This window comes from Onychomys torridus, chromosome 4, assembly GCF_903995425.1.
Source record: "Onychomys torridus chromosome 4, mOncTor1.1, whole genome shotgun sequence".
Classification (NCBI taxonomy): Eukaryota; Metazoa; Chordata; class Mammalia; order Rodentia; family Cricetidae; genus Onychomys; species Onychomys torridus.
This window is the reverse complement of record NC_050446.1, coordinates 86,010,200-86,082,288: the sequence shown is the minus strand read 5'-3', so window position 1 is coordinate 86,082,288 and position 72,089 is coordinate 86,010,200. Positions and strand designations below refer to the sequence as shown.

The following is a 72,089-nucleotide window of genomic DNA, read 5'->3' as shown; positions in this document are numbered from 1 at the left end:
ATCATCTGGATTTCAGTGGTTGTGTTGGAATGTTACCTTTATTTTTCTAATTTTATTAATTTAGCCCTTATATCCTTTTTTGTGCTTTTTCCTACTGTGATTTTACTAAAATTTTTCATCCTTTGATTAAGCTATCTTCATTTTATTGTATCTTTATATTGTTCTTTTCATTAATTTCAGCTCCTTATTCCTTTCATTTTATGAATTTGGTGTTTATCTTGTTATTTTTTTTTCTACCAACTTGACACATGCCATTAGGTTATCACAGGATTCATAAGCATATCATTCTTTCATAGAACCACTGCTGTCACTGTATTTCATGTTAAGTGTGGCATTCTATTAGGCAATTGAAAGTTTACAAATGTCTAGGGTGAGAGCCTTTGAAAACCTAGTAGCTTTTCTTTGTTTCTACATGATCATTCTGATAGGAGAAAGTGTGGTTTTGCTCTCTTTTCAAAACACTCTTCCTATCTCATAGTAAAGCATATGATAGGAAGTTTTGGGGACAATCTATTTGAGCCATGAGAATAACAAATATTGTAGCTTCAACTTTCCATCACTGAACTCTCTCTTTGGTTGTTCCTCTAGGAAAAGCAACCATTTACTATCTCCTCTAGTTCTCCAGAGAGTGGATTCCCTTTGTATCTATTCAAAATTACAGTTACAAGGTTAACAAATATAGTTTTTTTTTCTCTTTTTATTTTCTTGCTTTCAGGATAGTTTGTTCTTCTCTAATACAATGTACTCAGACCACAGCCTCCTCTCCCTCCACTCCTCCTGTTCCATACATTTCCCCTTACCCCAGATCCACTGATCCTCTTTTAAGAAAAGAGCAGTCCTTGCAGGGATATCAACTGGACACAGAATAACACGATGCGGTAAGACTAGACACAAAGCCTTATTTCAAGGCTGAATGAGGTAGCCTAGTAGGAGGAAAAGCATCCCAAGAACAGGTGAAAGAGTCAGAGATACTCTCACTTCCAGTGTTAAGGAGTTTCACTAAAACCCCAAACTAAACACCCCAGCATCTATGCTGAGGATCTGGCAAAGACCCACGCAGATATATTCCATAACAAAAATAAGATGATGCTTCCATTTTGGTTTTTTAAATGTTGCTATCATGAATAGGAGTGAAGTTCATGAAGCATTTTTCCTGTATGTATTGAATTTATCATAAACATTCCTTTTTTACATTTAAAAAAGATAGTTTGATTTCTAGGTTCATTGGAAACTTTTTCCATGCAGGCTAGCTTTCATAGTGCAGGAAGTTATTTATTCAGACTACCAGGATAGAAAGGGCATTATGGGTTTGACACAACATTGGACTTTACCTAATATAGTATTTACTTGCCATGCAGGATGTACCCACTGGTACAAGAGTGGCTTGGCTATTATGGGCTAGACAACTCTTTTCTGATTGGATTTAAGGCCTGTTCTTCTATCTGTAGGGAATGCATGCCTGGTTTTGAAAACCTAGCCAAAAGTCAGTATCTAAAAGGTCATAGGAACTAGGGAGGAACCTAAAATTATTTCTAAATTTTTAGGCATAGATTGGTGTGTGTGCTACTTGCAAACTTTGTCAGAGATGTTTAGATTTTTTCAGTGTTCAGTGTCAGTAGAAACATAAATAATTGGTCATGGTGCTGAGAATGTAAATTCTCACCCTTAAATGGAACATCTTTAGTCAAGAATAAGGGAACATTTTGGAAGAGGTTGGAAAGAGTATAAGAGCTGGAGGATTCTGTCTTCTGCACATCGTCATTGTATTCATTAATTCACAGAATCTGTGGTTACCTGCATAAGACCTGCACAAGATCAAGCCAGATCCAAGTTTTGCATGGATGGGGAAGGAGTTCTTGGGGTCCCAACTTCAACCAAGGAGCTATTATTGATTGTCAGCTGTCTTCTTTGGAGGTTTTCCTAAGGGAGGGTTGCTAATGCTGTACTGGATGACTGCACACTTCTCCACTTAATGGGACCACTAATTACATTTAAGGAGATGTCTTGATTTTTGGGAGAGAATCATGTTTACTGGCATTTGGGAATATGTTGAGGAAGGACATGGGGGTATATATGATTGTATCTCATCTCATAAATGTGTAAATTCTCAAATAATTAATTAAAAAAGAAAATTTAATAGAAAATATTCCTCACTCAGGTTATATTATGAGGATATAACTCAGAATGCTAGATGAGAACAAAAGTATCTGAAGTTGACAATGAATATAAAAGGTTAAGTTCTTATTTTTATTAGTAACAATAGAAATAATAAGTATAACTGAGACAGTAAATACACATCTGACAGTTATTTAGTGTTATGTATGTACTAACATGTGCTACAATTACAGTTCAGAATGTATATCAGAATTGTTCACAATTCACACTGTATTATAAAAACAGAATGTGAATTATGGCATGTACATAATTAAAATCACCTAAATTTAGGGGTTATAGGTAGTTCATTCAGTGTGAGTGACTCTTAGAAAAACACTATTGTTTTAGCATATTGTGCAATGACATTTAACAAATGAATACTGTTAGAATAAAATTGTTTTCTGCATCTTTTAACTATAGAAAAACTCAAGTCTGTTACCTGAAAGAGTTTAATATGTCTTTCAAAGTCTGCTTCAGCTACTAAAATATTAACATTTGAGTTAATAATAAATGTCATTGTGGCAATGATACTTCTAACATGACAGGCAGACCTGAACAGACAGCTAACAATCATAAACATATTTAATTTATTCTATCATTTTGTTGTATTATTCTTATTTTATAAGAATAAAAGCTATATATATATCATTTTAATCTAATTTCTGTTATTGTTCTTATCACTGAATTTCACTACATTTCTTGAGAAATAAGAGATGCATTATATCTTATGATGCATTATTATGAAAATTATAATTTTAAGAATATTTGAAATGTCAAAGGTCATACTTAAATTTTTATTCACAAATAAACATTAGTATTCAATGAAATAACTCTCAGGACTTTAGTTTTGTTAAATTGTTTATTATATATTATTAACTATATCAAATATTTAAATATAAAGGATTAGGAAGCAAGGTCATGGCCATTATCTCAGAAAGATTATAGTTCATGATTTTATTGAAATAGTCGATAATTTGAAAGACAAATTTTAGTTCTTGAAACTCAGATAACTGAGAAAAATCAGCATTAGTTTGTTTATATAACTATTTCATTTTAATTAAGGTAATAAAATTAACACTAAATAATGTCCAGTGCTATTTAGTGTGCAGTTTATAACTTTTGTTTTATTCTTACCCATTTTTTTCTATTTTCCTCTTATTATCTTGGAGAAAGCTGGAATAAAGTAAAAATAATAATGTTACCATCCTAGAAAGGGTGAGTAAAAGGCTTGTGGGCAGTGTTAAGGTAGATTATTATTTTTTTGATGTTGTTAGAGCAATAGTTAAATGAACTTTACAAAAAATTTTATTTAGGAGCTTGACAAATACATTTAGATTATTCTTTATGTTGCTGTAGATATTTAAGAACCATTTTCAATAGTTTTCTAATGAGGAAAGATCATTTTTATAAATTTTTCAGAAATAATTAAAAATGTTATAAATGATTAAAATGTTCAATCTCCAGAATTATATTGAGCCTGTTACATATCAAAAGACTATAATTAAGGTACATACAAATAACTGTAACAAAATTTCAACCTTTCCTCATTTAGTGAAATGTAAATTTTAAATATTAATAGCAATTTTTCTGTGTATTATATATTTACTTTGTTATTCATGAAATAGCTTTTTAATCTCTTCATAGAATTTCTCATTTCTTTATTTCTCAGTGTATAAATAGCTGGATTTAGAAGAGGTGCAAAAACAGAATAAAACACAGCAAGAAATTTGTCTAACCAGGTGATATTAAGTGGCCATACATAGATAAAGATGCAGGGAACAAAAAAGATCATCACCACTGTGATGTGGGCAGTGCATGTGGACAGGGCCTTAGATGCACCAGAATTAGAATTCTGACAAACAGTGAAAAGGATATATGTATAGGAAATGAGCAAGAGAATGAAGCAGGTTACAATCACAACTCCACAGTCAGCATTGACTAAAGTATCCAAATCCTGGGAATCCATACAGGCTATGCTGATCACCAGTGGTATGTCACAGAAGAAACTATCAATTTCCATGGGACCACAGAGAGGCACCTGTAACACTGCCACAAGCTGACTCAGGGCATGCACAAAGCCAATGGTCCAGGAAGTCAACACCAACCCAGTGCATCTTTTCAGGTTCATAATGGTGAAGTAGTGGAGTGGTTTGCAGATGGCCACATAGCGATCATAAGCCATTACCACCAACAGTACCATCTCTCCTGCACCAATGCAATGGGCAAAGAAAACCTGGGACATGCAGCCTGCAAAGGAAATAGTCTTGTTTTTTCTGAGAAAGTCTGCAATCATCTTGGGAGTGGAGACTGAGGAAAGCCACATATCAACAAAGGACAGGTTGGCCAAAAAGAAATACATTGGAGAATGGAGATTGTGGTCAATAGCGATTAAGACCATTATGACAATATTTCCAGACACAATGAGCAGATAAAACATCAGAAATATTATGAAGAGTAAGACCTGAAGATCTTGTGAATGGGAAAGTCCCAAAAGCACAAATTCTGATACTATGGACTGATTCCTTCCATCCATTATACTCAGGATGTCTTTCAAAAGAACCTGCAGACAAAGAAAGATCAATTAGATAGATATGTTAAATGACTTAACTAGTCAAATCTGACCTTCATATTGCAAGTTAACATATATACATGAAACAGAAAGCTAAATGTAAAGACAAGTCTTGGCCAACTTTGAGAAGCATTGCTGCCCCAGTGAGAACTAATGAGCCAAGTCCAACTCCCCATGAAGAGAAGCATCAGGTGTGAATACTATCCACATGCTCTTTTAGGAAATTTCTCTAATGGGAGTGCAGTGAGGAAGAGGGACAACAATTTGAAAGCCTAAATATGTCTGAAACTCAACCTGGAAGGGGGTTTCTGCCTATCAGTCTAATAAAAAATGATCTGAATGTGTCACCAGCAATCATAACATTTCATAATAGAAATGAGGTCTATATTTTGGACCTGTTAGGAATTACAACTTTCTTTAAAGTACTTCATACTTATATTTCCTCCAAGTTGACATAAACTTACTGATTAACTATGAGATATAGAAATGAGGAAAAACAATTGGCAATGATGACTGTTTTCCAAAACCTTAACAACTATTTCACACTTCCTTTTATTGCTTTGGAGTGCATTTAGAGACATTTTCAGAGGTCCTAGGTTCAGTAGAATCTTCTATTGCTTTATCTGTAATTCTTGTCTATAACTTGGGAGCAATTCTCATAGGTAATGCTAACTTTGGCTTGTAAATGAGTACATTAAAAAATCATTGAAAGTAAACACACCAAATTATCCTTGTAGAAGCATTTAAACCAAGTATTTGTTCTTTTCTCTAAAGATTTTTTCCAATGTAATTTGTTTTGGTTTAAAGTTATAAACTTTGTAACAATATATTTGAATTTTTAAGAGTACTTGTGGATAAAGTTTAATATACACTTTTCTTTCTTTCTTTCTCTTTTTTTGAGACAGGTTTTGCTGTGTAGATTTGGTGCCTGTCCTGGACTTTGCTCTGTATACCAGGCTGGCCTTGAACTCACAGAGATCCACCTGGCTCTGCCTCCTGAGTGTTGGGATTAAAGGCGTACACCACACCATCTGGCTTTAATACTTTTAATAACACTTTAAATACATACTATCTGGTAGATCCTGATTACTGAGAATTGTACTGTAGTTGCTCCTAATTTCTTGTTTGCTGCCAGATTGCCTTAATCTGATTTCTGAAATGAACAAGTGTTATGCCTTGTCTCATTTGACTTGCTATTATATTTCCTGCTATTTCTGAGCTGAAAATTATCTTATCCAGAGTGCACTCTATGATTTAACAATACTGCAATTGTTTAAGAAACAGGAAATTATTGTACAATACTAGCTGGGTGTTGCCCATGTTGATGATTGGAAATAATTTTAATGCAGACACTAACACACTTCTATGATTGTGTCTTTTGGTGGTGTGTGCCCTGATGTTTATCCACAGAAACTGCTGTTGGATTAGGAAATATAGAAAAAAAACCCATTAATTGTTTGCTAAAAATGGCAGAAGACAAACATTGTTCAGGTCCACACATAATGGGAATTGGCAGAAGAAATACCTAGAAATATTTTAAGAATTATCTTAGAGAAAATGTTGGAGAGATGAATTGCCTTATCAAACTCACGATTTTTTTATTGGGTTATATTTTCTTCAATCTGATGTGCATATGTGAAGACATCCATTTCATACAGAGAGTTTATTGGAAGTACTTCCCCTCGTCCTGACCTATATTCATTCCTGAAGTTGTCCCTTGGGTAAATTCACCTGTTCTGTGGAACAAAATGAGAATCCTAGTAATAATTATCTTGGACATCTCTCAGGGATTTCTCTGCTTACAATGATAACAAGTTCTACATATCTATGAAAGTATAGAGGTATTCTTATTAATTATCACATAATTGACATAACTAGTCCATATTTCAAAATTATTTACTTGACCAATAAGAAGTTTTCTGCTATTATGTTCTGTTATTTTATATATATATATCATCAAAGTTAATTGAATTGGTTTATAGTTACAAGAGGTCATGTGTTGTAAGAGATGACTAGAACAAAATCCATGCTGTGAATACAATTCCCTAGTTTATGACAAGGGTGTAGCAAATTGATACTTGGTCAGTTGACTGGTCCATTTGTTGATGTATTCCAGTCTGATTTGTGACTGTATGTGATGGTGACAGAAATAATTTGGTGTCAAATTATCAAAACCTCACTAGGCTTTTAAAATTTAATTTTTAAAATTATTTTGTAGATGTTAATAATGTATGTGTACATGCTAAGCGTGTATTTTGGAAGTTAGTGAATAACTTTGTGGGTTAGGTTCTCTATTTCTACCTTTACAAGTGTTTTAGAACTGAACTCAGGTTGCCAGACTTGCATAGCAAACCCTCTTATCCTATGATCTATTTGCCTCCTACCCACGCCATTTTGTTTTTAAAAAGGACATGGCTGTACATTTCACATGTGTTTGTTTTGACCTTATATTTTCAGTTCTGTACAATAGTGCAATGCATAAGAAGAAGCGACATTTAAATGTATAACTTATGAAGGATTGATATATACCATCAACCCTAAAAGAATCACCAATGTGAACTGCAGATCTCTGAAGAAAAAGATGAGAAATGACACTAGAAAATGGAAAGGCAACCCATACTCATGGGTCAATAGAATTATCATTGTGTAAACATCCATTCTACCTAAAGCTAATTAAGATTCAATTCAATCCCAATCAAAGTTCACATTTTATTCATCACAGAAATAGAAAAACTATCCTAAAATTCATTTGGAACCACAAAAGACCCTGGATAGCCCAAACAATTTTGAGAAAACAAACAAATAAAAGAACAATGCTGGAGGGATTATTTTTATAGCTCTCAAGACATACTATAGATTCATAGTAATAACAACATGGTACTGGCACAGAAATCATAGTAGAACAATGGAACAAATCAGAAGACCAAGTGTAAGTACTCACCACTATAGCCATCTAATACTCAACAATGATGCCAAAAACACACTGAGAAAAGACAGAATTTTAAACAAATTGTCCAGAGAACCCTGGACCTCTACTTGGAGAAGAATGAAATTACATCTCTATCTATTACTTTTACACAACCATTGATGAAACCTAAACATGAAAACTGAAACACTGAAACAGGTAGAAAAAAACCATAGACAGTATCCTATGTGATAACGGAAATTACTTTTTGAATAGGATCCCATTAGTCCAGAAACTAAGGCCTACACTACCTACACTGGCACCACCTCTAGAAAAAGTTTCAAGTTTAGTTAAAGCATGCTGAGAGAATAAGAATAGTCTATTCCCAGGATGAGTCCCCTAATTAGTCAGATGCTGGCAGTGTTCAGTCATGAAATCATGGACATATAAGCAACATTAAATAGATACAGCATGTTGTATTTATATTTTATGCATACACATGTAACAATAATAATGAAAAAGTGGCCATGAATTTGAGAGAAGTAGGAGTGAGCAGGAATAGAACCTGCTGGAGGAAGACCACCTTGATGTTATGGGGAAGGAATGGTAGTGGGGTAAATAATGTATTATATCTTAATAAAACAGTTGTTAAAAAATCAGAACAAACAAATAAACAACCAGAAAACTCTTAAAAATGTACCATGAATTACTTTACTCAGGATGATTTTTTTCTAGTTCCATTTATTTACTAGAGAATTTCATGTTTACCTTTTTGAATGGCTGAGTAGTATTCCACTGGGTAATTGTGCCACATTACTCACTCATCTTTAAGGTACATCTGGGCTGTTTCTAATTTCTGAATTTATGAATAGATCAGCAATAAACATGATTGAGCAAGTGTCTCTGTGGTAAGAGAAAGTGTCCTTTGAATACATGCTCAAGAGAAATACAGCTGGACTTTGATGTAGATTGAGTTCCATCTTCCCAAACAACTACCACATTGATTTTAATTGTACTGTACAAGTTCACACTTCCACTAGCACTAGATGAATGCTCTTTTTCTATCACATTCTGTCAATATGGGCTGTCATTTTCTATTGACCTTCGCCATTCTAATGGGTGTAAGATGAAATCTCTAAGTGGTTTTGATTTGTGTTTCCCTGATGACTATGTATGCTCAACATGTCTTTAACATGTTTCTCAGTCATTTGAGTTTCTTTCTTTGACAATTCTATTTAGGGCTTTCTCCCATTTTTTAAATTGGGTTATTTGTCTTTTTGATATATAGTTTTGTAAGTTCTTTAAATATTTTGAGTATTAACTCTCTATTGGATGTGTAGTTGGTAAAAATCTTTTCCTGTTCTGTAGGCTGCTGCTTTATCTGATTGATTGGTATCCTTTGCTGTACAGAAAATTTTCATGGTCATGATGTCCCATTTACTAACCCAGGTCCATGAAGAAATACAGTATGTATTTGCTTTTATAGGGATATTAGTTGTTAAGTCAATGATAATCAAGTTACAATCCAAGTCACAGAAGGTAGGCATAGAGGAAAGGACTGGAATATGGGGCAGATAGACCTCCCTTGTAAAGCTAAGGATGGGTAGATGGAAGGCTCAGGACAGGAGGATAAAGTAGGGAGGGGAAGGAAAGTAGGGGACTGTAGAGAGCTGCGTGTAGCCGCACCCTAAAGATGGCTCTGGCTTCTACCCTCTGCCTTCCCGATGGCAAACACTCTTTATGGTAAACAGCTCTTTATTTGGCTATGGCTGGATTCGTGTGCTGCTGGCATATGCGTGAACCTGTGGACAGTGCCCACGTGGCTGCTTGGGGTTGGCAGCCCAGCCCTACTTAGGTGCTGGGAGAGGCTTGCCCCAGGGGAGAGAGACACAATACAATTAATCAAAGGTCTGAATAAACTGTGATGAGAAGGATCCCGGTGTCGCGTCTTCCTTGCTGGTCAAGGCAGGCGCGACAGGGGACAAAGAAGTGAATACAAGGAGAAATATCTAAAATTAAGGACCTTTTGAAAGAAACCTAATATAGTAGATGCTTCCTAACATATATACATATATAAAAATATACATTAAATGAAACTGCCAAATAATGAGGGAGATAGAGCCCTAACCAGACAACCCTTGTCATCAAATGAAGCTTCCTATAATGGGATAGAGCTACATCTAATTGAGTTGTTGGCCAATGAAGTCTTATGGCAATCTCCAAACAACCCAGGGTGTTGCTGAGACTATAGTTTGCTCTTCATAAACCAATGGCAAGGCCCCTTAGCTGAAGACAACACCTACACAACTCATTGAACACAGAGAAGTTAAGATAGTGCCTATATAGAGCCTTCACCCTTACATCATAGCATCTTTGGTACAGGAAGGTATCTTGCACACCTCCAAAGTAGAAGTGCAAACACCATTCCAATTACAAACACTTTGATCTCCAATGGTGACCTGCCTGAAAGATACAGAATTTCATTAGTGGCACAAAGCTTGTGGGAGTAACAATCAATGTTTGTTTTGACTTAAGGAGTGCACCATGAGATAACTGACACTGATTGGGTGACCAAGGGCCTGAACTGGATAGCCCAGGGACCTATGGTAAAACCAAATACTACTATACAAAACAAGAACAACAACAAACAAAACAAAACAAAAAACCAAACATGTTGCAATAAAATGACTCCTAATGATATTTTGCTATACTCATAGATCAGTGTTTCCAGTGTTCTCAGTGTGGCCTTGAACTCACAGAGATCCAGATGGATCTCTGCCTCCTGAGTGATAGGATGAAGGGTGCATGCCACTACTGTCTGACCTCTATGTCGAATCTAGTGGCTGGCTCTGTCCTCTGATCCTCAGGCAAGTTTATTAGGATACACAATATATCACCACACCAAGGGGAAAAAAAGCTTTCTAAAGATAGTAGGATCTCCAATTGATATCCACTTGCAAATGAAAATTTAATTTTCTCAAGGGAGCAAGGCTGAGGAAACAGAACATGTTTCTTTAGGGTAGGTTCCATACCTGATGGGAATTTCATTCTCTATGCTGTGAATATGTGTTTCTCTGATTGTTTGATAAATAAAGCCATTTGGTTTATGGCAAGGAAGCTCAGAGGCAGGTGAGAAATTCAATGTGAGAGACAGGAAGAAGGCTAGGAGAGCCACCAGCCAGCCGCCCAAGGAACAACATGTAATGGGATGCAGGTAAAGACATAGAACATGTGGCAATATATAGATTAATAGTTATGGGCCAATTTAAGACATAGAGCTAGCTAGTAAAGGGCTTGAGCCATGGCCATGAAGTTATAATTAATATAAACCTCTGTGTATTTACTTGGAGGATGTGAGTGGGAGAGATCTGGGGGACACAGGAAAACTTCAGCTACATATGCCCAGCAGTAGATGACCAACAGAAAATGAACTCAAAGACATCTTTGGAGGTTTCTTGTCTCATAATGTCATGCCAGGGCTTTTTTTTTTTTTTTTTTTTTTTTTTTTTTTTTTTTAGCTGAGGATTGAACCCAGGGCCTTGAGCTTGCTAGGCAAGTGCTCTACCACTGAGCTAAATCCCCAACCAGGTGTTGTTTTTTTTTTTTTTTTATCTTTTTAAAATTCAGTTTTTTTGTTTCATTTTTCAAGTAGTCTCATTTTTTATTTTATTCTTATATTCTATTCATATGTGTATTTTCTCTCTCTATTCATCCTACATGTCCTTTGTATATATGTTATGGCTCCCAGTTTAATGTTTTTATTGGATTCCTGAGTGTGAAAAAAAAAAGTGATCTCTGCATCTATATCTGTTTCCTATGTCTTTGCTTGGGCTCTTTTCCTTCTCTTTGTTTTGTCCTATTCTAATGTGCGAATTTTAGTTTTATCTTTTTATATTTTGTTATTATCCCTTAGAAACCTGTTTGTTTTCTAATGACATAAAGAAGCTGGATCCTGATTGCAAGGGAGACGAGGAGGAACTGGGAGGAGAAGAGGGAGATAAAACCAGGTTTAGGATATAGTGTATGGAGAAAATATTCAATTCTCAATGTAAGAAAAAATGGGCTGTGAAGAAATGAAAGTGGCTAAAAACATCTTGAAAATGTTCATGATCTGTAGCCATTAGGGAAATGAAAAACACAACAACTTTGGCATTTTATCTTTCCCCAGTCAGAAAGGCCGAGATCAACAAAGCAACCGAAAACAAAACAGTGGTGAGGACGTCGGGAAACAGAAAACCATATTCATTATCAGTTGGGTTACAAACTGGTCCAGCCCCTCTGTAAATTAGTGTGGGGAATTCTTCAAAAGCTAAAAGCAAATCCTCCACATGACCAAGTCATACCACTAATTGGCACATGATCCACGGACTCAACCTCATACTCTGCAAATAATTGTTAGCAATGTTTATTTCTGCCTTGCTCTTGACAGCTAAGGAATGACCAACCCCAAGCTCCTTCAATTGGGAAATAGATAATGAAAATGTGATATATAAACACATACTATTCAGCTGTAGATAAAAAATTAAATAATAAAATTTCCACATAGGGGTTCATGGAATTAGGAAAAATCATATTGTGTGAGGTAACCCAGACCCAGAAAGACAAATGCCAACCCTTCATTCTCATCTGAGTCTCCTAACTTCAAATCTTCTGATGTAAGTATATAACCTAGAGTATTAGCAGAAGCCAGTAAAGTAAAAATGGACCATGGAGGGGAACAATAGAAAGGGGGTAAAGAGAATACAAGTGCTTCAAGAGGGAAACATGAAAGTGGAGGACTTTAGCTGGGGAGGTGAGAAAGTGATCTACAAAGGAGAGGGAGAGAGAAGAAAAAAAATAATTAAGTATCTGAAATGCTCATCTATATATTCATTTAAAATCACATATATTGCATTTATGTTTGTGTGTATGCATATGTAATATAATTTAAGTAAAGTTATCCAACATGGGCTGACAATGCCACCCATAACAGCCTTAGTATATCTAAGAAAGACCTGGTACCAGGTGTGAGATACCCCATTTCCATTCATTGTGGGGGAATACAAGAGAGTTCTAAAACAATAAGTTATTGCTGTTGCCTCCCAGAGATTGAAGGTAATTCTTTATTGCCAGGGAAAAAAATGTTATCATGTACTTTGGTCACAGGATGAAAAGGATTCAAGCTGGATTTGACCTCAAAACTATTTCCTTGATGATTAGCTTTCATAGTATCAGAAGTTTCAGTTACTATAAAAGCATCCAAGTGAGAAAAGTAATCAACAGTTGTATTTAGCTCTGTTACATGTGAACCACAACACTGGGCAACCTAATATCATGTCCCGAAGTGTAAGTGCCAAAATTCACTCACTGGGTCAAAGTTATCTGATGAGTAATGAAAACCTGTCTGGGATGTATGGGTCTCAGCAAGGCTGATGTTGAGACAAATTTATTGTAAGAAATCAGACCTTTTATACCCTCATCAGAAACAGAATAGAATGGAGTTTACTAGAATCAATACAACTGTAGTTGCCAGGATACAATGTCATTTGCAAGTCATAGATGATATACTAGGGTAATGTCTAAGACTATCCAGACAAGCTTCTATATGTAGTTAGAGTTTTCCTGCCTGGCCCAGTCAGGACAAATCTCTCTTACCCGCCAGTCCCATAGTCGCTCAGACCCAACCAAGAAAGCACACAGAAACTTACATTGTTTACAAACTGTATGGCTGTGGCAGGCTTCTTGTTATCTGCTTCTTCTATCTTAAATTAACCCATTTCTGTTAGTCTATACTTTGCCACATGGCTTGTGGCTTACCAGTGTCTTTACACGTTGCTTTTCATGGCAGCGGCTGGCGGTGTCTCTCTCCAGTCTTCTACTTCCCAGAATTCTCTTCTCTCTTGTCCCGCCTATACTTCCTGCCTGGCCACTGGCCAATCAGAATTTTATTTACACAGAACCATATCCACAGCACTTCCCCTTTTCTTTTTTTTTTTAAGGAAGGTTTTAACTTTTACATAGTACAATTACATATAACAAAACAATTATCTAGCAAGAATTACAGTTACAATATTAAAGAAGATATCCTATCTATCTTATATTTGTGAGTCTAAGGTTTTATATCTAACTTATCTTGTATCATAACTGAGGAAATTATAACTATCTAGTCTTCAACCACATCAAAGACCTCAGAAGGATATAATATTACCTGAGAACCGGGAGAAGGATGCAAGCATTTTTCGGGAGTCTTGTAAGAGTAGACAGAGACAGCTGGCAGCCTGGACAGTCACCTAAGGTTTCTCCACAGTGTTGGGGCATCATCTTCAGCCTACAGGCTTAGCGTGTCTGACAGACTCTTTTGTGAACTAAGATGTATACAAGGTCAACAGTTTGACCTCACATTTGGTGAGAGCAGTCCATGTACCAGAAACACCTGAATTCCATTAGTGTCATGTCATGATTCAGGATTTTAAATTCTGGAAATTATTGATGTCTTTTCAATTCAGCTGTCCATTTTTCTTGGCTGTGTATATGTGGCTTCATCGTGGCATCCTGTTCTTCTCCACATCTCTCTATTAAACTCCAGTCTACTATTGAGAGAGGTGAGCTTAGTTATTCTTCAAGAATAACTGTTTCATCTGCTGTACCATTGCATATCAGAAGCCATTGGCCCACTCCCTGTTCAGCTGCCTTCGAAGAAAAGGGCACGGTACCTTTTACAGATTGCAAAGGTCACTCACTTCAGGGATGGTGCCATATTGTCCTGGCTTCAGAAGATGCCTTTTGTTAAAGCCACAACCACACTTGTTTTGGCAAGAATTGGTAGTCCTTGGTTTCATGTCCTGTCTGTCCTGTTTGTCAGCAGTTGATTCGAGGATACTTTGTTGTCCAGTGGCTGACTTTTGTCACAATGAAAGTTAGCTCCATATGCAGTTTCTTCAATGCCCATATTTTCTCTGAAGTAGATTGGTACTGCCAGGAGCTGTCATGTCTCATAGTCATAGCAAAAAAGAAAAATTCTTAAGTTATTAAAACATTTTAAATGCCATATTCTGTAGATCTCTGAAGGGTTTGAAGGTTACCTGTCTATCTGAAATATCTCTGTGTATACCTAGAAGACTTAACTAACATGGCTATTAGTATGATTATCATAGATGACCAGTTATTAATCTATTTTTAATTATCCATTACAATTTAAATGAGCCATACAAACATAATACCTTAAACATGATTAGAAATATACACACAGTATAACAAAATTAACTTTAAGTTTGTATCAATAGACTAAAATCTATACCAATGTAAAACATTTTAAACAAGTTGTTGCTCTTTAGAAGTAAGTTCCTTAATCTATCCTTTCATCCTATTATATCTGTATCATATCCCCTTTTCTTCTTTAGAAAGAGATCACATTTATAATCAACCTGATTTAAAGAGAAATATTGGTTTTTCTCTGTCCCACACCAGAGGGCTCTTCTGATTTGGGACACAAGAATCTCTTAACCCTTTCTTTTAGCAATATGTCTGGGTTTAGAGAAGGAGTGAGCCAATTCCATCTCCAAAGCCAACTTGATAATTTTGGGAATGTGGGCGTAGTTTCTCTTACTACTTCCTGCTGGAGGGGGGCGCTGTATCTTATGGGGACATAAAGAAAATTTTAGGATTATGAAGTAGTCCATGAGGGTAAACCTCTGAGCCAGTTGCCTTGAAACCATTCTGGATGTTGGATCATCTGGGCCATGGTGTCATCTGAGACCTTTCAGGTGGTCTTGGCTGATCAAACCTGATGTATCTTAATCTGGAACAAATCCACAGCCTCTGGCTTTCTGTGGAAACAAAAGCAGAGACTCTTTTCCAAAGCAACATATCCTTATATCCAAATTTTGAAGTCAAGGTACCATTAAAATTTACATACTTGTTTAACTCAACAGCTTTTACGAACAAATCTTTTTCTGCAGTTAAAAATCCCAAAGACAACATAAACCAGATTCTCTGTGTAATATCCATCTTTGTAAGACTGAAACGTCGCTGTGGCTGCTGGCTCCGCCCACCTCAGCTTTCCAACATGGCGGTGATAGTTTACCACCAGCTCTGGGTCTGGAGCCATGTGTACCATCAACTATCAGAAGCAGTTCTATCAAAGCAGTGCATAGCCCAGAAATCTTTTTTTTTTTTTTTTTTTTTTTTTAACTAGCAAAGGCTAAATCCACCATGCAGCAGAGTAAAGTGTCGCTTGTAGATTCCTCATTCCCAACACAGCAGGTCAGACGCATGTGCCAGGAACCCGCCATAGTAGCTCAAACCGGCAGGCTGCCGCTAACTTGAGAGAGACAATTAGGAAGCTGTTTTTAGCTCCGTCTTAGAATCTTTTTTGTCAGGTTTTAGGTAGAAACTCTTGCCAACACGTTGGGCGCCATTTGTAGATAGAGTTTTCCTGCCTGGCCCAGTCAGGACAAATCTCTCTTACCCGCCAGTCCCATAGTCGCTCAGACCCAACCAAGTAAGCACACAGAAACTTACATTGTTTACAAACTGTATGGCTGTGGCAGGCTTCTTGTTATCTGCTTCTTCTATCTTAAATTAACCCATTTCTGTTAGTCTATACTTTGCCACATGGCTTGTGTCTTACCAGTGTCTTTACACGTTGCTTTTCATGGCAGCGGCTGGCGGTGTCTCTCTCCAGTCTTCTACTTCCCAGAATTCTCTTCTCTCTTGTCCCACCTATACTTCCTGCCTGGCCACTGGCCAATCAGAATTTTATTTACACAGAGCCATATCCACAGCATCTATATGCTTTACTGACTTCTATGTAATACAGACAAACTCAGGTGGCCTGAATGCTTCACTGTCTGAGTTATTGCCTCAGTTTTTCACAAACTGAAAAGCACACTGTTCCTCAGCAGCCACAGACTCTAACCAGAAAGACCTATGACACATGCTTTTCAAGGCAAGCTGATGAGGCCTACTTCATGATTCTCCACACCTAAGGGTGCTATAGTGGCATTCACATCTCGGTAGTAACCAACTGTTTTCTAATTGGACTTGAGGTCCATTTAATGGGAAGGAAATAATACCTGGTACTGGAAATCTAGTCATCTCCCTGAAGCTAGTGAGGCCATGAAACTTAGTGGGGGAACTTAATATAACATTTTACTAAGCAATAGTTTAGTAAATTCTAATTGCATTCTAAATACTTATCCTTAAACTCACAGATAAGTGTAACTTTAATCTCTCATCAAAAAACATATCTCTATAAGAGATGGATACCATTACAGAAAGATACAACTGGTCATAATTCAAAAAATAAGGGACCACGGGCTAACAAGCCCCAACTGACACATCTATAATATATCTTCTGCATCTAGTGTCAGGGAACATTGCAGAAAAGGGCTTTGAAAGACAATAAGAGCTAGAGGTTCAGAAAATGTGCTGTGAGATTGTATCCAGAAATGACAACAAAGCTTCATCTGTGATACCTAAACAATATGACTGCTTAAGTAGGACCTGAACAATGACTACAACAACATACATGTGATATCAAAGGAGAAATATCACAGAACCCCAACCCTATACAAAGAATATAGGAATGCAGAGAATAGGAGAAATAGTCTTCCCCAGAGAGGAACCCTATAACTGGCTATCAAATACCAAGTAGTAAGTCCTGAAATCATGTACATATAAATAACACTAAATGGGCTGAGCTGATTGTATTTATATATTTAGACATGTATACATACATATAGCAATAACAAAGAACAGATTATGAATTTGAGGGAGCTAAGGGGGTGTATACAGGAGAGAAGTTAAAGGGAGGAAAGGGAAGGGGAAATGATTTATGCACATTTTAATTTAAAAACTTTAAGAAGCCAACAATCAAAGAAGTATCTTGCTGTTTAGACTACAAATCCTCATAGAACCTCAACAGAACTGTATTTGGCAGTCATTTTTTCCCCAGAAATGCTACCTTGACACAAATCTTTCCACATTTGCCAACAAGAGAAACACAGAATCCCTTGAATGTTTCTTCTTTTTAAATATTCTTTCATAGTTGCTTTAGCATTTCATAAACCAAAGTTACATGGTGGTAAGTCATTCAGATATGCCAAAGCCTCTCCAGCTTCATAAACTTGTGTCACCTTTACAGATCAATGATCTTCTAAAGCTCTATACCATTTCTGAGACTCTTGAGGAGTCAGTCTCAGTCTATTTCTCTTCCTTTAACATTTTTATTTATATTTTGAGAACTACACACCAACTCATTTTGACTATATTCCTTCCCATCTTCCCAACCCCCCAACACCCCCACCATCTCCCTACCCAAACAACTTTCTTTTTTTCTCTCTCTTAAGAAAACTAAAGGAGTCCTGTGGGAACTTCCAAACAACCAAGTTTCTCCAGAAACTGATGACAGAGCCCTATGAAATAACATCCACACATCTTATTGAACATGGAGAAGTTGAGTTCATGCCTTAATAGAGCCTTCACTCTTACTGGCTAATATTCTTGGTATGGAAGGTACTCTGCACACTACCAAAAAGAGAAATGTAAACACAGTCCCAGCTACAAAGCCTTTGATTGACAATGGTGTACTGCCTGCAAAATATGCTCATGTGGTGGTGGCACAATAATTGTGGGAGTAACCAACCAATGTCTGATTTTATTTAAGGCCCACTCTATGAATTAGAACCCATAACCATTGCTGCTTGGGTGACCAAGCACTTGAGACTAGATAGCCAAGAGACCTAGGGGAAAACCAAATATTACTGTGCTACAAATGCTATGTAGCAACAATTAAACGATTCCTTATGATATTGTGCTATACTCATAGATTGGTACTTGCTCATCTATCATCAGAGAAGCATTCTCCTGCAGCAGATGGGAACAAACAGACTCACAGCCAGACAATATGTAGAGAGTGACAGACTTTGGAACATAGCCCTAAATGTGATGTTTCCTTCAAATCCATCCCCTCAAGGCTCAAGGAACCCATAGGAAGAGGAGGCAGAAAGAGTGTAAGAGTATGATAGGATAGAGGACACCAAGGAAACAAGGCCTTCTAAACACAGCAGGACTGACATGCATATGACTGAAGCTGTGGCAGTATGCACAGGGCCTGCATGAGTATGCACCAGATGGGGTTTTAGAGCTGATAATAAGAAGTGGTTACATGCCCACATCTCTAGCCCAGAAGCTATCTCCAATTGATAGCCTCTTATAAATATAAAATTAGTTTTCTACAAGCAAATCTCACTGGAGAAACAAACTATTCTTAAAGGTAGTCCCAATCTCCAATGGTAGATGGCCAACAGAAAATGAACTTAAATGCATCTTTGGAGGTTTCTTGTTTCATAGTTTCATATCAGGTGTTTTTTTTAAATTTTTGTTTAATTTATTTTTTTAATCCTGTAGATTTTATGTATATATCATGGCTTCTGGTTTTGTTTTTGGTTTTTGGTTTTTTGGTTTTTCGAGATAGGGTTTCTCTGTGTAGCTTTGCGCTCACTCTGTAGACCAGGCTGGCCTCAAACTCAGAGATTCGCCTGGCTCTGCCTCCCGAGTGCTGGGATTAAAGGTGTGTGCCACCACCGTCTTTGCTTTATCTTATCATTTTCTATTTTATTTCACTATTATCCCTTAAATGCTTGTTTGCATTTTAAATGAGAAACAGAATAGATGTGGATCCAGATGGGTGGCAAGCTGGGGAGGAGCTAGGAGGAGGAGAGATAGGGGGAACTATAGGTAGGATATTTGCCTGAAAAATGAACAGATGATTTTTGACAAAGAAGCCAAAACCATACAATGGAAAAAAGAAAGCATCTTAAACAAATGGTGCTGGCATAACAGGATGTCAACGTGTAGAAGGCTGCAAATAGATCCATATCTGTCACTGTGCACAAAACTTAAGTCCAAGTGGATCAAAGACCTCAACATAAATCCAGTTACTCTGAACCTGACAGAAGAGAAAGTAGGAAGTACTCTTGAACACATGGGCACAGGAGATCACTTTCTAAATATAACACCAATAGCACAGACACTGAGAGAAACAATCAATCAATGGGACCTCTAGAAACTGAGAAGCTTTTGTAGAGCAAAGGACATGGCCAACAAGACAAAGCGACAGCCTACAGAATGAGAAAAGGTCTTCACCAACCCCACATCTGACAGAGGGCTGATATCCAGAATATATAAAGAACTCAAGAAAGTAGACATCAAAATGCCCAACAGTCCAATTAAGAAATGGGCTATAGAACTAAACAGAGAATTCTCAACAGAAGAAGCTCAAATGGCAGAAAGACATTTAAGGAATTGCTCAACATCCCTAATTATCTGGGAAATGCAAATCAAAATGACTCGGAAATACCACCTTGCACCTGTCAGAATGGCTAAGATCAAAAACACTGAAGACAGCTAATGCTGGAGAGGATGTGGAACAAGGGGAACTCTCCTCCACTGCTGGTGGGAATACAAGCTTGTACAGCCACTTTGGAAATCAATATGATGCTTCCTTAGAAAATTGGGAATCCATCTCCCCCAAGACCCATCTGTAGCACTCTTGGGCATATACCCAAGGAATGTTCAATCATAACACAAGGGCATTTGCTCAGCTATGTTCATATCAGCATTGTTTGTAATAGCTAGAACCTGGAAACAACCTACATGCCCTTCAACTGAAGAATGGATAAAGAAAATATGGTACATATACACAATGGAGTACTACTCAGCAGAGAAAAACAATGACATCATGAGGTTTTCAGGCAAATGGGTGGATCTAGAAAAAAAAATCATCCTGAGTGAGGTAACCCAGACTCAGAAAGACAAACATGGTATGTACTCACTCATAGGAGGATACTAGATGTAAAACAAAGATGACTAGACTCCTACTTACAACTCCAAGGAGGCTACCTAGAAAAAAGGACCCTATGAAAGACACAGGGATTGCCCAATGACAGAGAAATGGATGAGATCTACATGAACAACCTGGACGACAGTGGGGTAATGAAGGGCAAGGTTGGAGGGAAAGAAAGCTTCGAGGAGCAGGAGATCCCAGCTGGATCAAGAACAGAAAGGGAGAACAAGGAATAACGGACCATAATAAATGAAGACTACATGAGAACAGGAAGAAGCAAAGTGCTAGAGAGGTCCCCAGAAATCCACGATGATGCATCCACTGTAGACTACAGGCAATGGTCAAGAGAAAGCCCAAACTGAGCTAGTCTGGTGATCAGATGGCCAAACACCCTAACTGTCGTGCTAGAACTCTCATCCAATAACTGATGGAAGTAGTTGCAGAGATCCTCAGCCAGGCCCCATGTGGAGCTCCAGGAGTCCAATTGTTGAGAGAGAGGAGGGCCTGTAAGGGTGTGAACTGTTGAGACCAAGATTGGAAAAAGCACAGGAACAAATAGCCAAACTAATGGAAACACATGAATTATGAACCAAAGGCAGTTGAGCCCCTAACTGGATCAGGCCCTCTGGATAAGTGAGACAATTGAATAGCTTTAACTGTTTGGGAGGCACCCAAGCAGTGGGACACAGATCTGTTCTTAGTGCATGTGCTGGCTGTTTGGAACCTGGGTTATATGTGGGGAAACTTTGCTCAGCCTGGAAGAAGGGACTGGACCTGCCTGTACTGAATCCACCAGGTTGTGCTGAATCCCCAGGGGAGTCTTGGCCCTGGAGGAGATGGGAATGGAGGGAAGGGGCTGGGGGTAAGGTGGGGGTAGGTGCGGGAGGGGGAGGACACGGGAACCCATGGCTGATGTGTAAAATCAAAACACAAATATAATAATTAAATAAATTTTTTTTTCAATTAAAAAAATGCCAAAACAACAATAACAAAAAAGTACATAAGAAACATGGTGTCTGTTTTGTGCTGGTCAACTATGAGAACAAGGCATGTTCTGAAGTGTGATTGAAATGCCCAGTATCACTCGATTGAGGAGAAATGATTTTATATTTCTCAGTAGGTATCAATTGCGAATAGGTTCTTGGATAGGGATTGGCCTTCTGTTCATTTTTCCTTGTCAGTGTTGGGATTTTGTCTGGCTTCAGTGTATGCAGATCTTGTGAATGCTGTCACATTCACAAGTGAATTCATACATGTATCTCTTGTGTCTGGAAAACCCCAGTTTCTTGAAGTCATCCACCACCTCTGGCCCTTACTATCTTTGCACCTCCTCTTCTGCATAGCTTCCTGAGCACTTGGAGAAGGGGTGTGATAGAGCTGTCTCAGTTAGTACTGGCTGCTCCAAAGTCTCTCACTCTCTGCACATTGCCCAGGTGAGGGTCCCTAAATTTATTACCATCTACTACAAGAAAAAGCTTCTGTGATAAGGTTTGAGTGATGATGCACTAATTTATGTTATAGATTATGTTATTAGGGGTCAATTTATTGTGTTCATTTAGTGGGTTCATAGTAACAGGTTTTCCCTAGGCCCATGACCTTTCTAGTATCGGGTTATTGTCCTAATTAACAGTGTCAGGCATGAGTTCTGTTTCATTTGTTAAATTAAATCCTTTTTTTTTAAAAAAAATAATTCCTGCATCAGACTCTTTTCACACCATTTCCACCCCTCCAACTCCTCCTGTGTCTTCCCCCACTCTGAATGCAACTAATGACCTCTTTATCTTTAATTATTAATGTTACACACATATGTAGTTATATGTATATTACACACATATAAATATAATCAGAGTGTACTTTCACACATCATTCTTTACTCCCATGAATATCCAGTAAATTTTCCTATTTCAGGGGATCATCAACATGGACTTAACTTTATTTCTCTTTCCCATGCATTCTAACATCCATGAGAAATGGCAAACTCTCTCAACTTCCATTCTTTCATCTTTTCATGAGAAACAATATATCACTGAGCTACTGTTATACCAAACAGAGCAGGAATTAGAAAGAAAATTTCAAGTAAAGAAAAATAGAAACAGAATGTAAAAAATGTATAGGAATTTGTGAAAGCAACTTGAGTTTTAGCTTCTTCAAAATTTTTGCTGAAAACATAATAATGCTGGATAAATTACACTGAGGTTAAAAAAGTATAAGTAAATATCATCATGATCATAACAGTATTTTAAACTTACTAAGATTAATTCTTAAAATTAATTTGGTTTGCATATAAGTCTATTGTTTCAAAACATATAAAGCAATGATTCATAAAAATATACATAGTAGGTCAATAGGAAAAATAATGGGAAGTGATGAGAAATCAGGCAGAAAATATGCAAATATGGATAGTCAAGGCATGACAGCACATGCCTGGAAATCTGAACTCCCAGGAAGCTTAGGTAGTAGGAATGTGACTTCAAGCCATAGCTGGGGTACACAGTGAGAGCCTGTCTAAAAACAAACATGTTTAAAAGCATAAGATTAAATATTTAAGATTTTAAATGGCTATGCCTCCATTTACAGTTTATCACTTTATAGATCTTTCTATTTATTATCTATTATTTATGAGAATAACATTGGTATATGGATTAAATAAATATTATGGAATATGTGGTTTTGAACCAAATGTGAGAATTTATCAAAACTGGCTATATATTAAGGCAGATAACTAGTCTTAATAAATTACTATTTATTGGTTATCTCTTGAACTGTGGGTTTTTTAAACGTGTAAAATGTAATGTTTTACATCAATGTAAAAAGAAAGACTTCTTTTGCTAACTATTAGTTTGCAACCTTTTGTTTCTTTTAGAATCAAATGTTATTATTCTTGCTAAAAGAAGAACTCATAAAATGGTGTTGAAAATAATTTTTTGAGAATCCAATTGATGCCATATTTTCACTGCTTTTTAAATATAATATTTTTGTTGACTATTTGGAAATTTCACATGATGTATCCCTATCCCACTCACTTCCCAATCCTCCCAGGTCCCCTGACCCTTATGACCTTCCCCAAAACAAAAGAAGAAGATAAAGGAGAAAAAAAAAAAAACCAAGTCCAAATTGTGCTGTTCTTATTCTCACTGGAGCATGGTCAAACTAAACGTGTAAAAATGGAATAAAAAAAATGTTCACATTAACAATCTTGAGAAAGTGGTGGGTCCATTGAAGTGAGCAGAAATTAGTGTCAGCTTTTGCTTTTCGGAGCATGAGTAAGATGAGGAATGAAATGGAAATGAATTTTTGGCAAGTCTCTTCTGGGTTAAATAGAAATAATTTGCTCTCTGACAACCTGTAGCTGAAATCATGGGTTATAATCAGGAAGAAAGTAATGAGCTGACTAATTCTGATATCATCCTATGTTGCTTCAGGATTTACTAAACATAAACAAAAGAAAATTGACACCAATGTTCAGCTAAAGCTACCTGAATAAATATATGTTCAAAGACCATATTATTGACTGGATTGAAGAGATAAATTCTCATTAACTCTCAGTTAAGAAAAAAGAAACTATTAATTGCAATTTGTTCAATTCCTTTGCATGAAACTATCTTGTAATAAGGACCTCTGTGACACAAAGTGACATGTCAATAGAAGTAGATGTTGAAATCATCTGAGAGCACCAGTGGTAGTAACAACTATGAGGTTCAAGCTCACTTTAGTCTGAATGACTATCACCAGGAAGCTAGTGACAATAAATGCTGATGAGGATGATGAGGAAGAATAACCCTTATCAATGCTTGTGGGAATACAAGCTGGAGCATCCACTACAGAAATCAGTATGGAGGTTTCTCAAAAATTTATGGACATGCAGAACTATCATATTACTCATATATATGTCACTTCTGGATCAGCTCTTACTGCAGAGGGGTATTAAATATCCTCATTTTTTGATACACTATTCTCAGTAGACAGGAAATGGAACCAGTCTAGATATTCATCAACAGATAAATGTATTTATGCACATTGGAATTTTCACTATCCTTGAATAAAAGTGAAGTGACATTTCCGGTGCTGGAAATAGAATTTGTTAACCTCAATGAGGTCATCAGACTCAAAGAAACACATACAACACTCTTACTTTCACATGTGGATCCAAGACTTTCATTTGTATGCATGTCTGTGTACATGTCTCTGTGTGTGCAGTTGTGTGTGTGTGTATGTGTGTGTGTGTGTGTGTGTGTGTGTGTGTGTGTGTGTGTGTGTGTGTGTTGTATCCACACATAAAACCAATTAACAAACAAAGCAAATAAAATAAACTAACAAAACCCCAAACAACAATAAGAACACACACACACACACACACACACACACACACACACAGCAAACACAATGGATTATTGCAAACCATGGACTAGATTTCCTGCTTTCTAATGCAAGGCCAACCAATTTTAGAGACAAGGCAGAGGTTAAGTGAACATATGCAGTTTGGCGTAGTCGATTAAGAGTATCCAAAGTGTTTGAATTTATTTTAATCATGGATTTCAGTGATTTTGAAGATGCCTCCCACTCTATGGTGTGTGTGAATATTAGACATTCCCTTTTAATGCATATTTATTCCTAATATATTTCACTCATTGTGTTCTCAGGGACCATTTTAGAATATTTTGGAATTTCAGATTTTTCTTTAAAAATGTCATAGAAATTCGAGCTTTGGATAGCTCTAGTCAAAATAAATTAACACTTATAAGGCATGTGCTGATGTAATCATTGGTGTTTATATGTTACATCATTGATAATTAAAGATCTTTATGGACAAATGAGCCATGAATGCTTGATTTTTGTGGCTTCCACATTATTATCCTATTGATTTGCATCCATTTACCAGGAAGAAGTCAATAAAGTAGGATAAGACAAAGGGAAACACTGTCCCATCCGCTTCAGTTTTAGTGTTTCTAATGGCACTACAATTACTACTCTTAATCCAGATATCATATTGCAAAACCAGTTTTAAAAGAACATAGTTGTTCTTTCAGTTTTTCTTTCTGTTATTTTAAATTCATTTTAATTTGCTTGTTATTTGGCTTCCTGAGTAGTAAATTATTAGAAGGATACATAAACACTAATTTGCAGGAATAGATGGAATCCTCCAGTGACCCATTAACCACTTTCCCTCTTATAACACTGAGAAAACCAATTTGATTTCAGAAGACAACTCCCAAGACAGATTCTTGGCAGGCAATGTCTGGTCTCTGAAGTTCCTCTTGGTCACTACCCAAGCACAATTAGGGCTCTTCATTAACTGCTTTCACTATGGCAGGGTTTTGTAACACTCTTTCCACAGGGGACTCTCATGCAGCAGACAGAAACTTTCTGTGTTACTTCAGCTCCCTGAAGATACAGTTGCCTGTGCCCTGCAGTCACAGCAACAGCGTTTCTTCTGTTTATTGTGTCTGTTATCAACAGTACAGCTGCTGATGGGATTTCCCTCTGGCAGTGGTAGTTGAATGTTGGTCTGAGATATGGGAGATTATAAATTGGAGGTATGTGTCTCAACTTGTCCACCAAGCACTGAATTTAATTTTTTTAATTAAAATTGAAAATAAATTACAATACAGAAAAGAGTGCTATCTTTATCAGGATTTAATTTTCTGTGATAAAATACCACGACCATACACAACTTGGGGAGAAAAGGGTTTATTTCACCTTGAAGATTACAGTCCATCATTGAGAGAAGTCAGGGCAGGAGCTCAGAGGTAGGCCCTGGGACACTGGGGCAAAGACTATGGGGAGTGCTATGGGCTTGCTCCTCATGGTTCACCAAATTGCCTTAAAAAACAAAAACAAAACAAAACTCTTCTCTGATACATTCCATCCTGACCTCAGTTTCTCCTCCCTCTATTCCTCCCAGGCCTCCTTCCCACCTCCCTTGTCCTCCTGATTCATTCCTCCTACATATCCTTCAGAAAAGAGTAAGCCCCCTGGGGATATCAACCAACTGATGTGCCATAACAAGTTACAATAAGACTAGGCACAAACTTGCTTTTTTAACCCTCCTGGACCACCTGCCCAGGATGGTACCCCCTACAGTGGGCTGGGTCTTCCCAACTCAATCACCAGTTAAGATCCCACAGGTATGTCCATCTGCCAAGCTGGTGGAGGAATTTTCTCATTTGAGGTTCTCTCTTCTTCAATGACTCCAGCTAGTATCAGGTTAACAAAAAAATTAGCCAGCACAACTGGTAGAAAATTTTTTTTATAAAGTGATCACTCTGGTAACCCTTGCCTAAGCCAAGATATTGAAATTGCCAGACATACAGAAAACCCTCCTGGAATTCTTCCAATCACATCTGCCTTTCTCCGTAAACGCAAATGTTATCTGAACTGATATCCAAAGATTCCATTGTGTGCTAGTTTTGCATCTCCAGTGTGCATTCCAAAGCATTATAGCTTATTCTTACTTGATTTGTTTACCTGACATGGTTTTGGAACCTCTTCTTGTATATGTATTTTTCTTTCTGTTATTTTCTTTGTTGAATTTTTTTTGCCCATTTTCCAGTCAGATTTTTACCAGTTGCACATTCAGTACAATGTATTATTTCTAATCACTTTTGTATTTTATTCAAATGACACCTGAATTTAGAAGACTGACTACCTCATTCTTGAGTCTATTTTTGGTAAGGCTGATAGTAATGTTGTAGTCACCTGTTGTGTACATATATCACAATTCCTCTACCAAATCCTCTGTTCCTGGACACTTAGGCTAGTTGCATAGTTAGTGTGTAGAGTGCTGAAAACCAATTTTTTTTCTAGGAATTTTTTCTGTCATATCATCTCGTTTTCCAGTACTGTCAAGTTGTCAGCTTGTGGGAGGTTGTAATGGAGTGCTGTTTTATGTTTGTACTTTCTTTGTTTTTTTCCCCTCCCATATGTTTTGGAGTGTATGTCCCTCAGTTTGTAAACCCTCCCTCTACTTCCTACAGTTTATGTATGTCAGTCCTCTGGTGCATTGTGTTCACTTGGATATAACCAAGGGAGAAAGTCAACCTGAGTCACAACTGTGATGGTTTGACATTAATAAATCCCAGTGTTAGTTGAAGGAAAATATACTGAACTCTTAACTTGTGTCCCCAATAAAGTTTAGAAACAAGGTATGCTAGAATCATAGCTCAGGAAGATACAGAACATTTAAGTAGGGAAATGAAAGGGTGAATCATGTAGAGGTTGTGAAGGGATAGAGTAAGAAAGAGAAAGAAAGTATATAGGTTAGAAGTGTGAAAATCAGCAGAAAAATGTATACTAGGTTTGGAGAAAGGAAGAGTAGACACTAGAGAAATGCTTAACACAAGAGGAATGTCTCTTAAGGGCACCACCCCCTTTATTCTACTTATCATCAGGCTTTTCTTTATTCTGTTTACACTTCCTGGTGCCCCTTTACTCCTCAAACTGTGTATTTTATATATTTTCTTGTTCAGTTTGCTTTTCATTATAAATCTGTATAAGACTGACTGCTAATTACCAGGAAACACAGTCAAAGCTAGGTTGTTTTGAAATGTCCTCTGCCAAAGCTGCTAGTTCATAAACCTTCAACTTAAACTCAGGCAGATTTTTTTGGACAAGGGAAGAAAGCAGCCTCATACTTCACCAAAGTATCTCAAGAAGGGTGCAGGCAGATGTGCTTCTGCAGAAGTAGCTGAGAGTTCTACATCTGGATCTACAGGCAACAGGAAGAGAAAGAGGCTGGGCCTGACTCTAGCATCTGAAACTTCAAAGCTCATCCCAAGTGACACACTCCCTCCAACAAGGCCACACCTACTCCAACAAGGCCACACCTCCAATAATGTCACTCCCTATGTCTGTGGGGGCTGTTTTCATTCGGACCACCACAGGCAGTATATGGCTGTTGAGGAAGAAAGAAATCACTTTCCTTTTTTTTTTTTTTTTTTTTGGAGAGGAGTGGCCATTGGTAATTGCCCATGCCCCAATGGGTAACTCCACACTTATATAAAATAGTAGCTGGACTTAATGGGTTCTAAAAAGAAGACATGAAGTTGGGACCATGCTACCTTGGTGGTATGTGCCCTTGGGAAGTTAAAGCGGGAGAGGTGGGGATGGATGTTAGCAAAATATTTGAATGAAATTTTCAAAGAAAAATTATTAAAGATTAAGAATATATAAACATCAATGATCAGTAAAATGAAATAAAAGGTATTATCTTGACAGTCAAATCTTTCTGATACAAGGAAGGGCCTACTGTCTGTGTTTTAGTTCTGTCATGATACTGTATTGAGTTGATCAGAAACCTCCTGTGGTCTGGGTCCTCCCTGATATGACTGGGGTAGGGAATGCTGAGACTCCTCAGCTAGGAGTTGGAGTTCATGAGCTTCCAAATCATGCTTTTTAAAAAAAAAAAAAAAAAAGCAAAAAGAACATTAGTTTGTGAAGGACTTTATGCATAGAGCCAATCTACTGTGAACTCATTTGTGCTGTGGTCCTGTCGTATCTGGCAAATACCCCGCTTTTTGCAGATATCCAGTACCTCTGGATCTTAAAATCATTTTGTCCCATTTGGTTGTTGGAAAGAAAATGGCCCCCAAAGGGAGTGACACTATTAGGAAGTGTGGCCTTGTTAGAGGAAGTGCATCACTGTGGGGGTGGGATTTGAGGTTTCTTTTCTCAAGTTTCACTCAATGTGACAATCAGTTGCCTCTGAGTCAAGATGTAGGACTCTCAGCTCCAGCACCATATCTACATACACACTACCATGCTCCCTGCCATGGTAGTAATGGACTAAAGCTCTGAAATTGTAAGTGAGGTATCCCCATTAAATGTTATCTTTATAAGAGCTGGTTATGATGCCTTTTCCCAGCAATAGAAAAACCTAACTAAGATACCCCATTTTCCATGATGATCCTTGAGCCTTAGAGGGAAGGAGTGTAATAAAGCTGTTTTCAGTAGAGCATCATATTTAACAATACCTCTTCAAATATTAGGTATTTAAAAAATTCTTATGCAATGTTTCTGAGTCTGGCTTATTTCTTTAAGACTGTGATAATTAACACACACACACACATACAAATATACAAACACACACATTTATGTATATGAGTATACACACACACACACACACACACACACACACATATATAAATATATATATAAGTACTTTGCCTGCATATATGTTTGTGTACCACATGCATGAACTGTTCATCGATGTTAGAAGAGGGGAGTATATGCCCTGGAACTGGAATTACAGGTGGTTTAAGTCACCATGTAGGTGCTGGTAATCAAATTCTGGTCCTCTGGAAGAAAAGACATTGCTCTTAACTTTTGAGTTATCTCTCCAACCCTTTACTTTTTTTGCATTGCTTTTATTTGTTATATTGTTTTATATATTTTAAATACTATATTGAATTAAAATGTTGATAGGAGACAACCTGGCTGGATTCCTGATTTTATAGGAAATATTTTAATTTTTCTCAGCATAGTATATTTTGTCTATAGGTGTACCATGTATGACCTGTATTATGTGGAGGATGCTCTTTCTATTCCCAGTTTCCTGACAGCACTTGTTATAAAGGGGTGTTGAAATCTTGGTGATAGGTCCCCCTGCAAATATTGAGATGATTATGTAATGGTTAATCATTGATTATATTTATGCAGTATATATTGAATTGTATGTTGTAAACCACTGTTACAACTTCAGAATGAATGAAAGTCGATCATCGCACATGTTATTTTTACAGTGTTAGTTAATCGTATTTACAAGTATTATGTTGAAGATTTTGTATATAGTCCATTGAGGAAATTGGTCTGTAATTTTTTGCTGCTGCCATTCCTTTGACCTTATCTGGATTTAGAATCAGGTTAATATTGAGTTTGTAGAGTAAGATTCAAGATTTTCTTTTATTTTTCACATGAGTATTTTTAGGAACATTGTTGTTACTTGTTTTTGAAAGACCTTGAATACATACCATATTATCTTTCTGGGTCTGTGTTACCTCACTCAAAATGATTTTTATGAGTTGCATCCATTTGCCTGGAAATTTCATGATATAATTTTTCTTAACAGTTGAGTAATAATACTCCATTGTACAAATGTACCACATTTATTTTTATCCATTCTTCAGTTGAGGGTTAACTAGTTATTTCCAGTTTCTGGCTCTTATGAATAAAGCTACAGAGAACATAAATGAGCAAATGTCATGGTATGTATTCACTTATAGGTAGATATTGGCTGTTAAGTAAATGATAATCAAGCTGCAATCCAAAGACCCAGAGAGTTTAGGTAAAGGGGAGGGCTCTAGGGAGAATGCATGGGCCTCCCTGGGAAGGGTAAATAAACTTCGTGTGTGGGATTGAGTGCAGGTAGATATGGGAGTGGGAAGGATCAGGTGTTGAGGAGGGATAGAGGGGAAGAGTTCAGGAGAGACAGCTGAAAGAGTTTTGGAGGACAGTGTGGAAACCTAGTGCAGTGGAAACTTTCTGGAATCTATGAGGTTACCCTAGTAATGGAGGATCTGGAGTCTGAACTGGCCATCTTTTACAGGTAGGCAAGGATTCCAGTGGTAGGGCTGGGTTACATTCAGTTGAGTTGTTGCCTGAGAGGTTCCTATAGGTCCCCTAAAATTCCCAGGCTGATACTAGGATAGCAGGTCACTCTCTGAAAACCCCATTGCTGAGGACAACATCCACACAGCTTATTGAACATTGAGAGGTTGAGTTGGTGTCTGCATGGAACCTTCACCCCTATGTTCTGGTCTCTTTGGTGTGGGAAGTATTATGCAGGCTACCAAAAGAAACCCAGGCACAAAACACTCAACCTATAATCTGTCTTGCTTGTAAGATGTGCTGGGGCTGTGGGGCACAAAACTTGTGGGAGTGATCAAACAATGTTTGGTTTAACTTGAGGCTCATGCAACAGGAGAGTCTGTGCCCTACCCTGCCTGGATGACCAGGAACTGGAGACTGGATATCCAAAATCAAATAAAACTGGCAAAAAAAAGTCAGTGTAATGATTCCTAATGATATTCTGCTATACTCTTAGATCAGTGTCTTATCTAGTCATCTTCAGAGAGGCTTTCTATGGCCTCAGCAAATGAGAGCAAGTACAGAAACCCACCGCCAGACATTATGTGGAGAGTCTAAATTGGAGATCTTCAACAGGTCTCTCTTCTTACAGATTGGGAACCCCGTGGAAGAGGGAGAGGAAAGACTGTAGAAGTCAGAGAGGATGGAGGACACGAGGGGAACATAACCCACTGAATCACCTAAGCATAGCTGATATGTGTTAACAGAGCCTGAATCAGTAAACACATGGCTTGCATAGGTCTGCACCAGGTTCTCTGAATATATTTTATGACCACGAGCTTCGTGGGACTCCTAACAGTGGGAGTGGGCATATCAGACTCTTTTGCCTGCTTTTGTGACTCTTTTCATTCTATTGGGTTGCTTTGTCCAGACTCAATATATGAAGGCTTTACCTTATCTTATTGTAATTTGTTTTGTTCTGTCTGGCTGTCATCTTTTGAAGGCCTATCTTTTCTGAAGAGGAAATGAAGGGGTGAGAAGTGCTGGGGGGGGATTGAGTTGGGAGGACTGGAGAGCGGGGGGAAATTGTGGTTGGAATGTATTGTTCGAGAGAATCTATTTTCAATTAAAAAGAAAGAAACCTAATGTGCCATTAGGTTATAAACATGATTTGTATATATGCAATTATAAATATATCTTTCTCTCACAGAATCACTGCTCTCACTGTATGTCATATTAATAGGGAATTTAAAATTTAAAAACATCTAGGGGGTGAACCTTCAAAACCAAGTGCTTCCTTAGTAGGTGTTCTTTGGTTTTACATAATCACTCTGTTATCAAAACTGTTCAAGATTATGAAATGAAAACAGAAGCAATAAAGAAAACAAGCTGAGGGAATTCTGGAAATGGAAAATTTAGGTAAGTGAATAGGAATTACAGATTCAAACATCACCAATAGAATACAAGAGATGGAAGAAAGAATTTCAAGTGTTGAACATATGATAGAAGAAATTAATACATCAGTCAAAGAAAATGTTAAATCTAAAAAAAATCTCTGACACAAAACATCCAGGATCTAGGACACCATGAAAAGACAAGACCTAAGAATAGTAGAAATTGCTGGTAGCCATGTCAGAGGAGCAATTGTGTTTCAGGAGATCAGGAAGCAAGGTACTGATGGTTGTTGAATCTTGGATAGGCAAGGCCCTGAGGGCATCAGCTCCTGAATGTCTTTTGCTACTGCTGTGCCTTTACATATTCATTACTGCCATTTTTCTCTGGTATCTGACATGGTGTCAATGGGTGTGTGGGATCCTCACTGCCTTTAATGTAGTGTGATTATCTTATGGAAATATCCTATTCTACTGGGCATTTTTACTTGTGGATTATTATGAAGATGATTTCCTCTTAAGCTGTACTGTTTAACTGAAATGATAGTATATAATAATAGTGTTAGTTTAAATAGAATTTTGATGATTGCAGGTTTTAAATAAATGTAGTAAGAGATTATGAAATAGGTTACTTAGCAGGGAAATTAATATAGGTAAAGGCAGGATATGGCTTTGCCCCCACTCTTCATAAAGCAGCAATGGACAGAAAATAAGAACAAGGAAGTATCATACAGCTAGGACTTATGAGTATCTCTTGAGGAGTCATATGGACTGTGGCTTAGGTTAATGATTAAGAAAAACAATTGTGTTCCAGAAGCTAGGTTAGCTCACATTCTTTTAATGTTAGTATTGGGAGATGTATTCAGAGGTTTTGGGGTGCATCATAGGTAAAACAAAGCTTTAAATAATAACATGGCTAGGCTAAGATGTTTTTGTTAATGGATTTGAGGTAGAAAACCTTGGGGAAGAATTTTAAGTTTAGAAAGGCACATAGTTTAGTTTAGTGAGGGACTTGTTGAGGTAAAGAAACAAGAACAATGACAGCCTGCGTATTATTTGCTGATGTGCCTTTCTTCCTAGGATGGGTTGGTTATCAAAGGTGATGATTAATTCCTTGTACCCATTTCTGCCCTCAGCTTCCTGATTAAAAAAAGCTGTATAGATATGTTATTCTTTGAAGATTTTTTAATTTAGTTATTATTTTTTTATTTCTGAAATTTGTATTTTATTTTATTTTATTATTATTATATTTGTGTTTTAATTTTACACATCAGCCATGGGTTCTCCTGTCCTTCCCCCACCCACCCCACTCCCACCTTCCCCCTATCTGCTCTCCTCCATTCCCATCTCCTCCAGGGCCAATACTCCCCTGGGGATTCACTTAAACCTGGTGGATTCAGTACAGGCAGGTCCAGTCCCCTCCTTCCATACTGAGCAAAGTGTCCCTGTGTAAGCCCAAGGTTCCAAACAGCCAGCTCATGCACTAAGGACAGGTCCTGGTCCCACAGCCTGGATGCCTCCCAAACAGTTAAAGCTATTCAATTGTCTCACTTGTCCAGAGGGCCTGATCCAGCTGGGGGCTCCACAGCCTTTGGTTCATAATTCACGTGCTTCCATTCGATTGGCTATTTGTCCCTGTGCTTTTTCCAATCTTGGTCTCAACAATTCACGCTCTTACAGTCCCTCCTCTTTCTCGACAATTGTTCACCTGGAGCTCCACCTGGGGCCTGGCTGAGGATCTCTGCATCCACTTCCATCAGTTATTGGATGAGAGTTCCAGCTCGACTGGTAGGGTGTTTGGCCATCTGATCACCAGAGTAGGTCACATCAGGTTTTCTCTCGACCATTGCCAGCAGTCGACAGAGGATGTATCATTGTGAATTTCAGGGGACCTCTCGAGCACTCTGCCTATTCCTGTTCTCATGTGGTCTTCATTTATCATGGTCTGTTATTCCTTGTTCTCCCTTTCTGTTCTTGATCCAGCTGGGATCTCCTGCTCCCCTAAGCTTTCTTTCCCTCAAACCTTGCCCTTCATTATTCCTACTGTCATCCAGGTTGTTCATGTAGATCTCATCCATTTCTCTGTCATTGGGTGATCCCTGTGTCTTTCCTAGGGTCCCATTTTCTAGGTAGTCTCCCTGGAGTTGTATAGCAGTCTAGTCATCTTTGTTTTACATCTAGTATCCTCCTATGAGTGAGTACATACCATGTTTGTCTTTCTGAGTCTGGGTTACCTCACTCAGGATGATTTTTTTCTAGATCCATGCATTTGCCTGCAAACATCATGATGTCATCATTTTTCTCTGCTGAGTAGTACTCCATTGTGTATATGTACCATATTTTCTTCAGTTGAAGGGCATGTAGGTTGTTTCCAGGTTCTGGCTATTACAAACAGTGCTGATATGAACATAGCTGAGCAAATGCCCTTGTGGTATGATTGAGCATTCCTTGGGTATATGCCCAAGAGTGCTATGGCTGGGTCTTGGGGGAGATGGATTCCCAATTTTCTAAGGAAGCGCCATATTGATTTCCAAAGTGGCTGTGCATGCTTGCATTCCCACCAGCAGTGGAGGAGAGTTCCCCTTGCTCCACATCCTCTCCAGCATTTGTGGTCTTCTGTGTTTTTGATCTTAGCCACTCTGACAGGTGTAAGGTGGTATCTCAGAGTCATTTTGATTTGCATTTCCCAGATAATTAGGGATGTTGAGCAATTCCTTAAATGTCTTTCATCCATTTGAACTTCTTCTGTTGAGAATTTAATAAAATTACCTTTTAAGATAAATAATACAGTGATTGATCCTTCCCTTGCAACTGCAAAATGTAGCCTGTCAGTCAAATAACTGGCTGAAAAACACCTTGCTTGCTTACCTTCTGTTAATCTATAACAGGTTGCTTGAACTTGAATGGATGTGGGTTTGGGGGAGTAATTTTTTTTAACCCATGATACATAAAATGTTTAATCATGTAAGGAAAATGAGAAACATGTTGTTTTTCATCTGTATTCATTTGTAATCATTCACTTGAAAAATACATTGTAACCATTTTGTAATTTTTATATTGCTTGAAATGTTTTGCTGGGATATATAAACTGTGTGTGTGTGTGTGTGTGTGTGTGTGTGTGTGAGAGAGAGAGAGAGAGAGAGAGAGAGAGAGAGAGAGAGAGAGAGGATAGGCAGACCTTAAAGGTGTGTATGCATGTGTGTTTCCCTTTTTTTGATGGCCATAGAGTGAAGTTTTGCCCCACTTGCTGGCCCCAGTGAATTAAAATTTACTCCTTCAGATAGAAAAGTCAAGTAGAGTGATTAGTTCACTGACTCCATGACTCCTCCTCAAACCCTGAACTACTGAAGGCTGGTCCTCATGGCAGCAATATCTATTATAATAAATAATAGATTATACGCATAAACTACTAAAGAAAAAGAGGCCATAAATTTGAAAGAGAGAAAAGGTGGTGAATAGAAAGGGTTGGAGTGAGAAAAGGGAAGGGGGAAATTATAACTTCAAAAATAAAAAGAAATTATTATATAAAGAGATATTTGTTATAGACTTTTCTTTGTAAGTCTGGTAGAATTCTGTGAATCTGTAGGAGCCTGGGTTTTGTTTACTGTTCTGTGAGCCTTAGGTATCCATGTTTAAAGGGGATTGCACCTTCCATTCCCTTATATTTATAGCCCAATTTTCTCCTGTATTAAAATCCCAAGAGTTTGTGCCAGGGCTTCTCCTGGGACCAAACTAAGTCTATGGTAACCTTCTTCTCTGCCTCTAATCTCCTCTAGTTTTTATTTTCTTACTTTAAAAAAAAAGAATCTGGTGAGTCTGGGTTTCTCGAAGTATTGTCCCGTTATGCATTTCTGTTGTTTAAACATTTTCATGTTCACTAAATATTTTATTGTAGAATGTTTGGTAGTTTCCTCTGCAAAGCAGGAACCTGCAGGACCATTTTCCCAAGCAAAGTTCAGTGGTCACCTTCCTATGGGTCCTGAAAGGTTGAGAGATTCTTCTGTCCCATATCAGAAGCGCCCTCTGGTGTGAGACAAAGCAAAATCAATATTTCTCTTTAAATCAGGTTGATTACAAATGCGATATCTTTCTAAAGAAGAAAAGGGGATATGATATAGATATGATAGGATAAAGGTTAGATTAATGAACCTACTTTTAAAGAGCAACAACTTGTTTAGAAATGTTTTACATTGCTATGGATTTTAGTTTATTGATACAAATTTAAGGCTAATTTTGTTATTTTATATATATATATCTCCACTCTTAAGATATTATGTTTATATAACTCATTTAAATTGAAATGTATAGTTAAGAAATACAGATTAATAGTCTTCTGTGATAGTCATGTTAAATTTTCTAGGTATACATAGATATAATGCAATTAGGTATGTAATCTTCAAATACTTCAAAGACTTACAGAATATGGCATTTAAAATGTTTTAAAAATTTAGAGTTTCTGGACAGTGAGACATGTCTGCTCCTGACAGCACCGATTTACTTCAGAGAGGAGGATGGGCACTCTATATGGAGTTTATCTTCTTCTTGGCAAAAATGGCCATTTGGGCAAGAAACTGTTCTTGCCTAGACTGCTTGAGTGACTGGACATGTAGGATCCATAAGAAGGTGACCACTGAACTTTGCTTGGCAAAATGGTTCTTCAGGTTCCTGCTTCACAGAGGAAACTGCCAGACATGCTACAGGACACAGAGAAAAATGACTGAGAGATTCTAGACCTGTGGGCTGAAGACAGATGCCCCAACTTTACAGAGGAACTTTGAATGATTGTCCAGGCTGCCAGCTGTCTCTGACTACTCTCCCAAGACTCCTGAAAGTTGCTTGTGTCCTTCTCCCATTTCTCAGGTAATAGTATATTCTTCTGAGGTCTTTGATGTAGTTGAAGACTAGATAGTTATACTTTCCTTAGTTATGATAAAAGATACGTTAGATATGAAACCTTAGAGTCACAAATATAATATAGATAGGATATCTTCTTCAATTTTGCCAAACACAAGCACACTAGATATTATAACTATAATTCTTGCTTGATAATTATTTTGTTGTTATATGTAATTTTACTATGTTAAAGTTAAAACCTTCCTTTTTGAAAAAAAAATAAGAACAGGGGATGAGTTGTGGATATCTGTATGCTGTGAATGTGTTGCTATGATTGGTTAATACATAAAGTGCTGATTGGCCAGTAGCCACGCAGGAAGTATAGGTGGGACAAAGAGAAAGGAGAATTCTGGGAACAAGAGTGCTGAGTCAGGAGACACTGCCATCTGCTACCATGAGAAGCAAGATGTGAAGGCAGAACTGGGAAAAGGTACCAAGCCATGTGGCTAAACATATATAAGAATTATAGGTTAATTTAAGTGTAAGAACTAGTCAGTAATAAGCTTGAGCAAATGGCAGTACAGTTCATAAATAACATAAGCATCCATGTGTTTATTTGGGTTCAAGTGGCTGCAGGACTGGCAGGTGAAAGATTTGTCCTGACCACCAGCAGGCTGGGACACGGGAAAACTCCAGCTACATTTTATCATATTGTTGAAATACTTATTTACATCCCACTGAAGCTCAGAGTTTTGCAGAACAGCTGCTTTAAATTCTTCATCAGATGTTGCTTCTTTCTTGTGGAGCATGCCTTAAGTCAAATAAAAAATTGGTTACCTACTCCCATAGTTCTCTGCTACTCATACCTGACAGTGCTTGAGTAACCAAGAACTAGTTAGTCTAGAGATGAAGGGTAAAACCAAACACTACTGGTCTTAAAAAACCAATAAAATGACTCTTAATGACATTCTACATTCATAGAACAGTGTCTTATCCAGTCATCACCAGAGAGGCTTCTTCCTGTGGCAGATGGGGACAAATACAGAAACCCAAAGCCAGATATTACACACAGAGAAAGTCTAAATGGGAGGTGTCTGTCAAATCCCTCTCTTCAGAGTTCAGGAAATCCTGCAGGATAGCAGGCATAAAGATTGTAAGAGCCAGAGGAGACGGACAGCACCAGGAGAACAAGGCCCTCTGAATTAACTAAGCTCTGAACTCATATAAGCTCAGAGAGACTGAAGCAGCATGCACAGAGTCTACATGCATCTTCTGCAGGTCCTTTGCATATATATTATAATTTTAGCTTAGTATTTTTGTTGGATTATAAGAACTAGTGGTTTTCTGACTCTTGTGTCTGCTCTTGGGACTCTTTCTTCTGTCAGGTTGCTATGTCCAACTTTGATATGACAGTGTTTGCTTCATCTTATTATATTTTATTTTGTTATGTTTGTTATCTCCTAGCCTGTACTTTTCTAATGGGAGACATAAAGGGAATAGATCTGGAGGGGAGGAAAAGTAAGGAGGTACTGGGAGGAGTAAAGGGAGGGGAAACTATTATCAAGATATATTGTATGAGAAAAGAACCTATTTTCTTTTTTAACTTTCTTTTTATTTATTCTTTGTGTCCCTCACATCATGCATCTTGATCCCATTCATTTCCCTGTCCCTTCATACTGACTCTCTGGCCTTGCCAAGCCCCCGAAAAATGTAAGAGAAAAAAAGAAAAGAAATAAAGGAGAAATCTTGACATGGAAGCTGTAGTGTGATACAATGAGTCATGCAGTAGTAAATCCTTTTGTCCATATATATATTTTTTTCAGAGCTGAGGACCGAACCCAAGGCCTTGTGCTTGCTAGGCAAGCGCTCTACCACTGAGCTAAATCCCCAACCCCTGTCCATATATTTTTCAAGTGCTCATTGTAATGATTTCATTCTAGGCCTTTGCTTTCTGCTATACTATCAATAGTGGGTCCTCACTGGAACTCCTCTTGAATATCCTGTTGTTGTCCTGTGTTGTGGAGATCCTGCAGCTTTGAGTCTTCAGGACTGGCCCATTCACATGCTCCCATAGATCACAGATGGTGTGGAAGTTGGGGTGGGTCAAGGCATAACCCTGGTTCTGGGCCTGGATAAGTTGCACAGTTGGTCAGCTCACCAGCTCTTCCCCATGCTCTCCACCAGAGTGAGCTCTCCAGCATTGCTCCGGGCAGCTTTCCTACCTGCTAGACTGATTGCTGCTGAGCTGTTTCTGGAATCCTCTTGCTGGCAGGGGCTAGAAACCTCTGGCTGCTTTTGGCTGTGTCTTGCCTGCCCTGGCCTCAGGACGCAATGGAGCTGTTGCTGGAGTCCTCTCCTGGGACGGGGCTCAAGATTCTATTTTTAATAAAAGGAAATAAATATAAATTCTTCATCAGAGACTTTGCCAATAATCTCAGGCACTCACTAATAAAAGTCTCTATCTGGTCAGTTTTTTTAGACATTTTTTTCCTATTAAATGAGAACATGGTTGTCTCAAAGTTCCTTTTTTAAGAAAAATACTTCTTTGAGAGTTTGAGTTTTATAAATTGTTGTGATCATATTCACCTCCTCTCCTCGAACTCTTTTAAAATCCACCTCCACCCATTGAACTTTGTGTCCTTTCATTAAAAATAAACAAAACCATCAAAATCAATTTCTGCTCCCCAAATATTCTTAGATTCCAGTTCTTCCACTAGATGTGTGTTCTTCCACTGTAGACTAGTAGACTTATCTGGGGGATACAGTTTTAGGGAATTCTCTCTTAATATTTTTTTGCTTGGAAAGGTTAGTTTCTCCTTGAAGAAGTTTGTATTTATTAGTTTTTGCAATCCAGACTGATTTGTGCCTGCCTTACCACTCTTCAGCACTAGATGGTGACCTAAAGTATGCTATGAATTCATGGTTGCTCATTTCTTTGGTGTGGGATAACCCAAACTTTTTTTCTCCCAATTTCACAACTGCCCTGCTATTCTGCATGGCCTAAGTGTAGACCCAAACAGATAGTCAATTTGTGAAAGTTTTTCCTTGGTCTTGAATGACTTATCTGCAGTCAGTGATATGAGAGTGGGGATGGGTGGGTTCTATTTAACAATGGACAGACTTTCAGGAGGGACCAGCCTCAGGTTTCTAGATCATGACTATAGCCTCCAGTGATACAATTATGTATAGTAATGACCCCTTGTATCCATAAATAATGGCATAGCACATGAGCAAAAATCCACACTGCTGTAGGCTTCCTACTACCAAAAGAACTTATTCATCATGCCTGAGAAAGTCTAGAGGATCCAAAAGTGAGCTCTATCCAGGTTATAGGACCTTTGTTTATTTCCTGGTGTTGAATGTCATTAAAGAGAGCCTTGTACTAAGTTCCAAGGCAGTTCTATTCTAACTTTTATGTCTGCTTTCTAGCAGCTGGAGTTTTCTGTCTAATGCCTAAGATTGGAGAAGGCATGGGCCCGTTTCTTTGCTCCTTAGTGACTTATTTCCTCTTAGGATTAATCTCAAAATGGGTTCAATTGCATTTAATAATATATTGTATTTTTGGTTTATTTAGTTCCTGGAAGTTTTTGACTTGTCTCCTTGATTTCTCCTTAGCCACACTCTTAATCTAGTAGTGCATTGTTTAAGTTCCATGACTTTGTGCATTTTTTTGATAGAGATCCTTTTGCTATTTATTGACTTCAAATTTTATTGCATTTTTATCAGATAGGTCATATAGAGCTATTTTAAATTTTATGTATTTGTCCATATTTGTTTTATGTCCCAGTATGTGGTCCATTTAACAGAAACTTCCATGAACAACTAAATAGAATATGTGTTCTTCAGCATTTGGGTGGAATTTTTGTCTTTATGACATGACTATCAGAAAATGAGGATGTTGAAATTACCTACTATTACTGAGTTGGGGTTAGTTGGTTTCCTGAAGTCCAGTTTTATGTGTGCTATTTTAATTTTTCTCTTTTTTTATATCAATATGCACTTCGATCATTTCTCCCTTCCCTTTTCTTCCTCCCAAACCTCTCATATACCCCTTCTTGCTTTCTTTCAAATGCATGGCCTCTCTTTTCATTAATTGTATTTTCATACACACACACACACACACACACACACACACACACACACACACACACACATTCCTAAATATAACCTGCTTAGTCTGTGTAATGTTACTTGTATGGATACGTTTTTAGTGCTGGCTATTTAGTGTTGGATAACCAATCAGTGTGTTCTTCCTTGTAGAAAACTATTTTTCCTACTCTCTGAATTCCTCAGTTACATGTCAGTTGTATGTGTAGAGTTAAGGTATCCTGCATTTTTCCCTGGCCATTTTTGGATGTATATTTATATCATCCTTGTTTAATCATGTTTAACAGTCAGGTTGGTGAGACTTTTTGGGTGTAGCTTATGACATTACTAGAAGACACAGTCTCACTTTTACGCAGTTGGGTATACCAAAGTTTGGTACATACAAGTTCACTATTGAATTATGTTCTTGGTCAATTTTTTCCTTAATAGGAGTGAAATTTCCTTCTTTATCTCTTCTGAGTAGTTTTGGGTTGGACTCTACTTTGTCAGATAACATTGGGACACATGCATGTTAGGATATCCCATCTTTTTGAATACATTATTCACAGCCTTTCCCTCTAAGTCAATGCCTATTCTTGAAGGTACAATGAGTTTCTTGTACACAACACAATGAAGTTTTTTTCTCCCTCTTTCTTCTTAATCTATTATATTTAGCTGTTTCTTTTGATTTGGCAATTAGAACACTAATATTTAAAGTTATTATTGCAACGTTTTTGTGGATTTCTAACCTTTTTTCTGTTTGTATTATTAGTCCTATTTTACACTTCAGTAATTATATCCTCATTTGTTTTCATATTGTAGCTTTGTGGGTATGTTTACCTCACTTCAGTTCAAATTATTACTTCTTATATTCTCTGTTGTACCAGTTTGACAGACATAAATTCTTTTAGCTTTTTTTTATATTACAATGTTAATTTTATTTTTCTTCCTTATTCTATGGCAAATAGTTTTGGTAGACAAATAACTGTATGTTAAAATCTGTGTTTTTTTTCAGAACTTGGAGTATATTACTCTGTGCTGTTGGGGCTTTTAAAGTTTCCAGTGAGAAGACCGATGTTATTCTGGTGGGTTTACCTTTATGCAGGATTCGTAAATTCTCTCTTGTAGCTTTTAACACCCTTTCTTTGATCTGAATACTTAGTTTTTATGGCATGGGGAGTTTCTTCTCTGTTCTTTCTTAGCAGTCCACAAGCTTCTTGTTTATTTGTGGAAGTTTTCTTCTATTATCCTAGTGAAGACCTTCTCTATGCTATTGACCAGGGATCTTTCTCCTTCCATGATTGTAATTTGTAGATTTGGGCTTTTCATGATGTTCTAATGTTCCTGCATTTTCCTTGTGTTTGGCTGTGTGTGTGTGTGTGTGTGTGTGTGTGTGTGTGTGTGTGTGTGTGTGCAGTTTTATCTTTATTGAGTGGTAAAATTGCTCTATTTTATGTTGTAAGATATTCTCCCAAGTTTTCTAAATTGGGTGTTGTTTCAATTCCATCTCAATTTCAAGTTGAGTTATTTTTCATATTACTCTTTGCTAAATTTATCTTTCAAATCCTAAATTGTCTTTATCCTTAAACTTTTCTGTGTGTTTTCTTAGATTTTAATTATGAATTTACTCTTCTCTTCTTTAAATTCTTTCATTTGTTTATTTTGATCTCTGTAAACTCTAATTTTTTTCTTTTTCTTTTTCTTTTTTTTCTTTCTTTTTTTTTTCAGAGCTGAGGACCGAACCCAGGGCCTTGTGCTTGCTAGGCAAGCACTCTACCACTGAGCTAAATCCCCAACCCTGTAAATTCTAATTTAAGGGACAACTTTAGTTATTAAATCTCAGATAATTGAGAAAACGTTGTATCTTTTATACTACCATTTCATTTTTATTAAGGTAATAAAAATCAACACCAAATAATGTCCACTTGTATATCTTGTGCAGTTTACAATTTTTATTTTATCCTTCCACAATTTTCTTATTTTCCCTTTAGTGCTTTTGGAGAAAGCTGGAATAAGTGAAGGTTGTGATGTTTACTTTTTACAAATGGATGAATAAAATGTTTGTGGGGTATGGTAAGGTAAAGAATAAATTTTTCATGTTGTTAGGGTATTATTTAGGTGGCTTTTACAAAAATGTTAGTATGAGTTTGACAAATACATCTAGGTTGTTCATATTACTGAAGATATCTAAGAGCCAATTCACTAATTTTCTCAGGATGAAGGATCAGTTTTTAAAAATTTTCAGAAATAATTTAGTGTTCTATATAATTAAAATGTTCAGTCTCTAGAATTATATTAAGCCTATTACATATCAAAATACTGAACTTAATTGTACATATAAATTAAATACCAAAATTTGTAACCTCTCCTAATTTTATTGAAATGTCAATTAAAAGTATTTATAGTGAACTTTCTGGGTTTTAAGTATTTACCTTGTGATTCTTGAAATAGTTTTTTAATCTCTTCAGAGCATTTTTTATTTCTCTGTTTCTCAGTGTATAAATGGCTGGATTTAGGAGAGGTGTGACAACAGAGTAAAACACAGCAAGAAATTTGTCCAACCAGGTGATACTGAGGGGCCACACATAGATAAAGATGCAGGGCAAAAAAAGGAGCATCACCACTGTGATGTGGGCAGTGCATGTAGACAGGGCCTTAGATGCACCAGCTTTAGAGTTCTGGCGAACAGTGATAAGGATATATGTGTAGGAAATGAGCAAGAGAATGAAGCAGGTTACAACCACAACCCCACAGTCAGCATTCATTAAAATATCCAAATCATGGGAATCTGTGCAGGCTAGCTTGATTACAAGTGGCATGTCACAGAAGAAGCTGTCAATTTCCAATGGGCCACAGAGAGGCACCTGTAACACTGCCACAAGCTGACTCATGGCATGCATAAAGCCAATGGTCCAGGAAGTCAACACCAACCCAGTGCATCTTTTCAGGTTCATAATGGTGAAGTAGTGGAGTGGTTTGCAGATGGCCACATAACGGTCATAAGCCATTACCAGCAACAACACCATCTCTCCTGCAGCAATGCAATGGGCAAAGAAGACCTGGGACATGCAGCCTGCAAAGGAAATGGTCTTGCTTTCCCTGAGAAAGTCTGTGATCATCTTAGGAGTGGTGACTGAGGAAAGCCATATATCAACAAAGGACAGGTTGGCCAACAAGAAGTACATGGGAGAGTGGAGATGGCGGTCAGTGGTGATTAAGAGCATGATGACAATATTTCCCAGTACAATGAGCAGATAAAGTATCAAAAATATCACAAAGAGTAAAACCTGAAGATTCTGTGATTGGATAAGTCCCCAAAGCACAAATTCTGATACAAAGGACTGATTACCTCCATCCATTTTATTCTCAGAAACAACCTGCAAAAAAGGAAAGATTATCAGAGAGATGTGGAAGAAGGACTAGATTGTTGAATTTGACCATTACACTGGGACTTAACATCTATACATTAACATCAAATAAATGTAAAGAAAAATCAAATAAGTGTAAAAAGAAGTATTTGAATGGCATTGCTATCCAAAGTAAAAGCTCGGGAGCCTTGATTAACTTTAGCAGAAGCAGAGCATGAGAGTAAATTTAAATGAGCAATGTTTCAGAAATTTTCTCTGTATGCTGGGAGTGAGGAGCACAGGTCAGCAAGCTGAGAGGCTACACATAATTGTATTTTCCCTTTGAGGGAGATTTTACCCACTATCTCAGTTTAAACAAAATCTGAATGTGGAGTCAACAGTCACCCCACTACTCTATAAAAATTAACTCATAGCCTCAGGGAAATGGTGATGAATTACATTGAATTTCAATGTGCAGGAAATTCTACAGTCTTACTGTTTTCATCACTACAGATAGTGATTCTTTTAAGACATAATGAAGTTTCTCCTATAATACTTCATAATATTAAATTTTTATCTTACTCCTCTGAAGGAAATGTTATGATAATCATTATGTGAGAACCTATAGAACACTCAATGCTCGAGTACATGATGATTGGGATGTGGACCTCATGTTCATACTTAACATAAATTAAAATGTATCAGGGAATTTATTTTGTAAACTATACTTACTGGTAAAAATGTCATTGCAGGTGAATGCAGAAATGGATTAGCCAAACTGGAGGACAATTAAGATTCTAACTTGAACTTTACATATGGTTTAAGCCTATAATTAGAAAGTATTTATTTAAAATCATATCAATAAATAGTAATGAATCACTAAATTGTGCAGTATCAGTGCTCTTTCTTTCTTTCTTTCTTTCTTTCTTTCTTTCTTTCTTTCTTTCTTTCTTTCTTTCTTTCTTTCTTTTAATATCCCCCAAGGGGGTGCACCGTTCCTGGAGGTACTGCAATACCAGGTCGATGGGTGGAGTGGACGGAGCAAGCTCCTATTCCAACTCAGATCAGTGCCTTTTATTATAAACTATGTATTCATCTACTATCTAGGTATCTATTTGTCTGTCTGTCTGTCTTCATCATTATCATCTATCTATCTTCAGTTTGTATCATTTATCTGATCACTTGTGTTACTTGAAAGATGAGAATATATTACATATACATGTAAATAAAGTGGGTCTTTGATTGTTAGTCTTTTATTAATGTGAAGTTAAACATCCAGTGAGAACTATGTACATCCAAAGATAACAGTGTCCATATTGACAGGTAATATTAATAATAATATTAATCAAACTGCATGGGAGAGAAAATTTGTAATGTTCTCTCTTCCTTCATAAGTTTGAATCTGAATTGTTCTCCTGTTTGGCTAATACATTTCTGCATTTACCAGCATTGACGTTTTTCTAGTGAGTCTATTTGACCAAATAAATTCCCTAACATTTTAATTTATATTAAGTATGAACATAAGTTCACATTCCAATCATCATGTACTCAATTCTTACATATTTATCCTTTGAAATCCCTAGGGTGGAAGTGGAGAAGTTGACCACAGAGATGCCTCCCACCATTATGTGTTATTTTGCCTTCTCCTTTACTGAGGAACAAAGGAAGGAAACCAGGTGAAACACTTGTTATGAAAAAGATGCATATTAGATAATTTGAAAAGAAATCTATTTTCTATTAAAAAAGGCTCACCAGTTTTCTGAGGAAAATACTGCAATATTGAACCAAACATGTTTGTGGTCCTTGTAAAGGTGAATAATCTGAGTCTCCCTTTAACTTATTTTCTCATCTGTAGCCGGAATCTTAACAGGTGTTATCAGTAAAATCAAACCCTGAGGCCAGTTATTGGGGTGAATGCTGGAAGATCAGAGAGGCAGAACAAGCTATCTTACCTTGCCAATTCCTCAGCTGATCCTGTTTCCTCAGACTGCAAGCTTTTGTGTCCTCATCCAGAATGAATCTCAGCTGAACGGTACTGCTCAAAGCCTGAAAGCTTAACCAGCCAAATGCTTCCAGTTTCTGTTCTTCACTCCTTATATATCTTTCTGCTTTCTGCCATCATTCCCTGGGATTAAAGACAATTGTTACCATGCTTGGCTGTTTCTAATGTGGCCTTGAACTCAGAGATCCAGAGGTATTTCTGTCTCTGGAATGCTAGGATTAAAGGCTTGTGTTACCCCTGCCTATCCTCGTGTTTAATATTGTGGCCCTCCTGTTCTCTGACCCCAGATAAGTTTATTAGCTGCACAATATTTCAGGGAACACAATACCACCACACTCATCTGTGTGAAATTTACAACGTTTTTAAAATACAATTTTGTACTTTGTAGAATAATTTATGACAACAATAGTCAAGGTAGGAATGTAGAGTTCTTGAGAAACGAATTTCAGATTGGATGGACTGGGCACCGGAATTGGGTTGGGGGTGGAACAGAGTAATGAAAGAGATGTCTTGATGAAGGGGGCACTTTGGGATTAGGGAGAAACCCGTTTGGTGCCAGGGAAACTCCCAGAAATCCACAAGGATGATCCCAGCTAAGAGTCCTAGCAACAGTAGAGAGAGTGTCTGAACTGGCCATCTCCTGTAATCAGATTGGTGAATACCCTAATTGTCATCACACAGCCTTTATCCAGTAACTGATGGAAGCAGATTCAAAGATCCACAGCCAAGCACTGGGCCAAGCTCAGGGAGTCCTCTTGAAGAAAGGGAGGAGGGAGTGTATGAGCCAGGGGGATCAAGGTCATGACTGGGGAACCCACAGAGACAGCTGACCTTAGCTCCTGGGAGCTCATGGACTCTGGGCCAACAGTTAGGGAGACTGCGTGGACTGACCTAGACCCTGTGCATGTGTGTGGCTGTTGTATAGCTTGGTCTGTCTGTGAGGCTCCTAGCAGTGAAATCAGAACCTATTTTTGGTGCTTAGCTGGCTTTTGGAACCTATTCCCCATGCTCATTGCCTAGCAGAGCCTTGATGCAGGGGGAGGAGCTTGGTTTTGCGTCTACTTGAGTGCTATGCTCCATTCATGCCCATGGGAGGCTTTGCCCCTTTCTGAATGGAGACAAAGGAGGAGTGGATGGGAGGCTGGAGGGGGGAGAACAAGAGGAGAGGAGGAAGGGGAAACTGTGGTTGTCATATAAAATAAACAGAAACAAATTAAAAAGATGAGTATGAATTTTCATGAAATGTTTGAGCAATAAAATTTTAACATTTTAAAAAAAGGCTCATTCAAATTATTGTGAAATTATTGCATCACTTTAATTAATACTAATCTATATTTAAGAGATTTAATAGCACAGTTTTGGTTGTTTTTTGTTTTTGTTTTTTAAATTAGCCAGACCTAGTCAAATAACCCTGTCCCAAACATTTTTCTGTTTCATTTCTTGTTTTTTTTTTTTTTTTTAGTTTTTTGAGACAGGGTTTCTCTGTGTAGCTTTGCATCTTTCCTGGAACACACTTGGTAGCCCAGGCTGGCCTTGAACTCACAGAAATATGCCTGGCTCTGCCTCCCGAGTGCTGGAATTAAAGGCATGTGCCACCACTGCCTGGCTCTGTTTCATTTCTTTACCTATAAAAGTAGTATAATAATTCAATAGTGTATTTTGAAGATTTTAAGAAAATTATGCACAAAACCCTTAAGCATTTTAACATTTTAGTATTTTGATAATTTTTTAAATTTCTTTTCTTTATTCTTTATAGTATATATTTAAGTAATATTGTGTTCAAAGTTATGGGTTTTTACTCTTCAGCTAAACTCTATGTAAGTAATAGATATTTATTCTCTCCCCCTGTATGTGTGTTTTAAACACTTTTCTTTAAAATTCCTTGTCTATGTTGATATTCACTTACCGAGTAACCACATATATATATAGATACAAATGACCTATTAAAGAACTGGCTCTTATCCAGAGGGCCTGATCCAGTTGGGGGCTCCACAGCTTTTGGTTCATAATTCATGTGTTTCCATTAGTTTGGCTATTTGTCCCTGTGCTTTTCCAATCTTGGTCTCAACAACTCACACTCTTACAGTCCCTCCTCTTTCTCAACAACTGGACTCCTGGAGCTCCACCTGGGGCCTAGCCGAGGATCTCTGCGTCCACTTCCATCAGTTATTGGATGAGAGTTCCAGCATGACTGTTAGGGTGTTTGGCCATCTGATCACCAGACTAGGTTAGATCAGACTTTCTCTTGACCATTGCCAGTAATCTACAGTGGATGCATCATTGTGGATTTCTGGGGACCTCTCTAGCACTTTGCTTCTTCCTGTTTTCACTTATCATGGTCTGTAAATCCTTGTTCTCCCTTTCTGTTCTTGATCCAGCTGGGATCTCCTGCTCCCCTAAGCTTTCTTTCCCTCAATCCTTGTCCTTCATTACTCCCACTGTCGTCCAGGTTGTTCATGTGATCTCATCCATTTCTCTGTCATTGGGCGATCCCTGTGTCTTTCCTAGGGTCCCGTTTTCTAGGTAGCCTCCCTGGAGTTGTGTAGTAATCTAGCTGTGGAGCCCCCAACTGGATCAGGACCTCTGGATAAGTGAGACAATTGAATAGCTTTAACTGTTTGGGAGGCACCCAAGCAGTGGTACCCGGACCTGTCCTTAGTGCATCAGCTGGCTGTTTGGATCCTTGGGCTTCCACAGGGACACTTTGCTCAGCCTGGAAGGAGGGGACTGGACCTGCCTGTACTGAATCTACCAGGTTGAATTGAATCCCCAGGGGAGTCTTGGCCCTGGAGGAGATGGGAACGGAAGGGAGGGGCTGGGGGGAAGGTGGGGGCCGAGGGGTGGGAGGGGGAGGACAGGGGAACCCATGGCTGATATGTAAAATTAAAACACAAATATAATAAATAAAAAAAGGAGAAAAAAAAAAGAACCGGCTCTTTTTCAGGAATGTAACAGCTATCTCACTCTTCATGTCTTCCTCCTAGGAGAACTACATAGAAATTTCCATGAAAACATCTTTATAATTCTTACTTTTGATATGGTTGGAATTCTTCTAGAAAATGCTAATATTGGTTTTAGATTTAATAATATTAAAAATTGTCAAAGGGAGACTCAGTGTTATTCTTTTAGGAGTATTGAAATGTTTTCATGATGGGGCTGGAGAGATGGTTCAGTGGTCAAGAGCACTGACTTCTTTTGCAGAGGACCTGGGTTCAGTCTCCAACACCCACATGATGGCTCACAATTGTCTGTAATTGTAACTGTCTGTAACTATAACTATATGTAACTTTCAGGAGGATCTGATGTATTCTTCTTCCATACATACAATCCACAGACATTATGTAAGCAAAACACCCATATATATAAATAAAAAGATAAAAACAAATACATTCATTCTTTTGTGGGGTTAGTGTTCTTCCAGAAAAGTTTATATTCTATAAACTCTACAATATTCTCAACATTTGTACTTTTGAAGCAACATGCATATATTAGTGCTTAGATAAGGCAGCAGAATCTGTGTGGTGTACTCTGATATGGCACCAAGGACATTCTAGGATCTCATTAATGTCTTTACATTTCTTATGTTCCTTTTCATTTTATTTCTGCCATACCCAAGTGTAATGTTATTTCTCACTAGATTGGTATCTCTTTTTACATTTCCCTCTATTCTGAAAGTTATCCTACATGCTAAACATATCTGATGTAAGATGACACTATCCTGTTAGGTGGTCGAGGACTATGATCTAATGCAGACTTAAGCACATTTCTGAGGCCATGCTTCTTTGTTGTGTGTAAATTGATTATAATCCACAGAATCTAGATGGAATAGGAGATTTTGGGAAACCCATGTATTATTTTCTAAAATGTAACAAAGCAAAGAAATAATTCTCATTCCCAATCCTAGTGGATGTTGGTAAAACAGACGCACAGATGTATTTTCAGAATTGTCTTAGAGAAGAGAATCAGGGAGATGAGATAGCTTACCAGACTCAATATTTCCTTGTTGATTAGATTTTCTTCCTTTCTGATAGGCACCTGGGAAGACATCCATGTTGTTTAATGATACTATCTTGAAATCATTGTCCTTCAACCTGGCTTTTATTCACTACCTGAATTTGTCCCAAGGCTAAACTCATCTAACCTACATTCTGAGAAAAAGAGAACCCTACAAGTAATTATGTCTGTGTTCTCTTGGGGATTTATATGTGTGAGTGATACTAAGTGCTGCATATTTATTAAATATAACAGAGGTACAAGCAAAAAGTATAAATAGGTCCAGAATTTAAAATTAGTGAAGTAGTATGAATTCCTCCCTTGGCCAATAAATGCCACATTTATATTTGATCTGTTATTCTATGTAGCCAAATTTCATAACAATTTTGTTCCCATGTCTAAGGGAAACCATGTGTTGTGTAGTCTACATGATCATAACAAAGTGGTCCTTTAATACATGATGACGTTATCTCAATGAGACAGGAAATGCTAATCATATAGAAATTGTATTTCAGTATGTTCTATGATCATTTATTATGTTGGAGGGTATGAACTTGATTTTTCAAATTATTAAAATCATAGGAGGTTTTAAAAAGAAGACATTGATGTGAGTTTTAAACACATTTATTTTGAGTAAGATTGAGTGGGAGAAGACCCATATGCTCCCTCAGGGCTTTCTGCCTTAGGCAGGGAAGGGAAAACATGGGCCTGCCCAGTGCCTTGCAGAGTCTAGCAGTTGGGCACTATTATGGTGAGCAAGTATGTGGTGGGGTATGGAAGAGAGAGAGAGAGAGAGACAACATGGTTCATGTTCTGTGGAGACAGGCAGCTATGAAGAGGTAAAAGTGATGAGGAGCAGGCTGAGGTTGGTGGCCTGGTTGCCATCTGGGGCCATGGTGATGTCAAGGCCTGAACTGCTGCCAAGGTCCATGTCTTGACCCATGGTACTGCCACAGCCACAGCCTGTGTTGTTGTCTGTGGCTCCTGTTTTCACCAAAGGCTGAGATGATAGGGCTACACAGAGTTGTACTTGACCCTCACTGGCTGCAACACTGGGCAGAACTGGCCCAGCCCCTCAACTGGGCGGCAGGACAGAGATCAAGCTGTTGGCAGGGGGGGATGGGTGATCTGGCCTTGGGGGCATGAGAGTGGGAGAACTGGTCGTTTTTCCCTCCTTTGCCATGTGGTGGTGTGGTTGAGGGAATGATGCTCTCTATCTTCTGCCCCCTACCAGAGGCAGCATTCAGGAGTGTGGCCCTGTACATTGCCTAGGCAGTACAGTGGAGTTGACCCTGTTGACACAGGACACAGATGTGGGTGAGCAGACTCAGAGAACACATGTAAGATCTGGTTCTCATCTGCCACATGGTGGCATGAGTGAGGGAGAGATCTCTCCCGCTCCCTTAACATGTGAACAAGTTCTGGTCCTGCCTCTCACCAGAAGCAAGACTCTGGAGAGTGAACCCTGCACTTCACCTGGGCAACAGAGTAGAGCTGGCCTGGTGGTGTAGGTGTGAATGAGTTGGCCCAGAGGATATGAGAGTATGAGAACTGGCCCTGCCCCTTGCTGCTTACTGGATAGGGTGAGCTAGCTGGGGTAGTGCTGCAGAGCTCACCTGGATGGTGAGGATGAGGGAGAGCTGGTGTGCTAATCAATCCAGTAACCGGCCAGGCCTATAAGTTGGCCCATCTCAACATCCATCTCATCTATGACCTACTGTAGTATATGAAGGGGCCAGTTCTCCAGACCCAAAGTAGCAGGATCTCTATTACACAGGACAACAACAGGATATCCAAGAGGAGTCCCAGTGAGGGCACAGTATCAATAGTGTAGCAGAAGGCAGAGGCACAAACCAGACCAATGACTTGTTTAGTGAACACTTGCAAGTAAAGATGTATGGACTAAAGGGTATACTGTGTGACTCGCTGTGTCACACTATAGCTCCCACAATGAGATTTTTCTTTTATTTACTTTTCTTTTAAATTTTATTTTGTTTTATCTTGGGAGGAGGGAGATTGCAGAGGCAAAAAGCAGATGTGAAGGGAGAGGGAGATGAGTGGGATCCAGATACATTAAGTGAAATCCACAAAGAATCAAAAAAAAAAAGGGAAATTAGGGGGAAATTTTATTTTAACCATATATAAAAAACTGTGTATATATATATATATATATATATATATATATGTATGTATGTATGTATTTTTATATGTATATATTATATTTTAAAAATGGCAGGAAAGAGTCACACCATGCAACATGGCTCATGTGGGAGGTTTATTGAGGGGAGGGGAGAGAAGAGGGAGAAGTGGGCGGAGACCAGTTCCTGGGGATGAGAGCAAAGGAAGAGAAAGAGAAAGAGATGGGATGTGAGCAAGGCCTGCCTTTTATAAGGAAACACAGCAAATGCACACAGGGAGTGATCTTAGTGGCTGCAGTGGAGGCTATATCCTGTCAGGACCCTAAGGGCAGGCCAGTCCAGATACCTAAATGTTAATATCTTATATATAAAATATATATAGTGTAGATGAATTTCTAAAAAGTCTTATTAAATAAGAAACATGGAGCCAAATACAGGGTTGAAAGCCTTATGGATCAGAGAAATAGTGATAGCTACCAACTAACCTTAGGTCACGACACTGCCGTAGCTTCCCAAGCGAACCAGCTTTTTCCTGTCTAACCTGCACGTTTATTGCCTTGCTGTTCTGCCTTCTCATTGGTTCTTAGCCCAGCTACCTCACTTCCTCATCACTGCCTGTCTGTACAGACCCCTAGGTCTCTATGGTTGGTACTGGGATTAAAGGTGTGTGTTACCATGCTTGGCTGTGTCCTTGAGTGCATAGAGACTCTGCCTGCCATGTGATCAGATTAAGGGCATGTACTACCACCTCCTGACTTTTATTTATGGCTGGCTATCTATGACCTCTGATTTCCAGGCAAACTTTATTTATTAACATACAAATAAAGTATCACCACAGTTCTCCCTTTTTTTTCTAATAAAAATAAAAAAGAATTAAAAAACTAATAGAAGAAAAACTATACACAATAAGTACAATAACTATATGCAAAATATTCAAGCAATAAATACCTCAACAATGTCTAGTCCATTCTCATTTGACAAACTCAGAGAAAATATTCCATTATCTATCTTATTTTGGTAAGTCCAAAATGTACCTGATTCACTTTCTATCCTGACTTATGTTACTAACAGAGAACTATCTTATAATGTCTTTCAAATTTATACATTTTATACTTCTTTAGTGAGTTTCTTTTCCAAAATTCTTAACAAGGAAAACTATAACTATTTAATCTTCAACTCCCTCAGAAACCCAAGAAGGAAATACTATTACCTAGTAAAACAGAAAGTGCAAACAAGTGATTTCCAAAAAAATGTGAGTTGACAGAAATACCCAGCTGCCTGGACAGTCACCAGAGGTTTCTCTGCAATGGTTGGGGCATCATCTTTGGCCTGCAGGCTTAGTGTATCTGACAAACTCATTTGTGAAGTAGGAGGTACACAAGGACTACAGCTTGACCTCACATTTGGTGTGAGTAGTCCATGTACCAGATAAACCTGAATCACCAATGTCCGGTCACGATTCAGGATTTTAAATTCTGGAAATTATTGGTGTTTTTGGAATTTGGCTGTCTATTCTTTTTGGCTTGTGCATGGCTTAATCTTGGTATCCCATTCTACTCAGCTTGTGGGTAGCTTCATCTCTTTTACTAAATACCAGTCTACCAATGAGAGTTTAGACTCTGTCAGCCTAGTTATTCTTACAAGAATAACAATTTCAGCTACTGTTCCACTGCACACCAGAAGCCATTGGTCCATTGCCTGTTCAGCTGCCTTCGAAGAAAGGGGCACTGTACTTCTTCTGAATTGCAAAGCCACTTCAGCAATGGTGCCATATTGTCCTGGCCTCAGAGGACACTGTTGCTAAAGCCATAACCTCACTTGTCTTGCAAAAATCAGTAGTCCTTTGTGTTGTGTCCTGTCTGTCCATTTTGGATAGCATACTGTCAGCTGTCAATTTGAGGGCACATTTTGCCCAGTGGCTAACTTTTGACATAGTGAAAGTTAATTCCATATGCAGTTTCTTCAATGCCCATATCTTCTCTGAAGTATACTTGGTACTGCCATGAGTTGACATGTCTCATAGTCACAAAGAAGGAAAAAAAAAACTAAGTTATTAAAACATTTTAAAGGTGCTGTGGGATGTTCTATATGTTGTGAATGTGTTGCTCTGATTGGTTGATAAATAAAAAGCTGATTTGCCAATAGTCAGGCAGGAAGTATAGGTGGGATAAATAGCCAAGGAGAATTCTGGGAAGTGGAAGGCTGAGTCAAAAGTCAGCCTACTGTCCAGGGAGCAGCATATAATTGTGTATAGGTAAAGCCACAGGACAGATGGTGGCATATAGATGAACAGAAGTGGGCTGAGTTTAAGTGTAAGAGCAAGTCAGTGGTTGGCTTGAGCTAGTGGCCGAGAAGTTTTAATTAATATAAGCTTCTGAGTGATTATTTTATAAGTGGTTGTGGGGTCTATGGGGCTGGGCAGGACCAGAGAAAACTTCAGCTACAAATGGTGCCCAATGTGGGGCATGAACCCACGACCATGAAATTAAGAGTCTCATACTCTACCAACTGAGTTAGCTGGTCCTCCCAGGACTTGAACATTATCTCAAATTTTGTCAGGATCCCCATATGACTACCAGTACCCCCTATTAGCAGGAAGTAGCATAGAAAACTATACCCACATTCCCAAACAATGGATGCTGAATATTTTTCTTTGTTTAGGTTGTTGGTTACAAATTGTTATTGGTCATAAAATGTTTTACATTGGTATAGATTTTAGTTTATTGACACAAATTTAAAGTTAATTTTGTTATACTGTATGCATATTTCTATTCTTGTTTAAGGTATTATGTTTGTGTAACTCACAAATTGTAATGGATAATTAAGAAATACAGATTAATAATTAGTACCCTATGATGGTCAACCTTATAGTCATGTTAAGTTTTGTAGGTATACATAGATATATTTCAGTTAGGTAGGTGATCTTAAAACACTTCAAAGACCTACAGATTAGGGCATTTCAAATGTTTTAAAAACTTAGACTTTCCTGAATAATGAGACACATTTACTGCTGGCACCATTGATTTACTTCAGAGAGAGAGATGGGTGTCAAAAACACTCCATATGGAATATATCTTCTTCTTGGCAAAAATAGCCAATTGGGAAAGAAACTGTTCTTGCCTGGATTGCTTGACAAAATGTTGTATTGATTGGACATGCAGGACCCATAGAAAGGTGACAACTGAATTTTGCAAGGCAAAATGGTCCTTCAGGTACCTGCTTTGCAGAAGAAACTGCCAGAAATTCCAGAGGACACAGAGAACAGTGACTAAGAGACTCTAGGCCTGTGGGCTGAAGATGGATGTCCCAACATTGCAGAAGAACTTTGGGTTACTGTCCAGGCAGGCAGCTGTCTCTGTCATTCTAGATTTTTGGAAGTTACTTACAATGCACTTCCTGTTTACTTTGGTAATATTCTGTTCTTCTGAGGTCTTTGATGTAGTTGAAGACTGGACAGTTAAAATTTTCCTTGGTTATGATAAAAGATCAATTAGATATAAAACTTTAGACTCATAGATATAGGATAGATAGAACATTTTCTTTATTTTTTTTCCCAATACAAATAGAGTAGATATAACTGTACTTCTTGCTTGATTACTGTTTTATTATATGTAATTTTACTATGTTAAAGTTAAACCCTTCCTTTTTGTTAGACAAAAAAGGGGAGGTGTTGTGGGATGTTCTGTATGCTGTGAATGTGTTGCTCTGATTGGTTGATAAATAAAAAGCTGTTTGGCCAGTAGCCAGGCAGGAAGTATAGGTGGGATAAACAGACAAGGAGAATTCTGAGAAGTGGAAGGCTAAGTCAGGAAAAGTTTGCTCACCATCCAGGGAGCAGCATGTGATGGTACACAGGTAAAGCCACAGGATAGGTGGTGGCGTATAGATGAACAGAAATGGGCTGAGTTTAAGTGTAAGAGCTAGTCAGTCGTAGGCCTGAGCTAACAGCCAAGCAGTTTTAGTTAATATAAGCTTCTAAGTGATTATTTTATAAGTAGCTGCAGATTCCACGGGGCTGGACAGGACCAGAGAAAACTTCAGCTACAACATAGCTTTATTTTAATAAAGTAAATAACCACTTTAAAACATGTAATTTAATATGTATTGAAAAATGCATTAAAATATAAAAAATCAGCATAATATAGCAGGTGAAAAATAAAATTTAAGAAAATTAATACTTGTTTCATAGCCCAGATCATTGTATAACATATTATTACATATTTTACAGAGTATAAGTGTGATTTTTTTTGGTGCATGTTTTATGTAATTATAAATTTATCAAATCAGTTCATCTTTGATAAATTGTATCTCCTTATATCAGCTATTTATGTTAGAAGACATTGATGGCTGGTCAGAGGTCACAGCCTCCCCATGGCCTAGTAGCAAATTGGAACTCCCTCCCTCCAGCAAGGATTCCTACTCTCTACTTACCCTTGTCTTGAGAATATCCCTGGGCCTTGGCCTTATCTGAAAGCTGTTTCTAAACCAGATGCCTGATTCATCTTTAGCTTGACCTTGGCACAGATCCATGCTGACAGGACTTGTGCTAGGAGCTCTGCTACAGGACCCGACTGCCACACACCAAGCCTTGTGATAGGAGCGTGCCACTTAGAGCAAATTAGGGTTTCTCCCCAGGGTCCCCAATTCTATGTATTTCTTATACTCTAGAATAAAATTGAACCAATAAATAAATAAATAAAATCTGTCTCTCAGAGGGCTGTCGTCTGTTCATGCTCATGGGCCACCAAAGCTTTCTGTCTCCCCATCTGCTTCTTTCCCCTCTTGATCTGGTCACCAACAGGCTGAGGGGGAAAAAGTACCCCTACACATCTTGATTGGATTTCGACTGTTTCATTTATATTTTTCCCTATGTGTGATTACTTATTTTTGTAATTCCATCAGAAGATTCATACATTTAAAACTTTGTAGTTTATAAAATGCTGATTAAAATTGCTGGATTATTATAATTAGTTGACCTATTTTTTCTATATGAAATGGTCTTTTTTCTCTCTAGCAATACTCTTCCATCTGAAACTTACTTTGACTAATGTTAAAGTGATTGCTGAAGTTTCTCTTGATGTATGTTACTATCACATACATTTTTCACTTTTTTGACTTGGAACCCCTGCTGGACAGTGCTCATATAGCCAAGAACCTAAGACTAGACAGACCAGGGATCTAATGGAAAACCAAATTCTAGCATTCTACCAAAAGTATACAGTGATACAATGACTCTTAATGACATGCTATACTCATAGATCAGTGTCTTGCTCAGCCATTACCAGAGAAGCTTTTTCCTGCAGCAGATAGGAACAAATACCAAGGTCAACACTAGACAATGTGCAAAGAAAGTAATCTTGGAACACTCAGTCCTAAATGGGACGTCTCCATCTAAGTCTCCCCTTAAGGCTCAGGGAACTATGGGGAAGATGAGGTATAAAGATTCTAATAGCCAATTGGGGCAGAAGGCTCAAGGAAACAAGGCCTTATACACACAAGAGGACTGATGCACATATGAACCCACAGAGACTTTGGCAGTATGCACAGGACTTAAACAGGTCTAAGCCAGATGGTGTCCCAGTGCTAAAGGGAAGTTGACATAGTCCCTATCTGTAACCCAGAAGCTATCTCCAATTGATAACCATTCAGAAAGGAAAACAATTTTCTTCAGTGGAGTCTCACTGGGTATACAAACACACTTAAGGACAGGCTCCATGCTTAGCAGTTGATGGCAAATACAAAACAAACTCAATGGTATTTTTGGAGTCTTCCTTCCTCCCTCCCTTCCTCCCTCCCTCCCTTCCTTCCTCCCTTCCTTCCTTCCTTCCTTCCTTCCTTCCTTCCTTCCTTTTGTAGTGGGTAGCCATTCCAGCTTTGATCTGGAGGTTCCAAGCTCAATTAAGGCTTCAGTAACTGTCATGCCTACAAGGTGGAGCAAAAGGAGGACCCTGAGGACCCGAGACCCAGATGTGCCTGCTCTCTTGGTTCCTGGACCCTGGACGCTGGAGGTAGACCAAGCAGAGTTCTCCAGAGAACACCGCCAGATTGTGCTACACCTTTCCCAGACCCTGTAAACGATCCTTTCTCTTTTAAGTTACCCCACAAAATAAACCTCCCTTTTAACTATGTGGAGTGGCCTTAATAATTTCACCAATATTCTTTCTCTCTCTCGCTTTCTCTCTTCCTTTTGCTGTGTCTCATAATGCTTTTTCTGAACTTTATTCTAACATTATAGGTCTTTTGTTATATATTATGCCTTCTGATTTTATGTTTTCTATGGGATTTCTATGTGTGCAAATGTGTATGCCTCTGTGTCTTTATGTGTTCCTTGTGTTTTTTCCTTTGGCTCTCTTCTTGTGTGTGTGTATTTGTTTTATCCTGTTCTTTTTTGTTTTTATTTTATTTGATAGTTTTATTATTACTACTAATGTTTTTTTTTAGATGCTTGTTTTTTTTCTAATGGGAGACAGGTGTGGATTTGGTGGGGCGAGGAAGATCTGGGAGAAGTTGGGGGAGGGAAAACCACAATCAGAATATATTTTATGAAAAAAAAACGAGTTATTTTTCAATTACAATGTTTCATAAAATTGAAGACATCTTTCCTTCTCATTTATGTGATATGCATCATTATTTAAAATAAACTGGCCAGAATAGCTTAAATTGTATTTACTATTATGTCATATCAATTTATATGTCTGATTTTATGACACTCCTGTGCACCCTTTATTACTACTGATAGTATGTTATTCTTTTTTGCCAGAGGCCATAAGAATATACAGCAAATGACAACTGTCATAAGGTCAGCCCACCAGATAAATAACTCTCTGATGGGGGAACCTCATCAAGTAAGGCTTACAGGGCAACAGACTATAAATTATGTTTTGCTAATTTTCTTGTATGCTACCATAATTATCCCTTAAAACAGCCATGGGATTCTTCACACAGCCCACTGATAAAATGTGTTTTCCATTTACTGGGCACAATTATGTCTGTGGATTGACAGAATGTTTTTTTTTGTTCTTACTTATTTTGGTGAATAAAATATACTTTCATAGCCTGGCCTTTATTCCATAGCTTCAAGACAATTACATACAGTTAGCTGATTTAAAACCTCAGAGCAAATTCAAAGTAGTCTAGTTGCCTCTACAAATGAATTACACAAGGACAAACTCCTAGGTGTCTAGTTGTTGAACCAAGGTCAGGTATAAAGCGACTTTGGTGCCAGTTCCCCACTTGCTAAACTCTGGCTGATAACATTAAAGACAACTTCCTACACAAATTCCTCAGCAACTAACTCTGCACAAACGTCTAATCTTAGCTCTGTAGTACATGACTTAAGGTTCAGTCAACTAACTCTTTATTGTTTAGGTCCTGAAATTTATGTGGTGACAGAACAGCAATTAATCAATTAATCAAGTCCAGAGAGAAACAACTTTATGTCCAGCTAAACCTTGGGGAAAGTTTTCACAATTAGCCAGGGCTACAGAGGATAATGTAACTTCTTAGCTTTGAATAAAGAGTTACAAATTTCCTTCCTTAAAATCTGGGCTTGCATGAAGGATAGGAGAAAATATTTTTAGGGTTGGGACAATGTCACTCTCTGTCAGGAGGTGCTGAAGCACTTGGCACTACATACCTCCCATCTTTGCTTTACAGCATGGTCACCAGGGAGCTTGACTGTTAGCTAAGCATTGCCATGGTTATTCATTCCCAGCCATACCAGCTGTCCAGTCAGCACAACATTCCAAGTCAAAGAGAAACCATGTGATTTCACGTGTGTTATCAGAATGGCTCTTTTTATTACTTACTCATAAAATGTAATGTGACCCTCAAAATGTAACTCATATATTGTCTTGAGCTTTATGTACACACACACACACACACACACACACACACACACACACACACACGTAAAACTACATAAAGGCAAACAAAGATGAAGTGATTTTAAGATTCAGTAACAAAGAAAGTTACCATTAGAGAAAGTTACCATTAGAACATATGTTCTCCTTTGCTACCCTCAGTTAGAAAATGTTTAGTTCTAGTTGACATTGTAGGCTTTTTTTTTTTTTTTTTTTTTTTTGCTTATCTTCAGTGTAGTCTTGGAACTGGTACTCTAAAGACTGCAATATTTTTGGTTGTGATCCTAGCCTTTAATGGCTCATCTATCTCTCCAGTCCCTTAGAATATATTTTGAAGTCAGGCAATATCCCATACCTTTTTCTAACATTCAAAAATTATAAATGATAATCTTGCTTAAAGTGCATATTTTTCAAAGATATTTCAATAATCCTCTCTGTCAAATTTACAGTCACTTTTCCATGCAGCATAAACATGGCATCATGATATGAGCTTATCATTTTCCATAAATTACTCCGTCCATTGACAGACATATATAAAAATCTGATTATTATTAGTATTTCTAAGTGAATATAGCTCCTCTTCCCTTTGAGTTGTATATACTTGATTCTCTTCACTTTTTGCAACTGAGAGTTTGTTAATTTTATCTTTGAAAATTCAGATCTTAGTTTGCATGCCACTTTACGTTTGCTTGTTGCAAAGTAGACATTACACTACTGATGATAATGTAAAGCAATAGAACTATTATGGAAAACAATATGCAGGTTTCACAAACATTAGAAATGGAGATAATATGTAACCCAGCTATGCTGATTCTGAGTATATATCTGGAGTTTTTGAAATTAAGGTGTTGAAGAAATATCTTCATAGGTACTTTTTTTAGTATTACTTCTCATAGTTAAGTTGTCAATTTAATTGTCCATGAATAAGTGCATAAAGCTCAAGGTGGTTGATAATATTGAAGAAACTTTTCTCTAAATACAGCAGGGTGGATGCAACAGGAACTCACAGCATTTGTTACATCGTATAGAAGTCTGTATACGCTCAATCCAGAGGTGGGAAAGTGGGCACAAATCCCATTGCTCCCTGACATTTGATAGCAGTGTTATAGGACTGTCATTTTCCTTTAGTGATATGATCTCTGGTAGGCCCACCACACACTGGGGCAGTCCTTATTCCCAAGAATAACTGGGCAGTGCAAACTGGTTTCAATGGAGAAAGAGAGGAAAAAAACTGTTGGGTGGTGGTGGCACATGGCTTTAATCCCAGCATTAGAGAGGCAGAGCCAGGTGGATCTCTGTGAGTTTGAGGCCTGCCTGGTCTTCAGAGTGAGATCCAGGACAGACACCAAAACTACACAGAGAAACCCTGTCTCAAAAAGACAAAAAACAAAAAAAACCCAACCAACCAACCAACCAACCAACAAACAAACAAACAAAAAAAAACACAAAAAAAAGAAAGAAAAAAAAAGAAAAAAAAAGATAGAGAGGAAAAAAGCAATATCAAAGATGGGTAGGAAGGGATGGGAGGGAGACAAATTGGGGGAAGTTAATTATGTTAAAAGTTTGAAAAAGAAATTAAATTGTTATAAATAACTTCAACTTATAGTCACAGAAGTACTTAAAAAATAAGGTGGAGAATAATATAGGGAGATACACTACATTGACCTCTATCTAGCTTACAGATGCACATGCTTGTAACATGTGCACATATGCATATACCACACAAAAATACAAAATAGGAAACATCATGATTAAGGAACTAGTTCATTGTCTATGATGTGAAGGTATTTCTTCATAGTTGAATGGGTTTATCAACACTTCTTTAATTTTACACTTTGGACTCATTGTTCCAGAAAAATAAGAATTTTTAAAGGCAGGAAACACGACTACAAGTGACAGAAGCAGGAAGTTGAGAGTTTGGTTCTTCATTCACAGCATGAAGCCAAGAGAGAGAACTTGGAGTGGCTCCAAGTCTTAACTCTTCAACCCATTCTAAGTGACACATGTCCTTCTACACATCTGTGCTTCCCTATAACCTTTCCAGACATGTCACCAACTGGGGAGGAAGTGGTCAAATACATGAGCCTGTGGGAGACATTCTCATGCAAAACGTTACATTGGGCAATGTTGGAAATCTTTGAACCAGAGTTCTGTCACTTCCCTTGCTCTCTCTACAGGCCAATCTTTTAGCTGATCTGGTTAAATGTTTTAAATATAAGATGAAAATAAGTGTGCTTGAAATGTGCATCTATGTCTTCTTTTTAAAACACAGTGAAAGAGGAGGGGCCAGAATGTCTCCATGAATGAAGATGTTTGCTGTGCAAATCTGACAATCTGAGATCATCAACCCCTAGAAAATTGGTAAAGGTAGAAGAAGAGAATTGACAGAAAGACCTGCTTGCTTACATATATGCATATATATATACATTCATGCTGTGGCACAAATTCACACACATGCATACGTGATAATCATAGGTAAATAATGAAAAAAAACATAATGGTGCCTAAATAACTTGACAGCCAATTTAAACCTATTACTATCACATACAAGTATAGAGCACACCAAAATACATCAGTATGTGACCAAGACTTGAAACAGATTTACTATACATTAGGGAATTATGTTCAAAGTATGGGTTTTGTTCTAGTCATATCTTACACTCTTAGCAAATGGTCTCATAACTGTAATATATTTGGTCACTTTGATTTTATTGATACAGTAACAGACTACACAGACAGCATGCTTTCCCTTTGTCCTTATTGGTGAAGTGAATAATTTTGAAAAGTTGACTAACATTATCAATGCTGGGCTGGCTAACAGAGGGTTTTACTTGCCTCTCTATTTTCACAAATATGCAGCACTCAGTATTACTCATATCAGAGAAATCCCTAAGAGATGTCCAAGATAATTATTTCCAAGGTTCTCATTTTGTTCAGAACACAGAACAAGGGACATGGTTCACCCATGGGACAATTTTAGGAAGTGAAGGTTGGTCAGGCTGAAGAGAAGACTGTTCCTACACAACATGAATGTCTTCATAAGCACACATCTGATGGGAAGAAAATCTGACCTAGGAGAAAATTGTGATTTTGGTAAGTTATCTCTCTGATATTCTTCTGTTAGGTAATTCTTAAATATTTTTCTATTTCTCTTTATCAATACCCATTATGTGATGGGCTGAGAACTGTTTGTCTTTTGTAATCTTTGGATACCAGTAATGTGTTTTCTCCACTTCTCAAATTATTCTATTCATGTCTAATCAGAAAAGTCATCAATCTTTATCAGATAATCCATAACAGCATTATACAGCCACCATCGTACAAATATTCCCTTCAACTTACCCAGACAAAATATTTTTAAAACACAGTGACTCATATATAAGATAACTTTCAGCATAGAAATGGCAAAAATGATAGAAAATTAAATGAGAATAGACATAATACATGATTATTATTGAATTCAAATTTTATAAAATCTGAACATGAATGACTCCCAGGAGGAGAGTTAGCAGCTACCAGAGATGAGCTCCTTAATTTGTTTTCAAATGTAGAGTGGACAGTTCTGAATTTATATACAGTAATAAAACTTGATTCAAAAGGTTATGTATATTTGTTTGTGCTGACAGATACACACAAACACACACACACACACACACAGAGAGAGAGAGAGAGAGAGAGAGAGAGAGAGAGAGAGAGAGAGAGAGAGAGAGGTAAGAATAATTACCAAAGAAAAAGAGGCTATCCACTTTAGTGGTGGTACTGGAAGGGTTTATCGAGGATAGTTGGAAGGGATATGAGAAGGAAAATGAGGAAGGGAAGTGATATACTTATATTTCACTTAAAATATATTTAAAAATAAAATTAAACTTACACCCCCTAAAAAAAACAAATCAAAACAAACGGACAGACAGACAGAGAAAAAACCCAACAGCAACCAATCTGCTCGCAAAGCAAATTATTAGAAGCTATTAACTATCACACTTTAAATCACCATTATCTATCACTTGATATGTATTAAGTTCTATAAATATGACTATATCCATAAATACTTAAAGAAATATAAATTTTGAGACTATTACAAAGTTTAGCATTTGAATAGAAGGGCAATCAACATAGAAAAAAACTTTACACATAGAAGAAAATAAATAGCTTGCTTCTAGACTCAAAAAGGTAATTCAGTTTGTCTCCTTTCATTAATGTTTGTTAATATAAATGCCAACATTATTCAGACTGAACAGGTTATATTTAGATATGAGCATATATGCATGCAGTAGCAATTACTGAAAAAAGAGGCCACGAATTTAAAAGAAAGCATGAGGTGAGCTATTGTATAATATGTGGGGAAGAAAGGGAAGGGAGAAATGATGTAATTATATTATAATCTCAAAAAATAAAAGAAGTCATTAAAACAAAATAAAACACAAAAAGTTTCCCTGGAAATTTTCAAGCTGACCAGAAGCTGTCATGTGAAAAATCAGACTTACCAAGGAACATGAACTATTTGTTGTATAATGAGTGTATTTCCTTAGATATTTGGTAAATCTATGTAAGGCACGTGTGTTTACTTATCTCCTATCATCCTGCTATAGCAGATGGATGTGTTACCTGCTGTCTTCAGAACTTTCTTGTTTTTCATCCCTACCTCACTTTTCTGAGCCCTCAGAACAGGAATGTAAAATAGTTCTGATACTAGCATTAGGGATCTCATTGTTCACCTGCTCTATTCCTCCCATTTAAAAAGATAAAGGATGATAAGACCCACAAGTTGAGAATCACTAAATGGAGCAGAAAAGGGAGAATGATTATCCAACATCCAGCTTGAGTATTATCAGTTAGAACAGTATAAGCACTCTGCTTGTGCTTTGAGGTGAATAAGAGATGCTTACTGAAAGAATAATGTCACACCCATCCAAGGCTGACAGTCAAAGAACAGCTATGCTTACATGTTAATGTAATTCATTCTGTTCTTTAAAACAACAAAAAATGATCAGTAGATAAGTGATATAATGAGAAAATATGCTGTTAATAGTATATGACATATTATTCATGTCAAGAAACTATATGATATCTCAAAGTCTAACAATTCTCAATATCTGTTGATACAAGTTAAAAACAGTATTTTCTAGTGCTAAGATTGAACTAAACGTGACTTTCAGAGCTCAGGTTTGAATATGTGCTGCCTTGTTCTTTGGTAAATTCACTCCCACAGATTTTGTGAAGATGCTTTGATAATGTCTAGTTAAATAAATAAATTCAGTGAATATGTTTATTAATAAATAACTGTAAACCTTATTTAATGTTTCTGTCTAGTATTTATGTAAATCTTATATGGTATTTTGTAGGCTTCCCAACTGAAGTTTTTCCATTCCTTAATTCAGTGTTTTAAGCTAAAATTTTCCTTTATTTATTTCACAGATATTAATTTACTAATACACAATGAAGTCATCACACATGCTTCCCAAAATGGTGACATTCTGTCTGATCATTTGTATTGAACTTCAGTACAATTTCTGAATGTAAACCTCATTTTTGTAATAGAATATCATAATTGCTAATGACAAATTTAGACCATTTATTTAAGAAACCAGATTTTTTTTTAATATATTTTCACATTGCTGTCTTGCATCCTCACTGCTCTACTGGAAATGAATTTCCTAAAAAAGCATGGGTGTAACAGTCACATCTGATGCTTCTCTTTATGGGAGAGTTGATCTTGGATTATTAGCTCACTTGAATAGCAGTGCCACTCACATTTACCTTAGATTTCTCTTTACATTTATGTATTTTCCCAGGTAAGTTTCAACAGGAATGTCATGTTCTACAAAAGAAGTACAATTCTTATTATGCCTAGCTGATAATTTTCTTTCTTTGTAGGTTTCTTCTGAGGACACTGAGTAAAATGGATGGAGGCAATCAATCTATTGTGTCAGAATTTATACTTTGGGGACTTGCCAATTCAAAGAATCTCCAGGTCTTACTCTTTGTGATGTTTTTGATACTTTATCTGTTCATTGTATCTGGAAATATTGTCATCCTTGTTTTAATCACCACTGACTGCCATCTACACTCTCCTATGTACTTCTTGTTGGCCAACTTGTCCTTTGTTGATATGTGTCTTTCCTCAAACACCACTCCTAAAATGATATCAGACTTTCTTAGGGAAAGCAAGACTATTTCCTTTGCAGGCTGCATGTCCCAGGTCTTCTTTTCCCATTGCATTGCTGGAGGAGAGATGGTATTGTTGGTGGTAATGGCTTATGATCGCTATGTGGCCATCTGCAAACCACTCCACTACCTCACTATTATGAACCTGAAAAGATGTACTGGGCTGGTGCTGATTTCTTGGACTACAGGCTTTATACATGGTATAAGTTACTTTGTAGTGGTTGTACAGCTGCCTTTTTGTGGCCCCAAGGAAATAGACAGCTTTTTCTGTGACATGCCATTGGTAATCAAGCTAGCCTGCATGGATTACCACGATTTAAATACTTTAATGAATGCTGAATGTGGGGTTGTGGCTGTAACCTGCTTCATTCTGTTGCTCATATCCTACACATATATCCTTATCACTGTTCGCCAGAGTTCTAAAGCTGGTGCATCAAAGGCTCTGTCCACATGCAGTGCCCACATCACAGTGGTGATGATCTTCTTTTTGCCCTGCATCTTCATCTATGTGTGGCCCCTCAGTATCACCTGGTTGGATAAATTTCTTGCTGTGTTTTACTCTGTTTTTACACCTCTCCTAAATCCAGCCATTTATACACTGAGAAATAAAGAGATGAAAAATGCTATGAAAAGGTTCATAGGCAAATTTCTGGTCCCAAATGAAATTCATAATATTAAAAAACGTGTTCCAATTACTTCAGATAAAGAGACTGACTGTATGAAATAGATCCAAACCAGTAAATATGACTTATATTGAATATTTGTACCATTCTTTCAATATAGATACCATTTAACACCTTAAAGACAATATGACATTCACTGATCAACTAGCAGATCATTGTTAATTCTTCGTCTTAAATTATAAATATGAATGATTTTTCCATACAGGAATGTCATCAAAGTATTCTAGGTTTTTAATAAAGTTTACTTTAGCACTTTTGACCAAACTCATATGCTTATCTTTATGAATAAAATCTTAGTAACTTTTAACTGAGTATGTCTGTATAACATCACATGCACATTAATTGGTGTTCTAAATTAATGAATACAAATTTTAATTATGAACTTAAATTTTCCTAAAGTATTTATTCCTGAAATTTGTAATTACTTCTCCTCAGTCTGAACATATCAAAGAATGTATATTTGAATCTGTCTTCCCTTCTAATAATAACTTTACAGAATAATATTTTGATTTTACTACATTTTTTTAATGATTTCCTTCTTTTTTTATTAAGAGATTTTCTATTTGTTTTACATATCAGCCACAGATTCCCCTGTCCTCCCTCCTCCCACACCCCAGCCTTTCCCCCCAATACATCCCCCATTCCCACCTTCTCCAAGGCAAGGACTCCCCTGGGGATTCTACAGAGCCTGGTATATTCAGTTGAGGCAGGTTCAGGTACCTCCTTCCTGAACCAAGGCTGAGCAAAGTGTCTCAGCATAGGCACTAGGTTCCGAAAAGCCAGCTCATGCACTAAGGACAGGTCCCAGTCTCACTGCCTGCAGGCCTCCTAAATAGTTCAAGCTAAACAACTGTCTCACTTATTTAGAGGGCCTAGTCTAGTGCTGTGGGGGCTCCTCAGCTATTAGTTCACAGTTCATGTGTTTCCACTAGTTTGGCTAGTTGTCTCCGTACTTTTTCCAATCCTGGTCTTGATATATCTTGCTCATATAATCCCTCATCTCTCTCATTGATAGGACTCTGGTAGCTCTGCCTGGGGCTTGGCCATGGATCTCTGCATCTGCTTCCATCTGTCACTGGATAAGGGTTCTATCTTAACAGTTAGGGTGTTCCACCATCCAATCACCAGAGTAGGTCAGCTCAGGCACCCAAAAGACATTGGCAGTAGCTTATAGTGGAGTCATCTATGTGGATTCCTGGGGCTCTCTCTAGCACTCTGCTTCTTCCTATTCCCATGGTGTCTTCATTTATCATGGTGTTTCTTTCCTTGTTCTCCCACTACGTTCCTGATCCAGCTAGGACCTCCCACTCCCCTAAGCTCTCTTCCCCCTAACCCTTCCCCTCCATAACCCCCTCACCCCCAGTTTGCTCATGTAGATCTCATCCATTTCTCCATTACTGTGTGATCCTTGTGTCTTTATTAGGGTCCTCTTTACTAGCCAGTATCCCTGGACCTGTGAGTTGCAGTCTGTATTCATTGCTTTACATCTAGTATCCACTAATGAGTGAGTACATATCATGTATGTCTTTCTGAGTCTGAGTTACCTTACTCGTGATATTTTCTAGTTTTATTCATGCATAGTTGAGCATGTGTCCTTGTGGTATGATTGATCATTCCTTGGGTATATGCCCAAGAGTGGTATAGCTGGGTATTAGGGAGATTGATTCCCAGTTTTCTGAGAAAGCACCATACTGATTTCCAAAGTGGCTATACCAGTTTGCATTCCTACCAACAGTGTAGGAGTGTTCCCCTTGCTCCACATCCTCTCCAACATAAGCTGTCTTCAGTGTTTTTTAAATTATCCATAATGATAGGTATAACATGGTGCCTCAGAGTAGTTTTGATTTGCATTTCCCTGATGACTAAGGATGTTAAGCAATTCCTTAAATGTCTTTCAGCCATTTGAGCTGCTTCTGTTGAGAAATTTCTGTTTATCTCTATAGCCCATTTTTTAATTGGAATGTTGGTATTTAATGTCTAATTTCTTGAGTTCTTTATATATTCTGGATATCAGCCCTCTGTCAGATGTGGGGTTGGTGAAGATCTTTTCCCATTCTGTAGGCTGCCGTTTTGTCTTATTGACCATGTCCTTTGACCTATAACAGCTTCTTAGTATCAAGAGGTCCCATTTATTAATTGTTACTCTCAGTGTCTGTGCTACTAGTGTTATATTTGGGAAGTGATCTCTGGTGCCAATGCATTCATGACTACTTCCTACTTTCTCTTCAATCAGGTTCAGAGTAACTGGATTTGTATTGAGATCTTTGAGCCATGTGGACTTAAGTTTTGTGACATTTATGGATCTATTTGCAATCTTTGACATGTTGACATCCAGTTATGCCCTCACCATTTGTTGAAGATGCTTTCTTTTTTCCATTGTATAGTTTTGGCTTCTTTGTCAAAAATTGTATGTTCATAGGTGTGCGGGTTAATGTCAGGGTCTTCAGTTCAGTTCCATTAGTCCACATGTCGTCTTTTATGCCAGTACCAAGCCGTTTTTATTATGGTAGCTCTATGGTAGAGCTTGAAGTCAGGGACCCTGATGCCTCCAGAGGTTGCTTTATTGTACAGGATTCTTTTGGCTATCCTGGGTTCTTTGTTTTTCCATATGAAGTTGAATATTGTTCTTTCCAGGTCTGTGAAGAATTGTGTTGGGATTTTGATGAGGATCATTTTGAATCTGTACATTGCTTTTGGTAAGATTGCCATTTTTATTATATTAATCCCACCTATCCATGCACATGGGAGATCTTTCCATTTTCTGATATCATCTTCAATTCCTTTCTTCTGAGACTTAAAGTTCTTGTCATATAGGTCCTTTGCTTGCTTAGTTATTTACCCCAAGGTATTTTATGTTATTTGTGGCTATTGCAAAGGGTGATGGTTCTCTGATTTCTTTCTCAGCCCATTTGTCATTTGTATATAGAATGGCTACTGATATTTTTGTGTTAATCTTGTATCCTGCCACATTCCTGAAGGTGTTTATCAGCTGTAAATGTTCCTTGGTTGATTTTTTGGGGTCACTTATGTAAACTATCATGTCAACTGCAAATAGGGAAAGATTGACTTCTTCCATTCCAGTTTGTATCCGCTTGATCTCCTTATGTTGTCTTATTGCTCTAGCTAGAACTTCAAGTACTATATTGAATAAATATGAGGAGAGCAGACAGCCTTGTCTTGTTCCTGATTTTAGTGTAATCACTTTGAGTTTCTCTCCATTCACTTCGATGTTGGTTGTTAGCTTGCTGTAAATTGCCTTTATTATGTTTAGGTATGTTCCCTGTATTTCTGATCTCTTCAAGACCTTTATCATGAAGGGTTGTTGGATTTTGTCAAAGGCCTTTTCAGCATCTAATGAAATGATCATGTGGGTTTTTTTTCCTTTCAGTTTGTTTGTATGGTTGAACCAACTTTGCATCCCTGGGAAGAAGCCTACTTGATTATGGTGGATAATTGTTTTGATGTGTTCTTGTAGTCTACCAATATTTTATTGAATATTTTTGCATTAATGTTCATGAGGGAGATTGGTCTGTAATTCTCTTTCTTTGTTGTGTCTTTGCTTGGATTGGGATTCAGAGTACCTGTAGCCTCCTAGAAGAAGTTTGATAAGGTTCCTTCTGTTTCTATGGTGTGGAACAATTTAAAGAGTACTTGTATTAACTCTTCTTTGAAGATCTGGTAGAATTCTGCCTTGAACCCTTCTGGTCCTGGGCTTTTTTTTTTTTTTTTTTGGTTGGGAGACCTTTAATGACTGATTCTATTTCCTTAGGGGTTATTGGTCTATTTAAATTGTTTATCTGGACTTGATTTAACTTAGGTATCTGTCCATTTCTTTTAGATTTTCCAATTTTGTGGAGTACAGGTTTCTGAAGTATGACCTGATGATTCTCTGGATTTCCTCATTGTTGCTATGTCTCCCTTTTCATTTCTGATTTTTCTAATTTAGATGCTCTCTCTCTGCTTTTTGGTTAGTCTGGATAAGGGCTTGTCTATCTTGTTGATTTTCTCAAAGAACCAACTCTTTGTTTCATTGAGTCTTTGTATTGTTCTCTTTGTTTCAATCTTACTGATTTTAGCTCATATTGATTATTTCCTGGCATCTCTTCCTTTGGATGACTTTGTTTCTTCTTGTTCTAGAACTTTCAGGTGTGCTGTTAAGTCACTAGTGTGAGATTTCTCCAACTTCTTTATGTGGACATTTAGTGCTATGAATTTTCCTCTTAGCACTGCTTTCATTGCATCCATAAGTTTAGGAATGTGGCATATTCATTTTGATTGATCTCTAGGAAGTCTTTAATTTCTTCCTTGACCCATTGGTGATTCAGTTGAGCATTATTCAGTTTCCATGAGATTGTAGACTTTCTGTAATTTTTATTGTTGTTGGAATCTAACTTTAAGCCATCGTGGTCTCATAGAGTACAGGACGTTATTCCAATTTTGTTTTGTATCTGTTGAGATTTGCTTTGTGACCAAATATATGGTTGATTTTAGAGAAGGTTCCATGGGGTGCTGAGAAGAAGGTATATTCTTTATTGTTAGGCTGGAATGTTCTGTAGATATCATTTAATTCCATTTGAGGCATAACATCAGTCAAACCCCTTATTTCTCTGTTAA

At 37.6% G+C, this 72,089-nt stretch overlaps 3 protein-coding genes across 3 annotated transcripts; 1 reads left to right on the top strand and 2 right to left on the bottom strand.

Moving 5' to 3' along the window:
* Positions 1-3,748: 3,748 nt before the first annotated feature.
* On the bottom strand, positions 3,749-4,690 carry LOC118582935 (olfactory receptor 4K13-like). Its single transcript, XM_036186111.1, has one exon. It carries the CDS (start codon positions 4,685-4,687, stop codon positions 3,749-3,751), a length of 939 nt encoding a protein of 312 aa, XP_036042004.1. The 5' UTR covers positions 4,688-4,690.
* Positions 4,691-43,705: 39,015 nt separating this feature from the next.
* LOC118582879 (olfactory receptor 4K3-like) lies at positions 43,706-44,644 on the bottom strand. The gene has a single exon (XM_036186017.1). It carries the CDS (start codon positions 44,642-44,644, stop codon positions 43,706-43,708), a length of 939 nt encoding a protein of 312 aa, XP_036041910.1.
* Positions 44,645-66,523: 21,879 nt separating this feature from the next.
* Positions 66,524-67,519, top strand: LOC118581857 (olfactory receptor 4K3-like). Its single transcript, XM_036184273.1, has one exon. It carries the CDS (start codon positions 66,527-66,529, stop codon positions 67,517-67,519), a length of 993 nt encoding a protein of 330 aa, XP_036040166.1. The 5' UTR covers positions 66,524-66,526.
* The last annotated feature ends 4,570 nt before the right edge of the window (positions 67,520-72,089 follow it).

Excerpts from the sequence above, each read along its gene's own strand:
- LOC118582935 (XM_036186111.1), bottom strand. The coding sequence starts at position 4,687 with ATGGATGGAAGGAATCAGTCCATAGTATCAGAATTTGTGCTTTTGGGA.
- LOC118582879 (XM_036186017.1), bottom strand. The coding sequence starts at position 44,644 with ATGGATGGAGGTAATCAGTCCTTTGTATCAGAATTTGTGCTTTGGGGA.
- LOC118581857 (XM_036184273.1), top strand. The coding sequence starts at position 66,527 with ATGGATGGAGGCAATCAATCTATTGTGTCAGAATTTATACTTTGGGGA.